The 60,948-nt window shown below is 38.2% G+C and overlaps 1 protein-coding gene across 1 annotated transcript; it reads right to left on the reverse strand.

Annotated features, from left to right (window-relative positions):
- Positions 1 to 25,132: 25,132 nt before the first annotated feature.
- ADAM7 (ADAM metallopeptidase domain 7) lies at positions 25,133 to 58,386 on the reverse strand. The gene is made up of 23 exons (XM_040965750.1): positions 58,341 to 58,386; positions 57,255 to 57,358; positions 55,372 to 55,448; positions 53,193 to 53,271; positions 51,260 to 51,336; positions 50,123 to 50,315; positions 48,561 to 48,614; positions 45,319 to 45,390; positions 42,629 to 42,798; positions 40,092 to 40,176; positions 39,601 to 39,731; positions 37,238 to 37,412; positions 35,833 to 35,922; positions 34,694 to 34,889; positions 34,166 to 34,268; positions 33,007 to 33,193; positions 29,965 to 30,045; positions 28,565 to 28,643; positions 27,950 to 28,055; positions 27,497 to 27,592; positions 26,019 to 26,026; positions 25,911 to 25,969; positions 25,133 to 25,252 (listed from the first exon to the last, which is right to left on the reverse strand). The coding sequence occupies exons 1-23, from the start codon at positions 58,384 to 58,386 to the stop codon at positions 25,133 to 25,135; spliced, it is 2,388 nt and encodes a 795-aa protein (XP_040821684.1).
- Positions 58,387 to 60,948: the final 2,562 nt, after the last annotated feature.

Here is a 60,948-nt window from a genome sequence, read left to right on the forward strand (position 1 = left end):
TATTTTCTTATGTGTAAAGTGAATATGATCAATTTTGACGTAAGAATTGGAAGGAGATCATGCGTAGAAAGACTTGTAACAACTTTACACCAAGAAATGTGTTTGTAGTGCTGCCTAAAGGATGTCCTATAGCCTGAGGAATCATTGCCAGCATCAACATGGAAATCTTCATACCTAAAGTAAGACTTGTCCTTTGGGTGACAGTTTCTTCTATTAAATAAGGAAACTGGGCTGGAAGGCTTTATAATACTAACACTGATTCCATGGTGCTATTTTATCTAATTGCTGCTTCAATACTTAAAGAAGATAAATTAATAGATAAATCCATCATAAGCATTCACTGTATTATGCATAAAAATTGTAAGTAAGCAAATTGAGTGCTCGAGACATGTAATGTTTTAACATTTACTCATGATGTTAACTAAAGAACTTATCAATTTGGAAAAGAAAAACACATGATTTATACAGAAAAGTACAATTATCAGTTATTGATACTATTGGAAAATGAGGAAAAAATTTCTGAGAATCAATGTTTGGGTTTTTTTTTTTTACATTTTATTATTATTATTATTATCATTTTATGATACAGTTCCATAGGCTCCTGGCATTTCCCTTATCCCCTCTCCAATTCTACCCCCCCCCACCTAGTTCTTCTATATCATTGTTAAAATATAGTTCTTCATACACAGTCATATATCCATCATTGCGGGCATGGACAATAGCAAAGAATCCAGCATCCTATTGTCAAGATATAGTGAACAGTTTCATTGCAAGTCCATCTTTGTCTGGAAGCAAAAATGCATACTACATTGTATCCTCACATCTCCATTTAGTCTCCATTTCACAGCTACATTCCCTTAAATGAAAAGTCATAATACAAAATCAACTATAGAAAGAAAAATAGAAATTTGCAACACCATGAAGTTAAATGACATGTTTGTACACAATCCTAATAATGAGTGTACAAAATATTGGTATTCCCCTTTGTAAGTGAAAGACATGAGGCTGAGATAACTAAGGAATTGAGTCAAGGAAAATGTCTAGCAACTAGAAAACCCAAATCAAATAAATTATACAGAAATCTTTAGGTTTTTCCAAACAGTAGCATTGTTAGTTCAGAACATTCAAGTTTTCTTGTTATGTAATGAATCCCTCCTGAAAATCATTTAAAAGTGAAAAGAACTCTGAAAAAAACAGACATAAAACAAAAATGATGTAGGCAAGTGGGGATGTATGATTGTGTTAGATACCATATTTTACTTAAACTAACTAAGGAAAAAAGAAAAATGTAGGAGTGACTTATGCAATAGTTAGACAGGTCTCCCAAACATTTTGGTGAAGGGACAGTTTTGTTGCTTACCACTTGTCTCCTCTCCTGAGCTGTGTTCTCAGATTTCCTGGTGCCTGCATCTAGCAAGATTATGTGCCTGCATAATCTTGCAGATTGCAGAACACTTACCTTCATAGATTGGTTATTCACTAGGAGCTTGAGGAAGTCAGTACTGTGATAAGGTGTCCACAGATGTACCTGTGACAGCTTGCCTGGCCAGCACTGCAGTGCATATATAGCTGCATTATATTTGTTTGATCAGTTGGTCAGTGTTTTTTAATCACCAGTTGGCTGAAGTTTGGATTTTTCCACCATCTTTAAAAAGTATGATATTTGGCAAGTCACTTAACTTTGCCTAAGTTTTTTTTTTTTTAAAACTGGTAAAAAATAAAAATGATAGCTCCTATGTAATAGAACTTTATCTCCAAATCTATTAGTTTTATTGTTATTGTTTTTCTACTGTGCTGGGAATAGGATAGGTGAACAATTACGGCTCCCTGATGCATAACAAAATGCTTAATTAATAATCAGATGGTGTCTTCGGAGTTAAACGTCTTGGGTCATGGCCCCACAGAATGCACTCAGGTGTGTTACATGATGTCCCTGAGTCCCCGCTCCTTACCTGAATAGAGCAGAGAAACTCTCAGAGTCACTGTGAGCATAAGCAAGAAATGTTTTGTATCCTTAAAAGTGGTATATAAAACCAATTCATCCTAAGTTGTGTTTCTAACAAGCTGGATGGCCATTGCCAAGTTTTAGTATTTTCGAGAAGTGACTCACTTCGTCACCTGTAATATAACCGGTTAATTATTATTGTAGGGTTACATTAGAACCTAAAAATAAAATCACAGATGTTCATTTTTTGGTATAGTAAACTCTTCCAAATTGCTGATTGAGAAAACCAGTAATCAGAGAATAGTTAAAAAAAGCACTGTCATAGCCAAGCTTTTAACAAAGCACAAACTGAATTCTGACAAATAAGTGATCTAAGTTTCTGCTGAAATATATTATAAATTATGAAAACATTGCCAGGATTAGGGCTAGCTCTGCTTGGAAAAGACATTTGTGGTGCATTGCAGAGAATAGCAATGTTGAATCTAGTTATAGAAGTCAGTTTCAATTCCCATTTCCTCTCCCTGTGAAGGAGCCAAAGAAACCAAGAATAGCAGAGTTCAGCAGTGGGCCACAAGGGTCCCCAGGGCAGTTTTTCAGGGAAGGATGATAAATCAAGTGAGACAAAAAGCTCTTCTTGTGGCTTTAAGTTGCTATAAAAATTAGATTTTGTGGGGAAGCTTCCAGTGAAAATAGTATGAAAGAAAATAATCATAAACGTAGTTTTGAGAAATCCTGTATTTTACAAGGTCATGGTGAGATTAATATTCAGTGCCCTTGGAATAACAGTGAGCATTTCCATGACTTGTGGAAATTACGGGTGCTTGATGCTGTGATGCCATTAGCTACCTACTCATTATTCCCATCATGTAGGGCTACCCTACTTTCCAGTTGGAGAAACTGATTGGTCCAACTGTCCTGAGCTTGTGAACTGGCCATTTCCAGACTTGTTCTTTCTGACCAGTTAGCCTCACCATCATTCTACCGTGTCAAGCAAAAGAAATTTCATAAAATGCACTTAAAACTTAAGTGGTTGAAAGAGCTCAAGGTTGCCTAGCAACAGAGCTTTAGAGGTAAGTGATGTGTCACACTGAAGAGATCTCTAGAGATAAGAGGAAGGCTGGCATCCCACTGCAGCATTCTTGCTATATTATGTGAGAAAATAATTTCCACGCTTGGGAGAACTCACCGATGAAATGACATGCTTGCATAAGATGTTCCTAGGTTCCATTTCACCATTCTATGTATAATAGGATGAAACATCAAATTATTCAGGAGCCACTGCACCTGGATTCAGACCCTGATGTTTACTCTTTGGCCATCCCCAAACAAAACCCTTACCCAAGTCTGTGTGTTAGACACCAGCTTGCATAGGTGGTTCTTTCTAAGGAATTCCTAAAGGAACAAACATTTCTAGAGAAACACAGCACGTACAGAAGAGTGCTTGTGCCAAGGATGTAAACACAAGTAAGTAAGTCGCAAACTGTTTTCTAGAAGCTTCAGCCACTGAAGATGATGGGAAAACATATACAGGAATCTGGAAACCATGGAGAGGTTTCTGCAACTAGGAGTAGCTGTGGAGGTCACTTAAAACAGTCTTTAATTTTATTCTGAAGGCTTATATTTTAATCAGGGAATTCATATAACAGTGAATCTTAGAAATTTAGGTCCACTCTGCTCTCTCTGCAAAAGAAAGAAATGAAACTTCTGTGAAGTGACGACTCATATCACACAATTAGTCAATGGCAAATGTAAGATTCAAACTCATACTTTCTGATTGCATGCTTAGTGTTGAGGAAAAAAAGGGTAGATATGAATAACAGAAATAAAAATCAGATGATAGTTCTAGTATGTATTCTTTTGTCACTATTCCATTTCTCGTCTTCATTCTTCATAAGATCTAAATAGTTTTCTGCAGCCTATCTGTGGAATAAGAAGACTAATTCCCACATTTTAGATCAACCTCTCAGCACCGTGGCTTTCTAAAGTATACTGTTTCCAAAGGTTCAGTTGTGGAAGCCACAGTGCTGAAGTCTCAGGAAAGTTGGTGTGACTACCTGCAGATCGTTATGGCATCAGACCAGCATCTACTGTGTGCACCTGCAGTGCAGCAGCATCTGAAAGCAGTCGCCGAGCTGGACACCGTGGAGATGTGTTGCAACACTGTGCCACTCTCTCTTGCTCCCTCATTTTATATAATATTAGGAAGCCTAAGGCTAGAAGATTATTATATTGTGTGGAGATACTGGGATTTCAATGATAATTATGAGACTTCCAGAGATAAAAATTGCTTGCTGTGACTCCTGGGTTTAACTTCATGAGGGTTTCATTTTACTCTTTACTAGGGTTATTTTTGGAGATGAATCTCTCAATGGCCTTGACAATCGTATTCCAATTCTAGACATGATACAGATGAAAACAAAGTATTGGCATTTAGAAAAATTGCTATTAAACAAGGAAATGGAAAAAAATATATAGGATTTGTCCAGTTTTAAATATTCCATGGTAGTTTTATCCTTCAGAGGTTTTGAATTTCTTACTTCTCCCTAAGAGATAAAAAGAAACATCAGTCTTCAGAGTCTACAAGATTATAAGGCATAGACTCTATTACGATTTATAACCTTGTTGATGCCCATAACAGATGGGTTCTGTATGTAGCAATCTCTGACCTTTTTTTTTTTCTTTGTCCTCATTCTGTGCTGACAACTTTATATCTGATAAGTATGGAGAAAAGCGGAGAATGGCAGAAATCCCACCGTGTGTCTCACTACCCAAGAGCTCACAATAGCCAGGGGCCGAAGCAAAGAACTAGGAACAAAATCAGGTTCTTTCTCTTAGGCAGCGAGTTACTTGAGCTCTCGTTGCTGCCTCCCACAGTTTGCCTTGCAAGAAACAGAAGTCGGGAGCCAGAGCAGGGAGCAGACCCAGGCTCTCTAATGTAGTATGTTGGTGTGCTGTGTCTTCACTGCTAGGCCAAATGACGACCCTTGTGTGATTTTCAGACTGAAAACCAAACACCGCACCATTGCACATGCCACATGAGCCTAAAGAACTACGATTTGCTTACTTAAAAAAAAAAAAAAGGAAGTCAGAGACACTAATTTGGTGGCAAAACTCTTGAATGAACTTCTGGACACTTTGAAAGCTTTGCAAGTTTCTGAGTGCAATTGAGTCCAAGGCCAATTTATCTGTCATCTCTCCTCTTTGGAGATTTATGTGGGCCATAATTCTTTGTTAGACTCTGTTAGCTAAAGATTTAAAGATTTCTTCTATTATGGAAGAAATTGGTTTTTATAATTGTTTACATTACTCTGAAAATCTAAAGAGGTTATCCTAGGGATTACACCACCGGAATTTCAAGATCCCATTTAATTAGCCAAAATAGTTTAAATATAATTTCTTCTAGGGACTTTCACTAATTTCTTCAGATTGATTTTATAGCTAAAATGTCCTCCTATTGCTGATTACATAAAATTTAAACATTTCAATGGGGGTTTTAAGCTCTTCCATCTACTGGCTTTCTCCTTCCATTCAAATGCCATTGAAATGACTGCTCTTCACAGTCTAGTTATAATGTGTTACTTTATCATTGCATTAATGTTGCCTTTACTTGAAAGAAACAAGAAGCTCTCCAAACTCCTTGGTCATTTTTGATGTACCAAGGCCAAGTTAAACCCTTAAAACCTTTTCTGATTTGTCTAAGCATTGCAATTACTAGTTACTGGTACCTTCTGCTTGCCTAAGTTAATACCAAACAAGTCAAGCCTTCCATGTCCTTCCCTCTATCAGAGCAGAACACTCTATTCAAACACATGCAATGATATTCCATTTATGTGATTAGGAATAGGGCCTATGAGAAGGATAAGTTTGTAGAAAATAATTTGTTTATTTGCTTTTTTCCCCTGCTTATTAAGATGGTAAAGAACTGAATCTTTTTTTTTTAAGATTTATTATTATTATTTTTTTTATTGGAAAGGCGGATATACAGAGAGGAGAGACAGAGAGGAAGATCTTCCGTCTGATGATTCACTCCCCAAGTGAGTGCAATGGCCGATGCTATGCCGATCCGAAGCCAGGAGCCAGGAACTTCTTCCGGGCATCCCACGTGGGTGCAGGGTCCCAAAGCTTTGGGCCGTCCTCGACTGCTTTCCCGGGCCACAGGCAGGGAGCTGGAAGGGAAGCGGGCTGCTGGGATAGAACCGGCACCCATATGGGATCCCGGGTGTGCAAGGTGAGGACCTTAACCACTTGCGCCACTGCGCCGGGCCCAAGAACTGAATCTTAATGAGAGTTGCTATAACTGTCTCAGATTAACTGGATGTAGGAGCCTCAGCAGAGATTTGATATTATGGTATTGAGTGTCCAGAGTGGTGACACACATCATGCTCATATATGGATAATTGGTAATTACAAATGGAGAGAATAACAGGAAATGGAGGATATACTCTTTTGCAAAAGGTATAGAGATGTTTCTCAATTTATTCTGAGTTTAAATCCTTATAAATCCATCATTAGTTGAAAAACCCTAAGTCAAAAATTCATTTACTACTCCTAACCCACCAAACATTATGACTCAGCAGAGCAACATGCTGTGGTGAACCAGTTGCCACCCTCATGGTCTCAGGGTTGTCTAAGAGCTGTGGTTCCCTGATATTGCCTAGTCCCATAGAGACTATTTTAATCCATATTGTTAGCCCAGAAAGCATCAACATTCCGATATTGAAGTATGCTTCTTATTGAATGCCATACCGTGAAACATCAAAAATAGTGAGAAGAACTGTTTCCATGTTGTCTGTATTAAGAATTTTAGAACATTCAGAAAAAGTGATGAGAGGAGGTGGAGCAAGATAAAAGTTGGTTGACACTCTAGCATTTGGGCCTAGTGGCTAAGTCCCCACCTTGCATCTATCAGGATCCCTTTTGGGCACAGGTTCATGTCCTGGCTGTTCCGCTTTTCATGCAGCTTCTTGCTTGTGGCCTGGGAAGGCAGTATAGGATTGCCCAAGTCTGCGGCACCCTGAACCCATATGGGATACCAGCAAGAAGTCCCTGGCTCCTGACTCTGGCCATTGTGGCCCCTTGGGAAGCAAATCAGTGGATAGATCTTTCTCTCAGTCTTTCCTTCTCTCTGTAAATCTGGCTTTTAAATAAAAAAGAAATAAATCTTGTTCTAAAAAAAAAAAAAAAGACACTCCAGCAATCATCTGTTGCAGAGAATTTAATCTGAACAATTTACACACCAGGTCACATTCACTCTGGCTAAAGAAACCAGCTGAGAGAGCACAGTGTGTGGTTGTAGGATAGTGATGAAAAGAGACCCATTAAAGAAGGCGTCTAGAAGCTGTTGTACTTTACACTGCACATTTAGTTTCAGGCAGGACTGCTTGAAGAGACTTTATTCTTCCTGCTTAGAGGAAGAGTAAGGAATTAAGTCCATATCTTAGATTTAAAACGCAGTACTATTTCCATCACTGTAAAACCCAGTGCCAGATAAGGCCTCACAGCTTCTGTTCCAGGTCAGTACCTGCAGAGTAAACCCTTTGAACATCTTTGGTCAAGTGGCTAGGAGACTGTACGCCTTCTCTCAATGTCTGGCAGCTGATAGAGCAAGATTTCATCTTCTGGTGAGCAGAGCTGGGAAGAGGTTCTACCTTAGTGCTCAGTGCCATGCGGGGGCCTACTGTAATGAGAACCAGCACATGGCAGAGTCAGCGCTCACAGGTAAAATCCCTAGGTGGTCTTCATCATAATTAGGTTTCCACGTCCTAGTAGGACAGATTTGTTTCAGCCTGTATTACCACCAGCCTATATTACCGGCGTGTATTACAGCCCTGTATTACCGGCGTGGACAAGGCACCTGAATTACCCTGACCCTGGGAAGACGCTTGCAGGCTTGAACTCTCCATTTTTATACACTTGATCACTCTTAATCACATAACAAAAACGGTACAAAACCGAGATGGGGCAATCTGTAGTGCTGAAACAGCAACAATATATCAATAACAGAATTATGGAGGACTTTGACTTATGTTGCCATCTAGTGTGAAATAGCAGAAGTGCCTGGAGGCAGGCTGGCTAGAATTTGTGGAAGATAGGCACATTCAAGTCATCTCATGAAGACTAGAAAGAATTCAGTCTAAGGATGACATACAATAATGAACACAAAGAACTTTTAAGGGAATAGTGATCTCATTTGATGAACAAAATGAAGTGTCAAAAATCAGACAGTTAACAAACATTCACAAATATTCAGATGGGGACTCCATGAAGCTGTTATAAAGATGTTTAATGGGATTCAGGAAAGCATAGAGAAATTAACACTCCAGTTGAAAGAACAATAGAGAGATGAAAGTGATTTTTAAAATCCAATGAGATACTTAAACATATAAGCTTATTAAGTGAGATTGAAAATACAATAGATGGCATAAATTACAGAAAAATTCAAACAGAAGAAAAATTGGGATACATGAATACAGCCAATTTGAAATTGCACAAAGGAAATACAAGAAAAGGATTGGAGAAAGTTTGTGGGAAATTTGGAATAACAATAAAAGAGTGAATATCCAAGCTAGAGATATTCAGGAGGGACTTCTAAAAGTCAGGAGAGGAGACAGCATATTCAATGAGATAACAGAAAATTTCCTAAACTAAGAAAATGATGCAACTATACAGATAGAGGGTTAGAGGTCACTCAACCAAAGTCATGAAGTTAAATTAAGCTCTCCAAAGAAAAGATTCTCAAAGCTGCAAGACAAAAGAGATAAACAGCACATTAGGGTGTCCCAGATGGCCCAACAGCAAAGACAGTAGCAGAAACCTTTCAGGCAGAAGAACGTGGAGTAAGGCTTCCACAGAACTGAACAACAACAAAACTCTACCAAGAATACCAGCACAACTGTGCTTTAGATATGGAAAAGAAATAATTTTCATGCAAAAGAGAAAGGGAGGGAGAGTAGGCTTGCAATACAAGACATGATAATGGGAGCTCTTCAAACCAAAAGTGTTGTTTAAAAGAGGTAAGAAAGTATCAGAGGGTAGAAAATTCATTGACTAAGAAAGCTCTAAGTAAACCCATGCATCCACAGTTGACTGATATTAGACACAGGTGCTGGGAACATGCTCTGGGGAGTGGACAGCCTTTTCAGGAAGTGGTGGTGGAAAAATTGCATATCCACATGGAGAAGGCTGGAACCTTTTTTTTTTTTTTTTTTACCATATACATCATCATGTCAAAGTGGAGTGGAGACTGAGCATCTAAATTAAGTCCTAAAATGATGGGATTGTTTGAAGAAGACAGGAAAGTGCTTCAATACAATGAATGGTCAGGGAATTTTGGATAAGACCAAAAAACATAGGTCACAAGTGCTAAAATATACCTAAGCATGTTCACCAAATTACAAAATGTTGTACAGTCAAGGAAATAACAGAGTAAAAAGATACGACATAGAAAGGGAGAAAATATTTAAAGTTATACATCTGATAATAGGTTAATAAGCAGAATATATATGGACCCCAGACAACTCAAATGATCCCATTAGAAAAATGGGTAGTAGATCTATATGTACATTTTCCAAAGGAAGACATAAAAATGGCCAGCAGGTGCATGGTGCTAACTCACATCATTATTATCAGAGAAAGGTAAATCAAAATCAGAATGAGATACCACCCCAACTAAAAGGCCATTACCACAAAGGCAATAGAGAACAAATCGTGGTGGGCATGAGGAGAAAAGTGGACACTTGCTGGCGGTAAATGTACATGAGCATAATCTTTGTGGAAAACATAATGGAGGTTCCTTAAAAACTAAAAAAATAAAATCTACTATAGGCTCAGGAATCTCATTACAAGGTGTGTATCTGAAGGAAATGAAGTTAGTTTGTAGAAAAGGCCTCTGTACTTCATGTTTAGTGCAACACTATTCATAATAGTCAGGAAATGCAGATAATGTGGGAACTTATCCATATTTAACATAATGTATCCTGTGATGTCACAGATGTCAGAACTGCAACACTTACCTGGCTGAATGGTATTTAATGGAAGATATAGATATAGATATAGATATGTGTGTGGGGGGGTGTATTCATTGTTATATATTTTTTTCATTATGTAAAGTAGCAAAAAAAAGCAGAGAAAAACATACTGCATGATCTCATTCATATGTGGAGTAAAAGTTGAGAATGGTGGTAACCAGCGGCTGGTAAGAATACAGAGGATCTGAAGTGGGGAATATTAATCAGTGGGTACTCAGTTTTGGCTATGTAGGAGAAAGAAGTTCTGATGTTCACTTGAATAATAGGATGATTATAGTTAACAATAACATACTGTACATAGCCTTTCAAGGTCAATAATTGATAGGATTTGGGGTGTTTATACCAAGGAGAGATAACACATGTTAGAAGAAATATTAATGTTTAGCTTGAATTGAGTACTGTGCAAAGTATAATAGTATTGAGACAGCATAGAATGGCCCATAAGTATGTGTACAATTTTTATGTATTAATGTTTTAATTAAAATATGAGATACCCTAATGGTATTTTGCACCCTTAAGGCACAAAATAGAGGAGAAATTGCTGTAGAAGACAGGAAAGAGAAGAAGGCTGCTTTACAAGTGCTGCCTGCTTCAGTAGAGATGCACAGAAACTCTAGCCCAGGGAGCTTGTGGCCAAAGTTGGAGGAATGAAACAGCCCATCCTGCCCTTTCCATATCCCTGCCTAGCAGGCCAATCCAAAAGGAAGCAAGTGGAGGAAAATGTTGAATGCTGCAGTCCATGTCCTTGCAGGGGCAGGAGGGGGGTAGTAAACCTGAGTGTCATTAAGAGTGGCCTGCAGAGGTGGCTAGACGGTGAGCACATCAGAATGACTTACAGAAGGCACGAATGGGGCAACAGAAGAGGTGAGGCAGTGGGCATGAGCGCACAGGAGCTAGCAGACAAACGGCTTTAAGTTTTTGTCATCTTGAGATGTAGACACGTGTAGGAAGCTGTGTAGGGCTCCCAGAAATAGAAGGACATTTAGAGACATCAAAAAATGACTACAAACACACCACTGGCTTGTGCCCAAATCGACAGGAGTAACTTGGCTGGTTTGACTATGGAGTCTATGACTGGGGTCACCTTCCTATTCTATTTGCAATTTGAAGTCATCAATGGGGGATTATTGGGATTGTTGAACTACCTCATGCATTATACCCTGTGCCTTAACACCCAGCTTTGGATGACATACCTTCTGTGCTGTTTATCAGTGGATCTTATTTTTTATAATATAACTAAAAGGCCAAGCCTTAGGAACTTTTTTTTTTGTGGTTATTGTGAATATTTAATGGCATTTTAAAAGGCTGAGCACATAGTAGGTGCTAATTAAATATTTGCTGATGACTAACTGACCTTCAAGGACTAGAATTTAACAATCAGTTATATGTAGAGAAGAACAGCTATTTGTCTGTGACAGTTTTATCTATGTAAAATTGCTCATGAATGGAATGAAAAAATGGCAATGAGTGCTGTTGCTTTAAGCTAAATGCTCATACATTCAGTGTGAATAACAACTACTTCATTTCCTATATAGGGCATATATTCTCATTGGCAAGGATGTTAGGGTGCCATGAACAGGAATTAGAATTATTTTGGTACTTCTTTATGTAAAATGATTTCAAGAGGAACATCACCCAAAGAAAGAACTAGTGTGTGTCATGGGGTTAAATCAGACCCTCTATTCTGTCACACCAAGGAGTGTTTACTGTGTTGTTCACTGGGGGACCAAGGTACTTGACTACTTTTATTCAGGACTAAATGCTAATGAGAAACAGGAGAAATAAAACATGGCAAAATTGAATCTTTGTTGTATGTAGAAAAATCCCCACCTATCATGTTTATTGTCCTAATCCTGTCTTTAAACTAGTTTTTGTTTCTGATAGAAAGTGTCATTACAGAAGGCAAATGTAAGTAAACCAGGCCTCGTTCCCCTCCTAGAGCCCCCCTGCAGGAGCACACAAACTGGGTGGCAAGCTCTGGGCTCCGGTCAGGGATGCTCTTCCCGGCTTCCATTCTGTGTCAGCAGAGGAAGAATGAGAGTTGTTCTTGCTGGGCAAGAGGACTGTTAATTCTGCTCCAGCCTGTGTTCTAGCACCACAGACAAGCCACTTGCCATTCTAAGAATGGACATGGCCAGATACTACTAATTTTTTAAAAAATTATTATTATTATTATTTATTTGAAGGGCATATTTACAGAAACAAAGATCTTCCATCCACTGGTTTACTCCCCCAAAGGCCACAATGACTAGAATGAGCCGTTCTGAAGCCAGAAACCTGGAGTTCTTCCAGGTCTCCCATGCAGGTGTGCAGTCCTAAGGTTTTGGGCCATTCTCCATTGCTTTCCCAGTTCGTAAGCAGGGAACTGGATGGGAAGTGGAGCAGCCAGAACACAAATCAGAGCCCGTATGGGATATCAGACACTTACAGGGGAAAGTTTAGCCAATTTAGCTGTGAGGCTGGCCCTAACACTGCTATTCTTTATCTGAAAAAACATGCTAGTTTTAAATTACTCAAAAAAAATCCCATCAACGTGAAATAGTAAGTTGTTTAAGCATTTAAGGAAGAATTTAATCCCTGCCTCTTCTATTTTTCTTTCCTATAACGCCCACTGTTCAGAGCCAGGAAAATTGTCTTTCATAAGAGTCTTGAGATTCAAACACACACAAACGAAGTATTTGGTCTGTGCTAAAAGTCTGTATAATGTTAGTGCATGTAATTTAACTTTGTCTTTTCTTTTACACATTGGTCTTTATACCTCAACTAATATAAACACCATGAGAACTTTTCTCCTTGCCACCTCCCAATTCAACCCATCTACTGAGCACTTCCTGTATGTTGTAATGGGTCATAAAAGATAATATACTTAAGATGTGCATGTTTGAGAAATTGGCGTGTGGAAAGGAAAAGATCCTAACCAAGTCAACACTAGTGTTAAGTCCACTGGATTATTAATATTTTTTAATATTTTCATTATGCAAAATCTTTTAGAAACCATCTCAGATTTTATATGTGCATATTTCCTCTGACTCTGCTAATAAAAATTATCTTAGCAATTAAATGAAAATTGCACTGTTACCTTCTAAGCAATGTAATGTATTTCAAAATATTCTAATCACTGCTTCTAATTAAAATAGTAAATCAGTTTACAGATTCTGAGATTACTACTCAGGTTTTGATTCTCTGTGGAAACAGTGTTCCTTAAAACAAGGAAGAAATGCTTTACCCCAAGAAAACAAGCCCTTGGTGCTAGACTCCTTAGTCAGGTGAATAAAGTATCCAGTGCTGGCATGCAATGTTGCTGTCTCCTTGTTACAGCAAAGTGGTTTGTTTTGTTTTTTTTTCCAATCCCCTGAAGAATACTGATCTCATTTATTTCATTTGTTTGTGTGGCTTTCAGAGGCTTTGGATTGAATTCCAAAGTGAGAGAACAGTTTTATCCTCTGTGTGTGTTTATGTGTCTTTGTTCAATTTTAAGTGTCCTCAATATAGGATAGCATGAATTGCCACTGTGTTCTCTTCTGCCTAAGTAGATGAACTCACACAAATGTGTGGAAGAAGTCATGCAAGCCTGCTGGCACACACTGGCTCTATTTGGATTTTCCCTAGACGATGTCTTATTCCCTCATTCTAGCCAAGCCAGGTCTCCAATGCCAACTGATTTCACCAGTGTGGTCTTTTTGCTACTCCTTGTGTTACGGACTTGGAGGAGTGCTTTGCGCACACCCTGTAACTCAGCCTCAACTTTGTCAGTCACAATTGTACATGGGCTGTGGGACAATTCTAATCTTCCCTGTTTCAAGCACTTTGACGTTCCTTCCCACTCTGCTCTACCTAAATTATCTACTAGCAGATAACTTGAAATAATGGGGAAAATTATACTGAAAGCCAGGAAGCTAACATCTTTTGATGTTTCAGCCAGAAAATCAAGACAGTTAAGCTCTATCTGAATTGTCTAAATTTCTCATTTTCTGAGTCAAGACCCTAGGTTTTTAAATTACTTATTGAGTTTCTTGATGGATTGCTATCTTACCTTCAAGAGTAAATTTTTCTTCATGTAAAATGCATACATAGTTCAAAAGATCAGATGACATTCAAAGATATTTGACAACAGAGAAATTTTTGTCACGTTTTCCTATCCCTATTTCCCATTTTTCATATTCCAGACTTTTAGCACATTTAGTCTCTTCTACTACCAGCTATCTTAATGTTTTAAAGGATTTATTTATTTTAAAAGGAGAATGACAGAGATGCACACATTCACCACACACACACACACACACACACACACACACACACACACCCCTCGATCTTCCATCCACTGGTTCATTCTCTGGAACACTGTAATAGCCTGAGTTCCAACTGGGTCTCCCACATGCCTGACCAGGGCCCAGGCCCTGAGTCGATCTGCTGCTGCTTTCCCAGGTGCATCAGCAGGGAGCTGGGTGGGTAGCAACCAGGGGGAACTTGCACCAGCACTGATAGTATAGCATTCTCAGCCATGACTTAAGCTTCTGTGCCACAATGCCAGTCCCTTACATTTTTTATTTTTAAATTAGTTATTTGCACTTTTTTAAAATGTTTATCATTTTTAGAAATTATCTACTGTCTTGCAACTGATGTATAAATGTCTATAATTTTTACCTCCTTTCTTTTTTGGATCTCTTTAAAACAAGCAGAGTAGATTTTTTTTTAAATATCACTCATATTTGAATTGAAATATATGTGAATCCACTTAATTTGTTCTTGAAGTTAAAATAATAATCACACTTAATTTTTTTTGTTGTGTTTTATATTCTAGTACAGTGTTTTGAAAAACACTTCTGGCGCTTGTTGACATTTTGTCGGATGGCTGTTTAATGGGACAGGTGTGGGGCTGGTTCCTTCCCTGTGCAATGCTGAGTGCTTAGCACCATCCCTAACTTCATCTCACTAGATGTCAGAAGCATTTCCTACTAGCTCAGGCACAACAGCCAAAATTGCCTCCAGTCATTGTCAGACTGTCCACTAAGTAGCAGATTCAGCCTCCGACCCACAGTGTCTCAGCAAAGCCAGAAGCCCCATGCCAGAATGATAATGTTACCAACTTGGTCTGTGGCTCACTTGCAAACGAAAGTTTACAAGAAGCAAGGTGCAGCCCAGACAAAGTTTATTATAGGCTCATATGGTAGTAGAAGGAAGACAGTATGGAGAGAAGTTCTATCAAGTGGCTCAATTATAAGAGCTCTGCAAGGGTTTTCGTTGGGAGAGAGAGGTATGGCAGCTCCCTTTTACATAGCACTCAGTTTGCAGTGAGCTCAGTTTTCTACACAGCCGCTACTGATGTTTCACACAAAACATATTTAAAAGGGCAGTGTTACTCACCGCCACCACCAGCACATCAATAACCTTGGGTTATTCTGTATGCTCGCAGTTTGGGATGGCCTGTCAGGCCAACAAGGAATGTTGTGGTTGGTATCTGGATGCTCCTTGATCCTGGTTTGGAGTGGAGATGAATCCATTAGTCAGGAGATAAATATGTGTCAGCATAGGCAGGAATTGGTTTGGTTATTCTGCTTCTGTTTTGCCTCAGGAAGAGCACTTTTGACTCAAGCAAATGATCATTTGTGATTCTCTTCTTGCAGAAATTTCTTCTGGTGCTTTTCATCCTCCCACCATCCTCTGAGCAGAGTCCCTCCGGACTCCCTCACCCAGCATTCCTGTCAATCATCTTTCGTCTTCTTAACTCTGTTATCTTCTTAAAATTTGCAGTACATACCAGAGTGTTTTCTTAAAGGTGAATAGCAGGTGCAATTTTGAAACTTTGTATGATGAACATTTCCATTCTTTCATTATACTCAATTGCTAACTGGAAAGCATTTTCTCCTTAACACTTAAAGGAGTTGGTCCATTTTCTTCTAACTGATCAAAGGTCATTAAGAAATAAAATGCTACCTTAACTTTTAATGATATGCTTAAAACCTGCATTTTTCCTTGAAATTTTGAGCTCTTCTTTCTAATTCTAGTGATTTTCATTATCATCATGGGCATTTGTTATCTGGAAGAGCTTATGCGCCAATTAATTTTTTTATTTTGATAATTTTACGTAATTGATTAGGGTACAAAGGGTCAAGGGTTACAGGAAAGTGGGTAAGCCCATTGTTTCCACACTGATATCATTTCTGTGTCTGGGGTCAGAAACAAAGGGAGAAGCCCCACCTATTCACCTATTCCAGGTCCCAGATGCGGTGCATGCTCTAAGGGTCTTGTTCAGTCAGTTTTGATGGTTCTACAGGTCTGAATTGCTGCCAATCTCGCTGTTCCAAGCATGGTGAAATCTATTCAGAATCCACTGGCTGACATAGTCTCTTCATGGTTGGGGTTCTGAGATCAGCAGTTCAGTTGGAGGGATCTCCAAAGGAACTTTGTCTGAGGTGATCCCAGACCTGATTCTTGTGTGAGTTTGCCAGTTTAGGGTCTGGCACCGTCCGTTGCCCCAATCAGCTTATACACATGGTGGTCATTGCAATTGCTGGGTCAGTTCTGTTTCCAGCCCTGACTTCCACTGAAATCAATGGTTGTTACAGTCCAGCCCGATCCTGCCCACTTTATACTCTGTCCTCACACAAACCAGTGGGAGCTATAGCCTAGTCTGGGTGATTTCCCATAACCACCACCAAGCCTACCCCTTACCCTGATTCCCATGCTTGCCAGTAGGTACAGCAGACTTGTTTAGTCTGTCCCACATCCCGTTTAGCTCTCGTACATGTTAATGGGCATTGAAGCCTAGTTCAACCCAATCAGCCCTACTATCCAGCCCACACACATACTGGTGGGTGCCTTTCTGTCTAGCCATCTCTGCCCTTGTCCTGGTTTTCTTGTTCTCCAGTGGGAGTGGTAACCCAAGAGGGAGGTGCCCACTATTTCCTTACTAGGCCACTCCCATTCTCTGATTATGCACTCTCCAGGTGCTTTTGGAGTTTAACTTGACAGATTTAGCCCCCGGTGCTAGCCTCTACTAGCTGATGCTGCAGCAAAGCCCAACCTACCCTCACCCATTCCAATTTATCCTTGCACCAGTTGGAACAGTAGCCTAGCCTGGCTGTTTCCTGATCTAGGTCACATGAGAGCCACAGGTGTTGTAGCCCTGCCTGGTCTGGTCTGCCCCATCCCAACTTGTGCTCTGCAGTGTGAGTGGTTGTCCAGCAGGGAAGCCTATATTCCTCCTGCCGCTTTGCCCCCATCTCCCTGGTTTTCACGTATGCTGTTTGGGCTCTGCGGCCAAACTTGGCATTCCGTATGGACTTGCCTAGGACTCGGTCACTGCCTGGCTGCAGTGAATGATGCATTCTCTCTCCCCCGAAAAAGCTCATCTTTCTTCCTCTATTGGATAATGGGGCTCACCATTTCCATTAGTGCCATTCACCCACTGACTTACAACTGTCTTAGAAACCACTGCAATTTCCCATGCACCTTACGTTCCTTAGAACAGAGCTTTATATGCTTGTATGTCTTCATGTCCCTAAGACTTCTTCATACCTCAAATATGGCTAAGATGCAGCAGGTATGGGTGGAATGAAGGAATCAGTGAATAAGCAGAGTCTAAACGAAGCCAACCCAAGTTGACTGTTTATTAGAAATATCTTTTTTATCCTGACATCTGTAAATGTTCTTAGTTTCTGTCTTAACTTTTAATTGTTTCAGGATACCAGGGGCTTCCCAGTGAAGCTGGTAGCTTTGGCTGTTCTGTGATGCAAGAAATGATGTTTGTGGCTCTGCTATTTTATCACTTTGCCTTCTGAGCCTAAGTATTCTCTCACTCAAAACCAATGTGGAAGTTTACAGTTAGATGGGGCTTGTGCGTGATAACTCATTCCTGAAGGTGGGGTATTGAGTGTCACAATGTCCAGCTGGACAAAATTTTCAGTATAGATGCCTATTAAATGTGAATGGATTGACTAATGTTTCTCCTGACTTGCTTGGCAGTGCCTCAACAGGGAAGTATCAGATTTGCTCAGTGTGCTGTTTAGTTTATCTTCCTTCCTTTAGCCAGCCCAGAGACGACAGTGAGCAGTGTCTTAAGCTTTGGAGATGTCCTCTGTCAAAGAGAGCATCAGAGACACTTCATAGATCAAATTACTCTCTAGTCACTTTCCCTGGTGACCTGAACAGTCACAGACCTGGGTGCAGACTCTAAGGGAGAAGTGAGAAGGACGTGGATCTAGGCTACGTGTCTTTATCATATTGCCATAGGCTTTACTATAAAACAATGGATGCTCTTAATGTGAGATGAATGTTTTAAGGATGAGGTATAGGTTATTTTAAGTGCTGGGGAAGTTGTATAAAATCATCCAACTTTCCAACTTGTTTCCTTTCAATGAATTATCTATGGATTCCTGTTAGAATGACAGTAAATCTACATTTGTTCTTCCTCTAGTCTCGACTATGATGAACATGGGGAAGATGTGAGGATAAAATTGATATAGTGCTGACTTACAGCAAAAAGCATAGACTAGCGTGGAGGTAGGCCCACCTGCTGCTTTTGCTGGCCTCTACTTTTGACCCCAGAGCTTCCTACTTGAGGTGAATTCTTAGGTCATTCAGTTACCACCTGTGAGGCTGTTATCACTTTACTCAGCTCAGAAATGCAGTGGTAATGAATTAGATCATGCCTTTATTCTGAGGCCTGAGTCCAGATTTGTCTCACCTCTTAGCTGCTATGTGTTTAAAGATCTCTTTTGCTGTTTCCTTGTCTGTAAAGTCATCCTTCCCACTAAGCCTTGCATGTATCCCAGAAACACGGCAGAGTGCAGCAGGAGTCTGGACTTTGGAAGAACTGTGTGAACACCTCACTTTCCCCATGTGTTGAAAGTGACCACTCATCTGGTGGAACCTTTCTTATTAAACCAGGGAGGAATGCTACCCATGGGAGCCTCCTGAGTGACCTCCCGTAGGCCCTAACCATGTGGCTCCCGCTGAATGTCCGTTGTTCCATTGCCTTCCCTTCCCTGCCCAGCAGTGGCCAAATAGCAACACATAGGTTGACCAGGCACACTGGACTGCAGCAAAACATCTCCCAACTGCAAGACCTCATGTGTTGGGAAAGCATCTTAAAGACTCTGAGGTTGCCCCAAAACAGAGAAAAAGATTCCAAGACCTCAAAAACCCTGCCAGGGCTGTTCTCCCTTGCACAGTACATATACTCTGCAAAAAATCTAACTGGGGGGAGTCTTTGAGAGCTGCAGAAGGAAAGTCTCAGCCCATGCCCAAACAAAGCTCTCCTTTGGACAATAGCACCTCAAGTCATTGCTGCCTGACATTACCTTTCATTTCTGCTGTGTAAACACATACATTATGTTACTGTGGATTGAAAGGTTGAGAAGTCTGGAAGGAAAGTGAGAATGGGAGTGAAATGTATTAATTTCAGTCACACAGGTCTGCACTGGGGGACCAAAACCGTATTGATTGCAGCAGCAGAGAAGTGATGCAAAGCCTGCCCATTGGAGTTGGAGTTCTTGGATTGATACTCTGACTACCCTATGTATTACCAATTTTCTCTCTCCTGATGAATGACTTGAATCCTATCGACCCCAGTTTTCTCAAACTGTAGAGTAAGAACCACAAGAAGAGAGGTTGTCAACCCCCAGAGTTGTTGCAAGGTGACGTGTTGCAGCCAAGGGCTTCCACTGTCACCCGACAAGCAGTGCGCATCCAGCAAGTGCTTCTGGAGTTCTCTCTCTCATAGCCCTGAGCAGGCAGCATGCGCTGACACTGCAGTTCACCCACAGAAAGGTCTCTGCTCGTTCAGATGCGTTTCTTCCAGCTAGCATTGCTGTGATCCCCAAGGTCTTCTTTTCTGTGCCTGTGTTTTGGTTTGTTTCCAGAGAGCCCTAAGGTCTAGCAGTAAATGTGTCTTCCTGCGATCGATACCCATTACATGTAGTTCACGATTACAGATTTCCTGAAGCAAGATGTTAATGAATCCTGTCAAGGCCAGGAGACAGGCACTTCCTTGTGTAATGGATCCAGAATTTCCTGAAGGCTTGACCTTCAGTTGGAAAGCCATCAGGAAGCCTGGGATTCTAATCAATATTCTCACTCCTTGGTGATGATTAGTAGGGGGACATCAATTGTCATCAATGATCTAGCCCAATGTCACATAAGTCACACAGGATGTTGGCTGCTCCTGACAGCAACTATCCATTATACTTCTCTGGGGGAAGGTTGGCTGGCGGTGGGGGAGCGAGAAGAGGAGGGACACTTTAGGTTTTCATGACAGTAATGAGCCCAGTTAATTTGCCAGGCCTCAAAAAAAATTTAAATAGTATGTAATTAAAAACAAAAATTAAACACCAGTTTTCAGGAGACTGGATTTTGATTTTCAGTTTGCTGATGCTCCAGAATCCTGAACATTAGATTGCAGAACCTAGAGGAAGAGATATCTGCCTTTCTGACTTAACATCTCATTCGGAAATTTCAAGCTGTCAGCACAGTTTTTTTTTTTTTTTTTTAAATAGCTGCTCTGTATCTACTTCAACCCACCACCCTGTAGAGGGGAAATAATACGTGATAAAATTCATCCAGATTTCCATATGTGATAACCAGGATCAAAGTTTAGCAAATTTCTAAATAGGCTTACTTAAAATACATTTAAGTGTATTTATTAAATGTATTTTTTAAAAGCCTATCTTACATTCCGCAAGAGCTGAAAGCATTGACGTTTTCCAGTTAACGTGAAATTTGGTTAGCTCTGTGGCCACCTAGTGGTGCTTCTGTGAACTTTGGAGCTGGTTTGTCAGCTACATAAATATTTGCTAATCTGGAAATTACTACCTTTCTTTAGGATGTGATTTCCTTATTTTTGGCACATGCATGTGATTTTTGCACATAGCAGTCTGCGGGACAGAGGCCCAGAGCGGCTATGTAGAAGTGGTGGATCGTGGGAATATCATACTTGAAACTTCATATTACAAATTATTTAAATAATATATCCAATGCAGAAGTGGATTCTAATGTATATTTTTCAAGTATTGTAAAAAGTTGCCTGAGATAAATTAGAAAATCTACCGCTCCAGGCAACCCTGAAGCACCAAACCCCCTTCTTGAGGTGTGAAGTCACTGGTGTCTGTGCACAGACTTTAATTTTCATGTTTATGTTTGATCTGGTATTACCTTGGCTTGTACCAGGGCCTTCCTCATTCATGGTCAGCCATCTGGGCGAGGAGTCCATGCAGCTCCTGGTCACCACTTGGATTCAGATGCACACTGAGACATGTGGTGGGCTCTCGGCCAGTTGTAGTCCTTGTCTGAATTTTCCCCTCTGTGGAATCAGCTCAGCTCCTCCCAGCTCCTATGGCTTTACCCCCAGGGGTCTGTGCAGAACTTTTCTAAACTCCCATGCTTTTTAGGTTCTCATAACACCTCATTTGACCCTCATCTGTGCCTAGTCTCACGCTAGCATCTTTTTTTCCTAAGGGTTTCTTGAAGACTTGTATTTTTTGCTAACAGATCATTTGGAAGCAATTAGACCCCAATCCCTATAATGAGTTTGTTCTGTTTTGCAGAATGACTTAATTCAATTCTCACATACAGCCATGCCATAGGGTGCAACTAGATTCTTGATGCATATTTTCAGGAAATGATAAGTGCTCCATAAACACAGGCAGAGCTGGGTCCCCAAGGGGCAATGAGTAGGGTGAGCTGTGCAAGTTGCTTCCTAACCTTTGGACAGAGCCAAAAGGAGATAGGCCCAAGGGATGGAGCAGATAGTACCCATGTTTGAAAGACCTCCTGGGATAAGTAGTATGGGTGATCTGAAATCAGAAACGAGTTCAGCTGTCAGAAGGCCTTTGGGGCTCTAAGAGTGAAGAAAAGAGAAGCAGATTAGAAATGTAGAGAGATTATCTGGGCAAGAAACAAGGAGGCAGGAGGATTTAGGAGGTGCCGATTGTACATGGAATGAGGGAAGAGGAAATTTTAAAGATTGAAAATAAACAAACGAAAATTCACAGATATCAATAGCTTAACTTAAATCTTAAAACAGAAGAAATGGGTAATGGAGATTAATCTCCTGAAAGAGATATGGAAGCAATGATAAAAATAGTGATTCATGAAGGCGCTAGGTTTACAGAGGGAAGAAAAAGCTCAGAATGCGTGTAAGTCATCCCATGTAGACGGGGCTCAGGGCAGCGTGGAGATGTGGCTGTCTCTCTGGTTCTGAATAACAAAGGGTTGTTATTTGGCAGGTTTCTCTTTTTGTTCTACCACAAATTTACGCTGAATGTTTGTTTTAGCATCTTTCAGTTTAAGCACACACTTATTGCGATTCTTCCTTAAAGTGACAGTTTTGATTAGAACAACAGAGGCAGCAGACAGCGGACAGGTCCAAAGTGCCAAATCACCTGTATCCTCTGCCTTGTCTCTCCTCTGGCACACATAAGTCAGCATAGCAACAAAAACATCGCTGAGGACAACAGGCCTTTGCTCTTCGTTTATAGCCTTTATTTATTTGAATCACCTGATTTCCCTTTAGCACTTGAGAACTTTATTTCAATAAAGTGAAAGAAAACTGCCAAGAAATTAGCCATTCGCAAAAAGAAAACAGAGACGATGTCGCAGACACAGAAAATCATCTGGGTAGAAATAGTTGAAATCATTCTCAGGTCAACCCTGCATACCTCAGCAACCACATAGGAATCAGGCCAAGATGCCAGAAAATTGTATGCAAGGTGCCTATATTACAAAAAGCTCAGAGTCCTCCATGGGAATTATGCGTCCAACTTCTCAGCTGGAGTGAATATGCTGACATCCTTGTAACTTCTGCAGTCGCAGATTCAGGAGTGTGGAACTGTGAGAGGCATTTGCGACCCCCTGGCTCCCAACATGGCTGCAGTGGCAATGCTGCAGGCATGTGACTGTGCTGCAGGTGAGGTGACCTATCCGCCTCCCTCACTTTTACTTAATCAATGGGACTGACACCATCCTGCACCGCCTTAGTTGGCATTTCTACAGAAGACAATTTTATGTAAGTCAGATTTAGTGGTAATGATGTCTTATTCCCATTAAACTGAGTACTTTTACGCCCACAAAGAGGGTAGGCTATAAAAAGCCATGTTTTGCTTCTTAGATTCAAGGATGTAGGTCACTATCCTCAACATGTTGACTCATTAAAAATAACTACATTGATGTTGTGTAGGAAAGTACTAGAGTGAGGAGATGCTGTATTGATCTAAAGACACTTCCTTTTTCTGTAGCATATTTTATATTTCAGGTTGTGAAATCCATATGTAAATGGAACAGAAGGAAGTTGTTTTTCTTAAACATTTTCTGTTGAGATAAAGAACATTTGGAAAACCACCAGAATTTTATATGGGAGATAATCTGGGGTAAGTGTGAAGATCTTGCCATGAGAATCCTCAAACAAGGCTCGTGCAGCCATTTTGGATATCCAGTTTCATTCTCTAGATTAAAAAACAAACAAACAAACAGGTAGTTAAAGTCAGTTGTTTGCCATAACATAGTTAGCCATTACTTCTACTACTCAAAGATTACTGGGATAATCTATGCATTCTGTTGTAATACACTTGCACTTTTCTACATGTCTGTAGCTATAGATAAATTAAACAGTTACAAACTGAACAGACATATTTTGAAGGAAAGAAAATAATATTGTCTTCTATTACAGGATGCCCAACAGTTGTAATTTGCTTATACAGAGTGTCTCCCCTCTTCACCCTGCAGGAGGTAGACAGATCATGAGAAAGTGTCCTGTGAGATGTACTCTGTGCCAGGCATGGTTCCTTAAACTTTCATACTAACCCTATCTGCGGTGCATGGGAGGAACTCAGCATCCATAGTAGGAGAAGGCAGTGAAATCAAAACCTCAGAAATGCAGCCAGCCAATATGCAGTGTCAAGTTTGCATCATGATGAAGTTTCCAATATAGAAATAGTAATTCAAATTACTATTTGAAAGTACCTTGCATGCACACTCTGTTATTAATCTGGTAAGTCATAACTTCGGTAAAGCAATTATAAATAAAACTGTTCTTTGTGATGGTAAAAAACATTTAATTGTACTCTTGTGTTAGATAGTACAGAGGACATCTCAGTCAGTTAAAGTGTAGGTCAGAGACACAAAAGGAGGCCAGCGTTATAAAGACAGAAAGCATTTTAAAGATTCTGTCATGGGAACATACCACTTTGTCCCTTTGGTTGAGATCTGTGATTCTTCGTGGATCTTTATTCGCAAGTTTCTGTAACACATAAATTCTGTTGTATGATGAACTGTGCACATACTTATGGCACATATCCACAGGCAGACCACTCTTCTCCCTTATGAGAAATCTGACAGTTCTTAAACTGGTATGGGATGGCAGGAGTGGCAGGAGATTGATCTGGTTAAGTAGTTTTATCATAAATGACTGTGCTTTCCAGAATGTGAATTTCTTATAGAATGTATTAGGAAAGGAATTTAAAACCATTATTAAAATTTAGGGCTTCCAGGCCTGGTATGATAGCTTAGTGGCTAAATTCTCCACATGCACCAGGATCCCATGTGGGCGCCAGATCCTGTTCTGGCTGCTCCACTTCCAGTCCAGCTCCCTGCTTGTGACCTACGAAAGCAATAGAGGATGTCCCTAGGCCTTGGGATGTTGAACCCACACGGGAGGCCCAGAAGAAGCTCTTGTCTTCGGATCAGCTCAGCTCTGGCCATTGGTGTCACTGGGGAGTGAACCAGTAGATGGAAGATCTTCCTCTCTGTATCTGCTTCTCTCTGTAAATCTGGCTTTCAAACCCCTTAGGGCTTTCCATTCACATTGTATTTATTGGAATCTCAGTGAAACCGATTGATAAAAGTTAACTTCGGTGGTTCAGTGGGGGGCAGTAGATATTCTCACTTAGTCCTGCAGCTATCCTCTGGCATGTAGGAAGGTTTTTTTTGTATGCCTTGAGAACTCTGTGAAACCATACGCTGAAAATCACTCTAATTGTAGCTTTTAGTCATTCATAAATAAAGCTTATTTAGAATTGTTGATTTTATAAAGGGAGAGTTGAGACTTGCTACATTTTGTGCAGACGGTGGAGTAAAAAGTGTTCTATGAGAAGACATGCTATTGAGGAAGCCCATATAGAAACTCCATTCCATTTGGATTCCTAGTGATTGTGTAAGATTTACTTATTTATTCATTTTCCTCAGTCTCATTTGCTTCGGCTAATTTCTTCCTCTCTCGTAAGGAATGATGCAGGTACATGCCACTTTGAGTAAATGAGGGTTCTGAAGGTCTCAGGCTGGTCATGTCCTTGAAAACACAACATTACATTTTACACCCCCACAGGAATGGTTTGTGACCAAGGCAAAATCAGTGTGGCTTTTGTTTATCAACAGACTGCAAACAGAATTCCTGCTGGATGCAGTGCCACCATGTTAAAGAAAGACAGTCAGCCCCAAGACTTGTTTGTCTCCTCCACACTTTAATCTGTTAAAAAAAAAAAAACACATCTCTACAGCTGTGAGCTGTTAGGACAGCCGTTGTGATGCCACATGGGATCTATGTATCGCATATTGAGTCCTGGTTCTCTTCCTGATTCCAGCTTCCTGCTAATGCACATATGACGCTGCAGGTGATGGCTAAAATATGTAGGTTTTTCTGCCTACCTGAGAGGTCCAGCCTGGGTTCTCAATGGCTGCCTTTGCACTGGTAGTTTGTGCCACTGGAGAGTTAACCAGTACCCAGTAATCCTCTCTGTCTGTCTCTCTGACTTTCAAATGAAATGAAAATAATGAAATAAATCAGTAAAAAAATATAAATATGCCAGTGTCCTATTTCTACTTCAAATCAGGCAGCTATGTTCTATTCTTGGGTCTTTCAAAAATCCCAACAATGTTGAAGAGGCCTCAAAATTATCATTGCACTGGAATTGGACCAGCCCAATGAACAGAGAAAGGCAGGGACATACCAAGGTGATGTAGTGGGGACTTGAAAAGCTGACTGGAAGGTTCTCCACCGACTCTTCAGCTCTTTCCTGGTTAAGAAGAGAGACTGTTAATCTACAATGGACTCAAACAGGTATGTCTATTTCTTGAAGCCATATAATATCTTTCGCAGGTATCCTTGGAATATATAGTTATAGAGACACTATTCTTCCATAGATGGTTGTTTTGCACTAGATGAAGCTAAGATTTTAGAGATAAAATAAAAGCATCTGTGAGAAGAGTGAGTGTTTTTATATTATGACTTTTATATTATATAACAGACAGATCTGTTATCTTGAATCTGAAAATTTCTGTCTATGGGTCTGAAATTCTACAGCCAGCTAAACTGCTGGAGACTTAGATGCATCTTGGAGAACTCCACAGCTTCCTGTTAAAATGCACATGTGCCTTAGAAAGTTATCCTTGGCTACCCATCCCACCCCACCCTGTACAGTCCCACCATGGTCACTAATACAACTGGCATGGTCCAGTGCAAACAGGGCTTGGAAGAGACCCTAGACTCCAGGGTTGGGGTGGGTTACAGACATTAATGTAGCTGGGAAAGACAATCAAAGAAGTATCTTCCCCAAACCAAAGCTTTGCTGAGGGCTAGTATCTAATGAAAACTAATGTGTTAAGCATGCATCAGTTAAACCATTATTATTAATATGTTGTGCCAAATACAGAAGCTTGAAACACGGTACTTGAGGGCTGAAGCTTCCTTAAACAATTTATGTTTCTATTATACCTTGGTGTTTATGCCACCAGTAAGAAATTGGATGTGTTAATATATTCAACACATACCCATTAAGCTTCCCTTCTGACTGCCCTCATTTAACAAAAAAGCCAAACATCCTCAAGGGAGTTAACTATATAGAAATGTAACCAGTTTTTCCCAGGCTGTAATTGTACTGCTGGTTGGCTTCTGCAACTGTTGTGATCACATGCTCAGGCCACCTCTATGTGACTCCTCTCTCTAGCAGTGTCAGTGATGTATGTATTCATGTAAGAGAAACATGATTAGGAAAATAATTACAGCAGCACATGAGACATAGAAGATAATGAACTCATATTAAATGTTAAATATATGCATAATACTGTACTGAGTACTTTTACATACATCTTCTCATTTAAACTTCTCAGCAAATACTTCTTCTTGAGATTCTTATATAAAGCCTATAGTGCTGTTTTCTCCAATATTGTATCACTGATTTTTTTTTTACATGATTTTATTTTGAAAACCTATCTTGTGTGACTGAACTGTTAAAGCTGAAGATTCTGCTCTGTGGCCCAGGTGTGGTTTACACCTGTAAGATCTCCCACAGGTGCACAGATCAGTAGGCTGTGCAGCTAACACATGCTGCTCTGCAGTAATGTTGGTGATGTCTTGGATGTTTTTGAGTTCTGCTCTTCTCCCTGTCCCCATATGTTGGTGGAAACCTTCACTCGTGTGCAGCCATGTAGAATGGCTTTCTGGCATTGCCCACCTCCTCGAGTCTAAGGTTAGTGCCACTTTAATCACATACCTCTACAATGAATCACATTTTACAAATGGGAGCTTCTTACTTGCAGGGGATGGATATCAGATAAGATGGGATCAATCTTCACCTGCTGCTCTTCGCCAAAGTACCCTTTGTTCTCCACTCCCAGTGTGTCTCGAGATGGGCTGGCAGGAAGGAAATGAGTAGTGACTCAAGTGACCACATACGCCAATGGTAAAAATGAAATTATCTATAGGAATTTAAAATAACCATACTTATGTTTTGCCCTTTAACCATTAAACCTGTATCTTGGAGAGCATTTAATAACAGTATTTTGGGGGGAAAAATACTTAGGTGATTCTAGTGTGCAGTGATGTTCAGAAATCACTGGATAAGCATTTGGATATTAGCAAATATGTAAGAGCCTAATTTACTGGATTTCTTACCTAGTGTTTACTAAAAGAATCACACTTTTTCCTTATCCTCTATCTTCTACTTTCTGTGTATCGATCCCACTCCGTACTTAGAAAATGCAGACATACCTCTGATTTTGCTTCATTTTAATACATTTTTTGTATTTAACTAATAATATCACAACACCAACACCAATAATAACCATGATAAGCACAACAGCCATTACGGAGACACCTGCAATGGGAAAACACATCCGACTTCAGCCAGGATATTGACCGTAGGATAGTGAGAATTAATTAGCACTCAGTGTAGCTGCCTCATTTTACTTTCCTAAGGATCTTCAATTCTCACCCCGTTGACTTTCTTGAAATACACTAAAAGCAAATAAGCAAATATATGTAACTTATCAGTGGTATCAGCAGTTGACATTCAATCTATGGTTCCATTATATTTAAAAGAAGTGCGATCAAAAGTTTTACTTGTCAGCTCTTAACTGTAGAAAAGGCATTGTGTTGTGGATTCTTAAGCAATCTAACCCAGATGTAGCTAAAAAGTATTCATTGCAGTAAATTCAATTTACATATAAAAAGCAATAACAATAATAATGAAAGCAAATACTACTAATAATAATACCATACATCTATGTAGAAGCATAAAAATTGTATAGCAGACAAGGAAACAAAGAAAATTCTCACTGGGTAGACTTTTGTTCTATTTAAGATACTATATTCTGGAATGCTCACTGGTAAGGTTTAAGTTTTCGTCCACATCTGGGAGAGCTTGTCCTTTGACACAGGGACACTGCAGTTCACTGTCATTCACCTGGAAGAACAACCAACCACGGAACTTGACCCAATGACTGACCAAAGCTTTGTTTTGCTCCTAACCTTGCCTGTTGCTAGTTCTGTATGAATCACAGTACACACACTTCTGTCATGATTCCTAATCTTCATACTAAAAGCAATGTTGCAGGAGAACAAGCAGAATTAAGGAGGGAATCACCCTTGGAGAAAACCTTTGACCTCAATTTGACAATGATCTGAAATTGAGACAACTGAACAAGACAACAGGATTCATTTTTCCAGACTGAATTTTGCCAGAATTGGACATATTTTGGCCAAAGATCTGGCTCTACTTAAGCCTAACAGTAATGGTGGTGGTACAGTGTTACAATATTTAGCCCATCAGAGAGCAGTATCAGGATTAGCAGCACAGACTCTGCAGAAGGCTTTCTTCATTTGGGGCTTCTCTGCTTTCCTACCACACAGCAATGCTCTCTCTGAAGATAGTTAAGAATGTTTAAAAAGTATCTGAGGGTATTTCGGATGGTTATGGAAAATAGAATTAAAACATGGATCTACTTTAATGTAAAAAGTTTTGAAATCCATGAATCCATAGAATGCATTTTCATGAACTTTTTAAAGATACTCAACATGCATAGTTGCAGTTTTTTTTCACCAAAACAAACTTATCTTATATAAAGATTCAATTTTTCACAAAAGTTTTAAAGTACTTTTGTTTATGTATGTATTTTTTGATATAGATACATATATGGGTACACAAAATTCTGATATATAATGTGTATATATATATATGTTTTATGGGAATGTTTTATGTATATTTTTTATATATATTCCCATTCCCATACATTGCTTGAAAGAATGTCTGACATACATGTCACTCTATATAGATTGTTATTGATTATGCAGATTTAGGAAATGTAATCTCTACAAACACTAACAGTTATTACTAGCACTGAACAGTGTCAACTGAGTCAAAAGTTATTATTTTTTTTTCAAAAGTTTAAGGTAATGTTGGCATTGTTATAATTTAAAATTGTGAACTTTTGTGAACAATTGAATTGAATTTTACCATGCTTACACTTTATCATTTACCTGATTAGATCTAGATAACCAATCCAGCAATAAATCATAAACTTGCAATTCTGGCAATATCTATATCAGATAATATCAAGTTTGGCTGTTTTGGATTACTTTTTACTAGTAACACAAGAAAAAATGCATATCAAAAGTATATTTGGTTTAAAACTTCAGCATGCACACACACACAAACAGCCATAGGAATAAAACTACGAAAATTAGTTGCTGGTGAGACATTAATTCAGAAAGCAGCCAAATCTTACAGAATTGTCATTGCAATGAGATGGGCACTTGGTTGCATTGTAGGCTTCTTCAGTATTTACACATTCACCATTGTTGCACACCTACAAATGAAAAAAAAACTGAGATGAATTAGATTGACTTTTAATTACGTGAAAAACTTCATGTATCTATATATGTGAAATACATGAAATTATACTATATTACTCATAAGATTTCACTACAATTTATGTGATTTTATTGTGAAATTTCACATGTAGAATCCCCTGTGGATGGAGAAATTTTCTGTAAGTTTTTGGTGAGTGATTGCACATGGAAACATTAATTATTAAATCTTTATAATAAATTAAGATTTTAGATTTATGAAAATTGCCATACTGCCATTCAGTATTTCAAAAATCTTAATGACATTGTCAATGTGCATTAATAATGAATAACTAAAATAATAAAATCAATAGTTTTATAATATTGCTCAAAATAATTTTTCTTTGTGTTATAAATTGAATAATTTACATTTCTTCTATCTTTAAGTTCATTTTTCTTGGTCCTTTTCAACAGTGAAATATTGACTTTTCATTATACTTTTCAGTTTTAAAATTTCTACACAATTATTAATATTTTCATATCTGCTACACCTGTTTATTTTTTCTGAACCTTTAATGTTTGTTTTGAGATACATACACATTTTTCTCTCTGGCATATATTTGATAGATGGTTTAAATTCCTTATCAGAGAATTATAATTATGTGTCATTTTATTATAGCAATTGGCAGATGATTTCATTCATTCAAGTTGAGGTTTCCCTCATTCATTGTTTAAGAAGTGACATCCATTTGTATGCTGGATATCTGGGGTATTTTGAGACACTGGATATTATGAAGTCTTTTGTTTTTGCAGTCCTTCTCAAAAGTCATGCCTGCTAGGGAAAAGAGTTACTGCCTCATGTGTGGAAGCTAGGCTGCTCGTGGGGCTTTCATGGGACAGTGGGGTTGGAGAGATTCATTACCACTGAATTTTGGTACAAGTTCTAACTCCTGTTTAAGCTTCCTTTGAACCTTCGACTTGGGGGCAGGAGGGCATCTGTTACACCTGGAAGAGTATCTGTTATACCTGGAGGTTCTCCACACAATCTTTGCTGATATTGGTGAGACAGGACTTGAATTTCCAGTGGTGTTTTGCTGGGATTGGGGATATTGCCAAAATACTTACCCTTTTCTGATTGTTTGGCTAGAAAGAATAAATTTTCCTGGTGCTTTATTTTCAAGTCATGAGCCTATCTAGCATGTAACCTATCGTATGTATAGAAGGCAAAAAAAAAAAAAAAAACCCGGGGAAGGGACTGTCTTGGGGTTCCTGAGTCTAGAGGTCTCCAGCTCATCTTGTGTTTTTCTCCTCACTTTTCAAGACCTTTGCTTATATTTATTGCATTATTACATAATGGGTGGTTTTAGATGAGTTTAGCTAAAGAAGAAATATTTAGTCCATCTCAGTTAGATCCTAAAGTGTCTGTATCTATTAATAACCTGTGGTTATAATCTTCCGAGAAACGCTGTATATATTATCTCTTGCCTAAGACATGTACTACTCTGAAGAGGTATTTTGGTAATGAGGAAAATATACAAGCAAGGGAAATATGGAGACTTTCAACTAATTTTTTGCTGTCAACTTATAACTTCATTAACAAAGTTTTCTAGAACTTCTAGCTTTTTTTTCTAAGCAGTTTTACTCTTTGTAAGCGTACATTTGCTCCACAGGGTTATGCCCTGTATTTCTCAGGTTGGTTTCCTTCATTTGCGTTTGTTGACTTTGACAATTGTTGCCACATTTTTTTCTTTACCTACCATTCTTAATGGAGTTTTGTACACTCTGTTGAGCTGAGGCAGATGGTTAAAGCTTGTGTGTATGCATATCACATTTTATATATCCATTCATAAATTAGTAGTTATCGTCTGTGTCTTGGCTAGTATGGATCATGATACAGTGATCCATTGAATGGCATTTACTATTCATAAATTCACTTATTAGAAATTAGCTGAAAAACTGACACCATGATGAATGGTGTGCTTCTGCTCCAGCCCTTCACTGAAGAAACAGCTCTTCCGGGGGCACATGAATAGAATGTTACTCATTCTTTAAAAAAAAAAAATGAAATCCTGTCATTTGCAACAACACAGATAAGCCTGGAGGTCATGATGTCAGGTTATGTAAGACAGGTATACAAATAAAAATGGTGCAATTTCTCTCCTATGTGGAGTTGTTAGATCCCAGCAAAGACTAGAACTGGCATAACCAGAGGCCAAGGTGGGCCATGGAAGGGAGAGGACAGGGAGGAGTTGGATAACAGATATGGAGTCACTGAGAGATGGGAAGAATTAGGTTCTTGTGTTGCATAGATCAGTTGGGTGAGTATAGTGCACATTAATTTAATGCATATATCAGTATAGTTAAAGATTTTGAAAGACTCAAAACAAAAATTAATGCTGTAAGTGGTTAGAAAATTACTCTGATTTGAGCCTCACATTATATATAAGTATCATGTCATTGTAATCCATTTACGTGTGTCATTATATATCAGTAGAAATAAATTCAAAATTATGAAATAAGTTAATTTAAAGTATTTTCTCAGTGTGAAAAACATTGTTCATCCTGTCAAAGCTAAAATGTCACTCACTTAAAATTCTATCCATATTCCAGGAGCAAAAATCAACCACTTATTCATTTGAACCTCAAATATACAGTGGTCACAGGATTATGAAAGCACTTTTGTAATAACACTGTGTAATATTTAATGTGTGAATGTTTTCAGATAACTTTATATTTAAATCATATGTTCCTGGCATCATGATAGGTCCCAATATTTAATGCCAGTGTTGTTGAATGAACAAAGTGAAAAAGTTAAGACTAATACTTTATAGACACATTAATTGCTGCTTAAGTTGAACTTGCTACGTTTTCTCCTGCTTTCTTATTTATAGGGCCCTCTAGATCCAATTATCAGAACCAGTGTTTTTTTTTTTTTTTCAAGTGGCTGAACCAATAATTTTTTTAAAAGACTTTCATCTTACCATTCCGTCTCCACATTTGGTTCCAGAAAACACCAGTCCGACATCTTTAGAGCTGTAGTATAAAAACCTGCTTTTGCATTCAGCAGTGTCATTATGCTCTGCGTCTGTGAGGTGGTAGATCCTGTATTCCCCGATGATATTGGAATGATGTCCCCCTGTACAGTATATCTTCCCACACTTGATATCTCTGAGGGAAAGGAAGGCGTTCTCAGACTTGAGACCAGAAATGCAACTTTGTAGATTAGGCTCTTGTGAGGTAGCCTGGTGACTTGTTCTAAACCAGGTTTGTCATCAGGATCAAGGGGCCAGAACAGGCAGAAGAAAACATTGCACACTTAGAAGGTGGCCCTGGGAACATAGTTAAGTAGATAAGGACTGTAAAAGATAATACTGCCTTTTACTTTCTTTGTGATTTTCACAGATAGCATTTGCTCAAGTTTACGGAAGCATGTTTTTATCTTTGTGTAATCTGAGTTACCACTACTTTCACCAGGACACCATGAGTTATTTCATAAGCTTCCATGCATGGAACACATCAGTTCATTCTAACAACTAGCAAGGTTGCTGTTGTTCCAATTCCCATTTTACAGACCAAGATGTCACTGAAAGTAGGGGAGATGATTTTCACTCTCTCTAGCCTTAAAGCTGATCTTGTCCGTAGATGACGATGGTGGTGGTTTTCAGTCTGTGATATCTTTGAAAAGGCATAGGGAGTGTCAATACCAACCTTGGGAGCATGGCTCTGCTATGTATTTCTAGGCCAAATCTAGTATTCAGTTCCTCCCCTCTTCTAATGCCAATTTCTACCTTTCTCTGTATGACTCACTTCTTCACTTCCTGCTTTCTTTTTTCAATGTATTTCCCACCTTTTCTTGTTTGCCCATTCTTCTATTAGCATTAGTTTCCTCCTTTTCTAAGCATCTTATGTCCCCCCTGACCCCCGCCTTTGTTCCTTAGGTTCCATGATCTTCAACAGATGAATGCAGCATTTAGACACCAGCCAGCACTCTCAGGGATGTGTGCTCTCTCCCTTCCTGCTGCCCTCTTTTCCTAATGTCCTCTCCATAAAAGTTGGCAGGTGTCAGAACTGGACCTGGAACCCTTCTGATTTTATCAAACACTGTTAAAGGACGCTTACTTTGTTTCACAGAGCACTTACTTGTCTTCACAAGGGACTAATTTGTTTTCTTCACTTCTGCAGTATCCAAATTTATTTCCTTTTTTATTCATCTTATAGCATATATCAGCACTCTCTTTTGCCCCTAGGATGCAAAGTGATATCATGCAAATAAAACAATGAAGGCATAAGCACCACAAATCTTCAAAGACCTTATTTTTCGGTTACATGTGACTTTTTAGTATCCACTGATAGAGTGGTGACACACAGTGGAATAAATATAGAACATTAAATTATCTTATTGTATCATCAGAATATTTTAGGGAAGAGTGGATATATTAGAAAACAGCAAATATACATTAGTTCATGTACTCATACTGAGCTAGCAAATTAGGAGCACAGACAAATTCAGCAGATATTAGAGATAACATCCAGAAAAATTTTAGATAGTATCTTGGGAGACTTCCACGGAATATATCGACTCCAGTCTTGCTCTATGTGTTTTCAGCACAATAATATAGAAATACAAGTTGGTTTCTTTATCAGTCATTCACTCTTATTGTTTCTTACCATCATCAAACAATTCAGAACACTGTTCATCCCGAGTAGGACATTTCCCCATGAAGCAGTACCCTTCTTGGTTCTTGCAAGGAGATCCATTGACTTGGAATTGATCCTTAGGACACTCAGGGGAGTGGCCACTACACACTTCAGGTAAATCACAGTCATCTTTTGCTGGTCGGCACAGAGACCCTGCTTTCTTCAACTGTTATAAACAAACAAAACAAAACAAAAAACCAGATTGAATCTGAATACATTAAGATATTAATGTATCTTTAAAAAAATGACCCATTTAATTTTTCTTGAAGCAGAAAACCTTATAAAGGTTGATTCTTATTTTCTTCTCTGTTTCACTGAGAATTATTATTTGCACCTTGGATTTTAATGCAATTTTAACAACAACGAAGTGGTAATTTTGAGACTTGGGAGTTAGAACAGCCTAACGTAAAGTTAGAATGGACAAAACAGAGGACCCGACAGGAGCTCTCATCCATTTTCTCTTCTCTTCATCTCTTGCTCAAGTCTGCGTATTCCTCACCACCAAGTTAGGAACCACTGTTTCTAGTGAGGACTCTCCATTTCCTGGGCATCAGATACCTTCACATGAACTGGGTATGTACTCTTATTGCTGGGGAGAATTGATTGGTATATTTTATCAATCAGTCCTTGAACATGCTCAGAGATGTAGAAGACATATTTCTTTCTTTGGTCAGTTCACAATACAGAGGGAGCTGAAAAAGGTATCCAGAAGCCCTTAAAAACTGATTCCTTTAGATTTCTTTCCTAGGAGTGTTTCTCCATCTGCAAGCCACTACAGTTTCCTAATCCCTTTTCCTTTTAATCTCACTGGCTTTGGGATTTCAGTTGTCCTCCTAATTAAGGGTAAATAGATTGGTAATGATTGACAGAAGAGAAAACCTAGTGTTGCTCTTGTGATTTTACTGCAGATATATTGAGTACTACTTATCATGGCACTATCCCATGCTCAGAAGTTGAAGCATATCGCAGAGATACTCTTGGATATTTGGAAGCCTCATCCTTTTCTGTAATTAGTACTACAGGGTTATCCAAATGCCAGACAACTCTTTGGTACTACATATACTTAAACAAAGAACAAACAAATCCCCTCTTCCAGTACAGGATCTTACCTGACAAGATTCACAGCACTCTCCTTCTGCACAAGTATATCCTTGCTTTAATAAGCATGTGTGGGGTTCACAGCAAGGATCACTGCACTCCTGGCAAGAGTCAGAAAATAAAGATCATAATTTGTTTTGTACTCTGGCTTCTGATGAGGCACTAATTAGTTTTGCTTCTGTATAATCTAAATGGAATATAGATCAGAGACTCTAGAATACGATTACTATTTGGAACTAGTGTTTGGGATTTTCAGGGTATCCTTCCTCTGTGTCGGTTGAATATTCCACAGTTGATGAATCTAATTGGCAAAATCAGAGTCTGATGTTCATGAGCTTCCCTTCTCGTGATGACTTCCATTCCCTGGAGGGCCCAGTCATTTCCCTGTGGTGAAGCTGATGTGGTTTAATACAACTTCTGAAGATATGATTTTATGTTCCTCAGGAGGCCAAGTAGTTCAGGATGACCTTGCTTTTCTTAAAAATTTCATGAAAAAGTAATATCAAGATTATCACTTAGGCCTCATGTAATTGAACAAAACTACTACAGCAAAGAAAATTGTGTGAACTTGTCAGGCAAATATTTTCTGAGTTAAACAGTAAAAGCATTACAAAGAATCCACATGGGCAAGAGAATATGTTACGGAAAGTAATAATGTCTTCACGTTTAACCAGACATTTGAAGATTAGTCTTACCATCACTGGATGGGTCATTATCTCTACTCCAATTATAGAGTTCCATATTTATAGCCTATCATGTCTCTTTGGAATTGAGCCATGACAGTATCAGCAGAATGTTGCAGCTATGTGGACCTGCAAGCCTTCAGCCCCATTCCATGTTCAGGAAACCAGGCCCTACTTTTTAACAATGTCTCTAGTGATTTATACACATTGTTAAATTTGGTAGTTCTTGTCTAGGACACATGCATATCTGATGCATTCCTGAAAGAAGTAATTTCTATATTTGGGAAAAATAGTAAGAATTACTTAAACATTTTTTTTTTCTCAAAACATTGCATGAGGGGGTTTGAAAGCTTGTTTTCTATCCAGACAGAGTTCCTACTAAGGGGACCTGTTCAGCTGTGATACAGCTGGCTGCTAAGGCCTCAATAAAACTCTGTCAACTGGCTGTGAAGATGTTGTAGAGCAGGTTCCTATTTTGCTCACAAGGTAATGATACCATTGGCAAGTCTCATACAATGAGCCAGTTATTTAAATCAGGCCAGTATGATGTTGCTAACTCTTAGCAAGCTAATTAAACACAGCTTAGGGTTTGGCTGCACCCAGGGACTGAAAAGCACAGGATTTGAAAGCCTTCAAAGGACCATCTTGCTTTCTGTGAGTAAAGGTTGTGTGCCTGCCTCAGACCCAGCTGAGCAGAGCTTTGTAATTGAAACACAGAGTCACGTGCAAGTACCTTAACAGGGCCACAGTCGCACTCTTCTCCCTCATCCACCTTCTTGTTCCCACAATACGGGGCACCATATGGATTGTCAGGAAACGGGACATCGAGCATGCACATTGGCTTATAATCCTTCAGGTATTGCTTGTACTGGCGTTGGCTGCATTTACTAAATTTAAATGCAGGAATGCTAGAAATGAGATGAAGTAAGCATAAAGATGAACGCTGTTGATACAGATTGATACAGCAATTATGAAAGTTTCATTAAGAGTTTACAAAGAGCAAATTTAAGCATTCAGCATTAGAGTAGATCAATAACTGGCATGCATAGTATTTGAAGTATTTTCACAAAACACAGTCAATACATTCAGCTTCCATGAAAATGTTCTGGTTATAAGCGCTTCCTGAAACTCACAATTTAGATGGGTTTTCTGCACTATTGTTCTATGGTACCTTTTAATTTGCTGCTCCTGAAACAACCTATATAATTGTTTATCATCGGGCCCGGCGCGGTGGCGCAAGTGGTTAAAGGTCCTTGCCTTGCACGCCCGGGATCCCATATGGGCGCCGGTTCTAATCCCGGCAGCCCCGCTTCCCTTCCAGTTCCCTGCTTGTGGCCTGGGAAAGCAGTCGAGGACGGCCCAAAGCTTTGGGAACCTGCACCCGCGTGGGAGACCCGGAAGAGGCTCCTGGCTTCGGATCGGCGTAGTATCGACCCGTTGCGCTCACTTGGGGAGTGAATCATCGGATGGAAGATCTTCCTCTCTGTCTCTCCTCTCTGTATATCCGCCTTTCCAATAACAAAATAATAAAAATAAATCTTTAAAAAAAAATAATTGTTTATCATCCTTTCAAAATCACAAACTTCTCAAACCAAGGGACTATAATGTGCTCACTTAAAAATCAAACACTAATTAACAGAACACTAGAAATACAGCAGTCTTTTATAAATAGGTTTTGAGATAAGATTATTGATTTCATACATAAAGAATGTAACGTACATCCTTCGCCAGTAAGATGCACCTTCTTTCCCTCCGCTCTCTGTTTTGACTCCCTTTACATTGTTATTGATGCACTGATTGGATAGTGAAGGATTTTTATAGTCTGGGTTATATTAGCAAGGGATGGTAGAACTCTGAGATGTTATGAATTATATAGATGATTCAATGATATTAGAACCTAGTACCAGGTTCCAACTGTAATCCAGTCAGTTGGTTCACATGTATCGGCTCCTTGATTTCATTTGCTCGGTGTGTGGAAGCACTGCTCATTACTAACATACACTATTCTTAATGCATCCAATACATTAAGTGCATCTGCTGTAAAGGGGTTCAGATTGGCTCACGTGGACCTGACCACTTGAAAATTCACAGGCTTGACAGACAGTGGATGTTATTCATTCTGTGACTATTGATGAATTACCTATCCTGAGGAGTGCTTGGAAAAGTTGCCAAGTCCTCTGAAGGCACGCACCTTCTGTGCTACTGGACAAGTGAAACATTAAACAAGCTAAATGAGTGAAGCAAAAACTCAAAGATAGTGATAAGTACTAAGGAAAACAGAAAACACAAAAGGGGGAGGGTGGAAAATGCCAGAACAAATGTGTGACAGACACAATTAAAGAGTTTGATTAGGGATTCAGAAAGGCTTTGCTTAAATTGATATTTAAGTAAACATGTGGGGGAGGGAATGACAGTATTTAGAAAAAGCCGACAAAACGAGGCACAGAGTGTTTATTCCTATTGAAGCACCTTGGTGGAGATCAATGCTAGTGCATCATAGCGTACCTTTACCATAAACCCCCATGGAGTTTTAGAATTTCACTGGAGCCAGCATTGTGGCATAGCAGGTAAAGCCATAGCCTGTGACACCTGCACCCTGTTTGAGGGATGGTTTGTGTCTTGGCTGCTCCACTTTCCATCCAGCTTCCTGCTAATGGTCTGGGAAGTGCAGCAGAAATGGCTCAAGTGTTTGGACCCTTGATACCCATGTGTGAGTTCTAGATGAAGGTTCTGGATCCTGCCTTCGTTCTGGCCCAGCCATAGCCATTGCAGTCTTCTGGGGAGTAAACCACAAGGTGGAAGATGTCTAGCCATCTGTCTGTCAGTCTCTCTCTCCATCTGGGTTTGTGTGTGTATGAATGTGTGTGCTAACTGACTTTGAAATATACATTTTTTCATTATAGCACTGAAAAGAGACACACACACAACAGAGTTTAGATTTAGCCTCAATATGGGAAACTCCTTACTGTGCCAGGTTTTATTATAGATTTTCCAGAGAATTTCACTGAAGAATGATTTATGCCCACAATAATGAAGTTTAACCCAAAATCCTCCTGCAAAATATTGAAGGTATTCTCTATAATGTTGGATCCTTACCTTCCACTCATATCCATCACACATTTTCCCAATGGACAGGTGCATGGGAATGCATCGTGGCTCATCCCAAGGTTATGTCCTAACTGATGTGCCATCCTGTTTGCAACTATATTCATGTCAGGTAAGAGATCCTGGTTTAAGAAAATATATGTTAGAAATGTTTAACAGAGAGCTCATTCTAGTAGGTAGTTTTTGGTCTGTTGCTCAAACTAGTTCATTAGTACCTATTTGACACATCATCATCTTAATGCCTCCCTCCTCTGCATCTCAGATTGTTTTTCTTTAAAAGCTTTACTTATTTTTATTTGAAGGGTAAATTTTTACAGAGAGGAGAGACAGAAAAAGAAGTCTGCCATCTGCTGGTTGACTCCCCAAATGGCAGCAATGGTCAGAGCTGAGGCAAAATTTACAGGTTTCTTTCAAAGGAGCATGTAACATGGAAATGTTTAAAATTCTATTACGTAACAGAACATAAATAAAATATAACCTACCTTGACTATGCTGACAGAGAAGTTAGGCAGGCACATACCCTTTGGGTAAGAATTTCCTTGGGCGTTCGTGTAGAGCCACTGCCCACTACACAAGATACAGAGACACTCTTCAATCGGAGTTACCACTTTCATTAGCACAAAGATAGCAGTACAGTGAACCATCACTACATTAATTCCTTGGCATGTGGAAGTGTCTTTTTATTTCTGGTACTCTGGTATTTAGGATGTACTTCGCTTTTAAAGAGCTTACTTTAAACGTGTAATATATTAGAGAACCTGAATAAGCCAATTTAATCTTAAATTGAAATTTTTGCAAGCAGAAAAGTTAGAACCAATTTGACTGAATTCTAGCTTGCTTTGCTCTCAGATCTGGATAGGACCAATTACAAGACAAAAATTTATAAGTGTTCAGAGGGTTAAAAAAAATGCAGCACGGTTAGTAGACTTAATAATATCGATTAGTCATATTTTTAAGAATTTTAATCAACTATGGGAACTCAGGAAAAATTTAATAATGACAATACAATTTTTTTTTCTAAATTTCTTCCAGCCTCCAGACAAAGTAATATCAGCAAAGATAAATATTTTTATTGGTATATTTGTACCCATAAGTTGAAATATCACATTGTAGGCCATAATTTTGTACAATTGTTATTAATAAAAATTTTAAGTCAATTATTTAAAAAATAATTTTTATAAGTGATACTGGGAAAAAAAGAATCATTCCTAAATTATTATCTGAAAAGACAAATGTCGATGTGTATATTATAGGGATTATAACCGGGTTTGAAAAAGGACAGCATTTAGAGTTGGATCATTTCAAATGGAAATATACAAAGTTGGAGCACATCACTAGGATGTGATGAGATTGAAGTATAAGAGGGGTAGAAGGATAAATGGTGCTTTTTGTCAGAATTTGAGTACACTTCTTGCAGGGACTTAAAATTCTAGTCTTTGTAGACACTGAGAATCTTGAGAGAAGAGCAGTTTAGTGTCCAGCTTCTTTCGTGGCGACAAGGAAGTACCAGCATGATAATTCCATGGAGATCATCAGCATTTCTAATTCATTACTAATAAAGAAGATAAGCTGCACAAGAAACTCAATATTTAAAAATTCCCAAATATGATGTCTACTTGGACCTGTTGTAGCATCTTCGTCCATCTTATCATTTATATACACATCCTATGTTGAAATGCTATAAGAAATACTTTGTATAAGTAGAAAGTTTATTACTTATGCCCATTTTTAATTAGTTTTGGAGTTATTTACACAAATATTTTCAGATTCATGTACAAGGAAGGGGCACAGGGTTAATCTATGCACTATGAGGTTTATGGTGAGATTTCACTATCTTCCATCTCTCCACAATTATGGAGACCTATTACCTTGTATGTATTATTTTCTCTCATTAATATGCTAAAACAGTAAACCTAATGTTGTATCACAGGTGTTGGAAGCTCCATGTTTCTGAATTCTGAGTGAAAGTTACTATATAGATAATACTAGAAGGAAGGTTAGCAGGCTGTATTTAGAGATGTTAGCCAAAATATGGATAATTATGGGTCAAATAGAGTATCACCATAATACAGTGACTCCAGGGTCATTGGAAGAAATGCTGAGTGAAGTCATTGCTCTTAAATAATTCTCCCACAATTTAACGTTCCTTAGGATATCAGGACTATGCTGAACGTAAGGTTAGTTATATGATGAAGTCCCACAATTATTTATCATATTTCTCTCTAGCCTCAGGACTCTTTTTGATATTTTGAATACAAAATAAATTTGAAATGGCTCTCCTTGAAATACAATTATTGACTTAGTAATCTAAACAAACCCAGACTTTCAGGTGGGAATATGAATACTATGGCAAGCTTGAATTATCACATTGGTTGTATCTATATTTATGTAGCAGAAAAAATGGCCTTGAATGGTTGGTAACTGACTAGGCACAGTAGTATCAGAGTGAGGATCTTCCTAGAAAGGCAGGCTGTGGAGCAGCACTGGAATGCTAATGATGCTGCTAGGTAGTTTTCTTATTAATGGCATTTTCAACTATTCCCAGGGATGTCAACATACCGAATTTTTCTTTCTAGTTTTCCTTAATGCAAAAAAAAAAAATTAAGTAGCACACTTAGAGATTTTCTGTGGAGCTAGAAACAACATTGTGTCTTTATTGTAACCAAAAGTCACACTAAGTGATTCATTTTGCGGGGTAGAATTATGGTATAAAAAGTAAAGCCCCAATCTGCTATTCCAGGATCCCATGGGAGGGTTTGGGAATTATCCTGCTTGCACAGAAAAAGCAGCGAGAGATGGACAAAGTGTTTGAGCCCCAGCCACAAAAGTGGGTGCACCTGGATGAAGCTCCTGGCTTCAGCCTGGCCCAGTACTGGAACCAGCCAATAGAAGATCGCCACCCCCCTCTTAATCTCTGAAATTCTGATTTCAAATAAGTAAGAAATCTTTTAAAAGATTTTGTTGTTGTTATCACTTGTCCTTTAAAATATCCACTTAAGGACTTAGAGTGGTCACATACCTGAGTAAAATAGCATGATCAAAATGTTTTCTTTTTTTGAGGGTTGTTTCTTGCCAGGATGAAAAACGTGATAAGGTAGTTTTTATATTTGAATCTAGTTTTATTTTGTCTCCTTTTGTCCATATTTCAATGCCAACCAACGTCACGTGGATCCTTAAGGTTTTATAAATCTGCTCAAAGAAGAAACTTTTTCACAAAGTCGAGTTTATAAAAGGATCTGTCACTACCCTATCTATTCCTTTATACACATCCTCCACCATCCAGATGTCACAGAAATATGCACTTGGGAGGCATGTAAATATACAATGCAGATCTCATTTTACAAAGAGATACATTAAAATGGAATACTCAATACATTTCTCAGAATATTAAGTCAGTATCCATGGCCAACAAAGAAATTTGATCCAAATGTCTGATTCTCCTTGAACTATCATTAGACTTCTAAGCTCTAGCTCTTGTCTCAACATGTGTCTACAAGAAATAATGTGTTAAAGCTCCAAGACAGTAATTCAGCTGAGGTGTGGATTCAGTAATAGTGGGGCTAGGGAAATGCACATTCTTTGTTCATCTCTGTTTAGGCCAGGAGTGAGCTCTATTCAAGATGAGGCAGTTGGCATTTGTTTTCAAAACCATAGCAAGGTTCCCTGTTTGTCCTTAATAATCCCCTGGCGTGTCTGAGCAGCATTACTGGGCAGTAATAGTTGTAGCCCACAGGCCTTCTTATTTCCTTTCTAGGTGATTGTAAACATCAGTTGATAAAGTTAATGCCAGCACATAGGAAAAGTTTAACCTAGTGGAATGAAAGCTAATGATAAACTACAAACACTGAGTAGAAAGCAGGAATGGAAGAATCATTTATACAATACTATAAGAGAATGTAACTAATTTCATTCTGATTCTAATAAATTATGTTTACATCCCATTTTTCTTAACCTGAATGTGGCATATAGAGTGTACTTCATAGCAGATTTTCAGGGTTTTTTTTTTGCTAAATAGAAGATGTTCCTAAATAATAGTATCTATTTAAAAATATATGGGAATATTATCAGCAATTGGAGGTGGGGTAAATAAAATCATAGCTACTAAGTGGTATAGTAGAATAAGAAGTTTACTTTTTTGAAACTTACTTTGCAAACCTATAGTTAAATTAAAAATGTTTTTAATAAATGAATCATACACATAAAAAGGAATAAGAAATTCTCAAGTCAAAATCAGCCAGTACAAATGATAAAGAAAAAAAGAAAAAATGTAAACAAAGTAAAAATATCTAACAAAATGAAAAGCACTAATCCAATAATATCAAAATTACATTCAATAAATGTTATATAAGCACAGCAATGTTAAAACAGATCATCAAGGATTAAAGGGGAATAGAATTTAAGTGAAAAGGAAAGCAGGAGCTATACACAGAAATCTAATGAAAGGTAGTTGAATTTGTTTCAGAAGTAGGCCTAGGAACAAAGTGTACAGATACATGTTACGGTATAAATTGGTTAGTTACCAAGAGGACAGTTAAAGGGGAGCTTCAAAATGCATCAAGCAGAAGCTAGAACAAAAGGAGAGACAGACCTACCTCTATAGACAAAGAATTCTACACCCTCAGTTCAATGATTAGTATAATAAATGCAACATCAGCAAGGATACCAAAGATCCAAAAACTACTATTAATCGACTTGGCATAATTGATATGTATAATAAACAGTAGCCAGCAAAATTAGAATACTAATTTGCTTTGCAAGTATGCATAAATATTCTCTATGATAAATCAGATCTAGGGCCATAAAACAAACCTCAACAAGTTTAAAAAGAATTAAAACCAAATACTCAATAATGTATAGTGCTAAAGCAAGGAAAATTAAAAATAGATAACCTATGATGTATTTTTTAAATCCCCAAGTATTTGCAGGTTTAATAGTACCTAGTATATAATCACTTAATGAAAGAGGCACCAGAGATGTTAAAAATGTGTGTGAAGTACGTAAGAAATCAGGCACCCATTTTCTGCACAACAGCATTCCAATTTCTGTTTATATATCATATATGCAATTTTATTTTCATACAACTTTGTACACATATATAAAACAGTGTTTTCAGAGCAGCTCAAAACTATAGACCAAGCAAATTCCCAATAACTGTTGAATGGGTGACCATTGATCTACAGGAAACATTCCATACAGTGTCTTCCTCTGGGGCCACTTTATACTAGCAGGATATGTAGAAGTCGTAGGTGTCAGCAAAAGAAAAAAATGTGTAGTTCTCAGTGTAACAAGTGTTGTAGTCCATTATAATATAAATATACTGATGATTTCAATATAGTTTTTGAAAGTTATCCTGATTTCTGTGCCAAACTATAAGCAGTGAGTTGTAACATGAAAGAATTTTATAATGCAGTTTTGTGGAGTACTGAGAATTACAGCAGAGAGATTTTTTTTTTTTTTGTATACAGCTTCATACATTTTGTGATTAGGTACTAGTATTTTAAACTTACTTAAATACCAACTGACATTTTTTTTTTTGAAACAAAAAGAGCTGGGGTTTGTTGCTATTGTTTTAAATGAATTTTTACCTAATTTATTGGATGATCTTTGGTTTGGGTATATCAATATCCGGGTGAATATTACAATAGATGATAACTATTCTAAACTTTTCTTTGTATTTTCAATTTGATTAAAAACGATTTCAAACCTTACCAAGTTGATAAAATTGACCATTCCCCAAATTCGGTGTCTTAGTTTATCATGTGGATGACTGTTCCTACGGTACTGGAAATAAAAACATATCAGTATTCATTAATAATAGCAATTGAATAGTAATTCAATAAAATGTTTCATCCATTGTGAGATGTAACAAACTAATTGGAACAAGGAAGAAGAAGTCTCTTTGGATTTACTGAAAAGTGAGAGTGTACAGAAATATATTCTAGATGAAATAACCAGGTACAGCAGTCTATAAAAGACATGCTTTCGTATTGCTACTTTAGGTTTTTCTTTCTAACTCTGTCCCTTATCATATTACATTGTATGGGTTGATAAGCTGATTGGTTAGTGGTTTAAAATTTATCATGTGAAGAGACATTGCAGTATCTTTTACTCACCAGTAGAAGATTTAATGCCAATGAAACTGTTAAACATATCTTGATAATACAATGCTGGAGTTTCTAATGTTATCTATAGCTACAATGTCAGGATACACTTAAATAGAAGAAGGATGCACTTGTGACTGTTGCTGACGGACTTTAGTATTGTAATCTTCTAGGGGAAAACAGTACAGGTGAGGGGGAGTGAGGTGGGTGGAAGAAGAAATCCCAGAACCTATGGAACTGTCTCATTTAATAGTAAAAATAAAACTAATAATAATATGAAATGGCATCTGTTAAAGTTCCTAGTAATCACTGAATTACAAGCAACCTCATCAACCATTCCATGTTCATGTTATCACAAAGTATAAGTATGCAATAAACCAGATTTTGAGGGAATCCAAGCAATCTACAGGAAGAGGTGCTTTATCAAACAGTGACTTGCAGCCATGGGGATGCATGTAGGTGTGACCTTTGCAGTCCTGTTGTCAAACATTGACTAAAAGGTTGGTGTTCCCTGGGATCAGACATTCGTGTTCTATTCTTCCCTTTCAAGTTGGTGGCTCCAATGCTGGTACATTCTAACCATGTCTTCCCCCTCATTATCCTGTTTAGACACATGAATTCTTCACCATGTTTCCAAACGATTGCTTTCATTTTTCTACTCTTTCTGCCTGGAATGCTCTTTCTAATAGTCGGTTTTTAAGAACCTGTTGTTAGCCTTTACTAATAAACGCGTTGTTAAAACAGGGTTTTCCAAGCTGGCACTACAAGTAAAGGTTAACCTGTAGCCATTAACCACTACCTGGGATGACAGCATTCCATAGGAGCACTTACTCAAATCCCAGCTACTTCTCTTCCCTTCCTGCACCGTGCTAATGCACCCGAGAGGGCAGAGAGCCCTGGATGGAGGGTCTCCCATATGGAGACCTGGATGATATTCCTGGTTACTGGTTGTGGCCTGACCCAGCCCTGGATGTTGTGGTTGTCTGGGAGGGAACAGTGATTGGAAGTCATCTCTATTTCTCCCTATTTCTCTGTAACTCTACCTTTTAAATAGGAATATGAATACATAAAGTTTTCTCATTCTCAGCAAGCATTAGTGTTCTCATGAATATGTGAATGAAAGTTAATGATTTACTGTCTAGAACTAACGCATTAAGATTTTGATAGATTAATTTGTAGTTTCCTCTGTTTTTTAATGTGTTAAAATGTACCTTTCTTTTGAAAGGGCATAAGGCTTTCTTTTTTGCTTATTAATACTCTAGAAGTATCAATTGTAATGTTGAAAAAATTTATCTTCTCAATTTTGAGGAAAATTTCTAATATTTTTGTTACTAACTTTAATGTTTATATAGAACAGGAAGTGATTAAGTGTCCTGTATTTTCTTCCACTGTTTATCTGCAAAGCATTTTATCACTAATGCACACACATATATAGATACACACACTCATTCTCTCTATGTATACACACATGTACATAAATACTCCCATAAATTTACATATGTATACATATATACACATAAATAGAAGCATTTGCACATATATATTTGAGATGCTTGAGAGATTACCATATGTTTTCTTTAAAAATATTGATTAATGTCAAAGTAAGGTAAAATTTATGGAAGTAAAATTTTATTACTATGCAAACTTTTATTGGATGTGGATGGATTCTTCACAGCTATTTTTAGGACCAAGTGGCCACAACAGCTGGAGCTGAGCTAGGAGCCAGGAGATTCTTAAGAATCTCTCATGTGGGTGCAGGGTCCCAAGGCTTGGCGCCGTCCTTGACTGCTTCCCCAAGGCACAAGCAGGGAGCTGGATGGGACATGGAGCAGCCAGGACACAAACTGGTGCCAATATTGTATCCCAGCATGTGCAAGGTAACTATTTAGCCACTAGACCATTGTGTTGGTCCCATGCTTATTCTGTTTTAAATGTTTTTGTGCTCAGCTATGATGGTAGAATCTGAAGGCTAGCCTAGAGACTCATGACAAACAGAAACTGCATACTAAAGACCGCACATGCAGTTGAGGAGCCCTTAGAACAGCCCATCAGCTGAACCACTAAACAAAACAGCTGCATTATTATGAGAGTGATAATAACTATGAAATGTATGAAGAATTGTCTCTTTGCATCTGCTTTTCTGACCAATTTTTCTGATAGAGTAAATCTAAAGCAAACAAACAAACAAACAAACAAAACCTTGTGTTTCTGTTTTAGTCTTGTTGTTTTACTGATTTTTAAAATATTATGTAGTTGGGTGCGTGAAGATTATTTCATGTTTTTCTGGGAATCACTTATTCACTAATAATGGATAATACATCTCTTTGTTCCAAATGAAGCCTTTTCTTTGTTCTGATATTTTGTAACTGCCACAATTATATCTTGACTTATCCTTGCTTTATTTCTGGAAAACTATCATGAATTATCTCTGGGATTCTTTTGTTTTTGTTTTAATTATTTATTTGTTCAGTGAGAGGCAAAGAGTCAGAGAAGATGACAGACGTGGCACTGCCATCTGCAGGTTTACTCTCCAACTTCGTGCAAATGTCAGGGCTGGCGCAGGGTGAGCTAAGGGCCAGGAATTCAATCCAGGTCTCTCTTTTAGCTGTTAGGAATCCAGTTACTTGAGCATAACCACTGACTTATCAGATTTGCATTAATTGGAAGCTAGGATCATTAACTAGAAATGGGGCTCAAATATAGGCATCTCAAATATGAAATACTGGCATCTCAACCAGGTACTTAACCACAGCATTGCACTGTGATAAGAAAACATTTCTCACTGTGTAAGAAACACAACTAAAGTTCAACAAAAATACTGCAAAAGAGAAATATCATCTGAAAACTTACCATTATTTGATCAGCAACAATGAACAGTTCAACATACTTTTCTTTGTGGCTGCTCTGGAAATTTATGGAAAATTCAATGTGACATAATCAGCATTTTTTATTCTTTACATTTTAAGTTGGAAAAAGACACAACATTTCAAAAGAAATAATATAAAAATTATTGATCAGAAAATCAGGCAAATAGTTATATCTAACTCTATTATAAAATGTGGCCCTAAGTATCAGGTTTCATAATCCTAAAGCAATATGACTTAGTGATAATTTTCCCCATCTTTATTTAATATTTTAGCTCAAATCAGAGGTATAAATGATGATGAGTCAAGTTTTTAGCATTTTTAAAAAAATTTACAAATTAAATGCTTCCAAAGGTGTGGAAAAGTAACAATCCATGCCTAAAGACCAAAAGAGGACAGTGATTTTTCTTCTTACTCCCTGTTCCACATCTCCTGATGTGGGGTCATCTCATTTCCAAGGAGCAAGTAAACAGTGATAATCAGAAGTTTTTAAAATTTTTTTGAATTCATGAATCATTGTAAGTTTTCAACTTTTAGTACATATACATTGAAGTATACAAGTATTCACTAAGGATAAACCAGAAGATATTTTCAAGATTTGACTAAGCAAGTCATTCTCTTGTGGACAAAAGTATTTACTCAGTACATTGCTCAACCAAGAAAAGAATAACATAAGATATTAGACATGGAAAAAAGTCAACAATCATGTAGTGTACAGTCTAAGATGTAATAGAGATGTCTGAGGATATGAGCTATCTGCAGAGAGCCTAAACACAGAGGATTCTATGCAACCTTTCCCCAGAAATGCAGTTTCTTATTGCCCTTAATATTATATAACTGTTACAACATTTGGCCTCATGAAGGCTGGAGTCCTGTTTTGTCATCAGCAGTCCCTACCCCAACCCCAAATCCAAAATGGCAAGGAACAAAAGGAAAGATAATTATCTAGACTATTTTTCATTGTACTGTGAATATCATTCTTTTCAATCTATCAGTCCTAAAGTGCTAACTCTGTCCTTCTATACATAGGATTGAAGACTGTCCCTTTTCATGAAATTGATGGAACTAAGAGTTAACTGTAGGTGTGTATCTCTATTCCTGAAAAAAAAAAAAAGGCTGGACCCCTACTAAGACTCATTAATACACTTTTACATTATAATACTAGGTTTTCTACCTTTTCCTATTCTTACCATGTCATGATCTATTTGAATATCAGAAAGTTAAACATATAATCATGAACTGACGTGCTGTAGTATTATGATGGTTGGAGGGGAAGTTGGGGAGAGAGGAAGGGGAAAGGTAAGGATGAGCCCCTACGCCTATAAAAATGTATCATGCAAAATAATAGATTCAAGAAAATTTGCTGTAGGGTATGAAAGCTTTAAATATAGATAACTAGCACATAAGCTTAAATATAATATTTGAGATGATGAAGTGTCAGAGTAGCTTATACATTCCATGGGCTGAACAGATTGTCTCTCAAGATTATAAAGGAAACAAAAGGTGTTTTCACTGTGGTAAACAGGATTTTAAAAATAGAATACTCACTTCTTTTTCAGAGTCTTCCTCAGATAAGTCAGTGTTGTTTAGAACAATTTTTGTGGTAAAATTGAGTTCTGCACAAGAATAATTTGTGGAATATAACACTCTTGGATTGTACTTGAACACCAAATGTTCCCCCTCATCTGAGTATTTCACAGGCTCAATGAGGTATCTTTGGTCATGGATCCTGAAGAACCCCCTATAGCAATTGAGAAAATATTCAATATTCAATATTTGTAATTATTCCCATTCCATCTTGTTTCCTTTGTCTTTTCAAAAAACAATGGATACTACAAAACCAGTCCTTCTTGAACATGTAGCATAATTTTGGGGGTGAGAATGAAATGAGACAACACACCTGATTTTTGGCTGAAGCAATGATTTTTTCTAGGAGTCAGCTTACCTGCTTTCCAGAAGTTGGCCAGTCGAGGAACAGTAGCAGTTCCCCCTGTGGTTGTGGGCCTCTGGCATGCCTCAGTTTGGGCAATGTTTTATAAATGTCTATACTCATTATCTATTAATTTTAAAGTAATATACGGAGGTATCAATAATCTTATGTGGTAATTCCATCATTAGAGAGGTTCTCATTCTAGAAAATACCAGCTCTACTCAAGTAAGTCCATGTAAATGGAGATAAAAGTGGCTTGTTCTTTTATCCTTTTACTGTCCCAAGATTGCCTGGAGGGTAATGTCTCTAGAGAACCTGGGGTTTTACTCTGATTTTTTGCTTTGTAGAGAATGGAAACAGGTTCAATTACTGAAGAATAATGATATAATGGAAATTCATAGACATAGCACTTAAGAGAACTGAATTTGGAGTTAGTTCTGCCATTCAAAACTGATTGCTCAGAAATGTCTCTGATTTCAGTATCTTTATCACAACGTGAAATGACAGAGTAGACAATTTTCACATATCACCCAGTTCTGAATCTCTCGGTTATATACTGGAAAATTTGCCCTACATTAAGCAATACTTTGTCAAACGTAAAATCATAGGCTACTGCTGCTACGCACAAGAAGAACCTACTGTGGCTCTGTTCTCGTTAATCTGTTCATCAGAGTTAGTACAAGGGAATAAATGAGGCAGATACTTAAATATTCATAACAAAACTCACAAAGAAAACTGAAAATACCCTGTATTACCTCAGACCATTACATGTGCTGATACTGGCATCGGAATCAAGTTCATGTACAATGGAACCTTGGTAAAAACAATGCTCCTAAAATGGAAAACAGGAAGACAATGTAAGCATAACTATGAATTAAATTTCAAGATTTTATTTATTTTTATTGTGAAATCAGATATACAGAGAAGAGGAAAGACAAGAGAGTAAGATCTTCCATCGATGATTCACTCCGCAAGCAGCTTCAATGGCCAGAGCTGTGCCAATACAAAGGCAGGTGCCAGGAGCTTCTTCCAGGCCTCCCACATGGATACAGGGTCCCAAGGCTTCGGGCCATCCTTGACTGCTTTCCCAGGTCACAAACAGGAAGCTGGATGGTAAGCAGGGCTGCTGGAATTAGAGCTGGAGCCCATATGGGATTCCAGCATGGTCAAGGTGAGGGCTTTACCTACTAGGCTACCACCGGACCGTAGCTATTAATTTGTTCAAAATATGTTAGTATTTCCTCCTGACCAGTTATAGTTATTCTTGTCGTGCAATCATTCATACACTGTTTGGACATACTGGACCTTGCTTTAGAAACCTTTGTTTTGGGCTCAGCACGCCTAGCAACTGAAGTCCTTGCCTTGCATGCACCAGGATCCCATATGGGCATCAGTTCTAATCTTGGCCCAAAGCTTTGGGACCATGTACCCACGCAAAAGACCCAGAAGAGGCTCCTGGCTTCTGGCTTTGGATTGGCGAAGCTCTGGCCTTTGTAGCCACTTGGGGAGTGAGTCAGCAGACAAATCTTCCTCTCTGTATCTCCTTCTCTATATATCTGATTTTCCAGTAAAAAATAATAGTAATAATAAATCTTAAATAAAAAAACTTTGTCTTAATTGCATGATTATTTGTGTAGAATCCTATATGAATTCATCCTTCACAAAATTAGTGATTAGGTGATGACACCAGTTTCCAAAATGTGAACATTTTTCTTCTTGACTTCTTAAATCCAAAAATTTTCATCAAACTGTTTTGTGCTAATAGAGTTAGAATTGTTCCTACCTGGCTATGACATAAAATCAACTTCTGATGATTCCCCAGATTAAATATCACTCTCCAACAAGTCCCCTCCACGTGCCCGCCTGACTTCTCTGATCCAATCAGGTTGTCTTTTGCTCCTGACCTGGCACTTTTCCTCACAGTAGCATCATGAAGTGATCACTCTCCTCTTCAGTTTCATTTGCTCAATTTCTGCCTCTGGGTGACACTTTCTAGGCCTTCCATAAACTTTACAACGACACAGGCTAAAAACTAACCCCTCACACAAAAGAATGGTACCAGTTTTCCTCTTGTCCTATTTTTCAATGGCAGTTGCTTTAAATAGAGGAAATTGGTGTTTCAGGGTATATGATCTTGTTATGCAAGAGTGATGTTGTTCTTAGGAGGTCCCATAGGGCATTGGATGGGATTGGGAAATGAAGGTATAGAAGCAGAACCCATACCCAGCAGCATGTTATCAACGATAACTGAAAAGAGCTCCACCTGGCAATGTCGAAGACACGTTGGTACTAGTGCGTCAGGGGGATTGGGACAAGGGATGTTCAAGTCAGCTGGATGTACATGTTAAAGCTGTTTCTTTCAAATTTGTTCATTTCTGTTACAGTCTCACCAGGGTGGCTTTATGGGCTTCACCTTTCTTCCAGACTTACCATTGTTCGAATTCTATTGAAATCATTTTAGTAAAGAAAGATACGCTGTTAGTTACGAACTGCTTGACAGGCAGTGATCACCTTGTTTTCAGGGGTCAGAGTGTCATATTTTATTTTTTAGGGTCATGCGAGGCTAGTCAGTTCAGAATCTACTTCTGATGTGACACCTTGGTGTAGTTTGTTTGGCTAAAACTGATTTTAAAATCATGGTAGGAAACCATACTTCCAGATAGGAGCCATAAGAAGATTCTAAGATACCTCGATCTGAATGTGCCTCGCAAACGCTTCTCCTTTTGAGGTGTAGTATGTTTCAGTGTAATTCGAGCCAAGGAACTCCCTACAAAAACAAAGCAGAAAAATAATAAATTAATAAAATTAATAAATTAAGTTTATTAATTTTAAAAATCTAACTGATGAAAACAATCATGTGATAAAGAAGGCTCCAGAATGTTTTCACATCTCAACAGGGTCCTCTCCCATGAGAAATACACAAAAATCAGCAATGAGCCCATTCATATGAAAAGCCTTTTACCTAAATTTCATGATGTTATAGGGTCTAAAGGAAAGCCAAATAAACATTTTGGCAAATTGAAGAAAATAAACAATTTTAAAAGGATTCTGAGAAAAAGTTATCTAAGCAGAAATTCAAGTACCAAAACTTATGTGTAAGCACATGGTATATATCATTTATCACTGTGAAATATAGACATAGTAAACTGAGAAGACAGTTTCCCAAAATCCCACCATTGAGATAGTCATTGCTGCTGCCATTTCCAGGTGACGTTTTCGAGTCCTTTCTCTGTACAAGGGATGACTTTTGGGGTTAACATTTGAATCACCCTATTGTACACATTCCCTCTCATCAAAAGAAGACAGCTAGCACTATGGTATCAGCCTTCGGATACAGATGCCACAAAAGGAAAATGCTTCCTCCCCACTGCCTTAGCAAAAGTAGACATTCTCATAACAAAGAGTAGTTTGACAGAAGTACCAGAACAGCCAGGCTGCAGCATTCCTAGTACGTGGCCGAGAACTGGGTTCTTCTGAGAATGTCAGCTTTGTAGGCGGTGACATGTTCCAAGTTGCCATTAAAAAGAAACGTAGTGAATAGTTGTTATTGCTGCAGTTAATGTGGATGAGAAGTACTGTTTCTGTCAGATGGAAGGAATGTCTGAAAGGTCTACTGTACATTGTAGTAATGCTGATCATAAACATGCGCTTGGTACTTGAAAACTTTTGAGAGTAAATTTAAATACCTTCTTAAAAAAATAGTGTGCTAAAAAGAAGGCTTTGCAAGAACAATCATAAAAGCGTTCCTAATAGCCAAACAGTGAAAATAGCTAGAGTCCTCGTTATCAGGAGAAGGACTGCCCAGAAGAATCAAAGAACCACATTTCCAACACATGCAATGGCATAAATGAATCTCAACAACAGTAGGTTACTTACACAAGTGTAGTTGCTGTGTGAGTTTTTATAAGAATTTTCAGAATGGACAAAAGTAATTTATGGCGAGAGACAACTCTTTGGAATCAGTGATGGTGAAAGGACACAACTCAGATTTAGCCAGGAAGCATAAGGTGTGATTTTTGTGAAATATATTGCATGAATATATTTAAAAATAGTTCATTGAACTTTCAAAATCATTGGTGAATATGCTAATAAGGCTTATTTAATTACTACACTCATAATTCATAACATTACTTTGTGTCCCATAAATGTATACAATGATAGCTCATTAATTTACCCTAGAAATAAAATTTAGTGTATGCATGATTGCACACCTCAGGCTAGTGCATTTTTGTTGTATGTAAATTTTACCTGAAGAGAAAACACTGTAAACAGATATTGAAATCTATTGTTTTTGTGGCACTGAGATAGAGCTGTTAGGGATACAGATGATGAAACAAAACAATATAAGCTAATCAACAGCAACACAATGGGTTGTTTTAAAACAGGCTTATGAAGATTAAGGATGTTAAGACTGTTTTGCTACACAAGATGTCTTGGTGAAAGAAATTCTTCCCAGTGTTTCATTTACTTCTCCAGTCTACTTGATGCATTATGTAAGAATCTTTTAAATAATTTAGAAGTCCCTTAAGAAAACATTTTTCAAATTTCTTTTGTACCACTGATTCACAAAGCGATGATCTATTGGCCATCTTCTCAGAAAGATGATGTGGAGCTCAGAAAACTCCACGTGCCCACTGGGACTCATTCAGGAAGCAGGGGACAGCATCTGTAATGACCAAGTCTGCCCAGGACAAAACCAGGAGCCAAGAACTCAGAGCTGCAATGGCTTGTCTCTGAAGAACATGAAATCCTGTAGCACTTCCGTGTGAACAGCAGTGATAAGGAATTCACTGCACTGGCAGGTTATATGAAAACAAATAATACAGGCTACTCAACTTACAAGGCTATAGATCCCAGCAGAACTGACCTTGATCTTAGAAGGTGAAGGAGGAAGGTTTTTCTATTTAGTTTTATTTCATATAACAATTCTTCTTCATACATTTCCTGAAAAATAAGATCCAGCATGTGCCATCAACAAGTGCCATCAGCATGTGCTCATTTAGTGTGTCCGGGGGGTGAGTTGTGCAGAGGCTGAAGGGATGCGGATCCATACAGGTCTGCAGCAGTCCTCTCAGGAGAATGCTAAGTGCTGAATGGGGGGGTTACTAGAGTTGTTTTAAAAATGATTTAAAAAAAATGTATTTGAAAGGTAGAGTTAAAGAGAAGGGGGTGAGTCAGAGATGAAAAGGGAGGAGGAGAGAGAAAGAGAAAAATAGAGCGGAAGAGAGAGAGAGAGAAAATGACATCCACTGGCTCACTCCCAACTGGCCACAATGCCAAGAGATGGGCCAGACTGAAGCCAGGAGCCCAGAACTTCATCCAGGTCTCCCTAGTGGGTGGTCCAAGAACAGGAGGCCATCTGCCACTGCCTTCCCAGGCATCTTCGCTGGGATCTGGTTCAGAAGTGGACCAGCCAGGGCTAGAACCAGCACTCACATAGGATGCTAGCGTTACAGGCAGCAGCTTAACCCATTGGACCATGATATTTGCCCCTCAAGTTAATTTTAAATTAAAGCTTTATTTTTCAAAGGGCTTTAAAAATATATAGAATAAAGTTTTTTAATAATGCACAACTTAAACTATGGCCAGATAACAATTTTTCACAATTTTTTTCAATAACTTTGTATATATTGGATTATAGTCTAGATTTTTACTAAATGAATGATACCATTCACTATCCAGATAAATTTAATGCCATTGCATCCATTTTAAGGTTGCTAAAAATGTGAATGAAATTTTATTTATTTTTAATTGATACTTATAATCAGAAACTTGGTTTCAGGGGTTAGCAGTTGTACTGCTAAAGAATGAGAGATTTTTGCTGTGTATTGCCAAATGTATCACAAAAAAGGGAAGTCCCTTTTTAGAATTTCCACTCAATTTTTTATCAGTTTCTGTGCCCTTGCCTTGTTACCTGTAATAGGTATTTTCTGTAATAAACAAAATGGGACTTGTGATGGATTATATTGCTATTTATTAAATGATCTGCAATAATTGTAAATTTTACTGCATATGAGAGAAATGGTCATTTTTAATTATAATATAAATTTAAAATGTTATCTCAAAAACTAAAAAAAAATGAGAAGGAAGGAGGGATGCAGGAATGAAAGGAGAAAGAGATTATGATCTTATATCTACAGATCACATTGAATCTGTTATAAACTAATAAAAAGTTAAAATATGCAGAGCTATACAAAACAGCACAATTATTTACATGGCTTTCTGTCTTGTTTTTTGTTTCTTTGTTTCTTTTCAGTATTTACTTGAGAGGCAGAGAGACACAAGCAGAGGGTTCCCATTGGCTGGTTCATTCCCCAAATGTCTGGAACAGCCAGGTCTGGGCCAGGCCAAAAGCAGGAGCCAGGAACTTCATCTCAACATCCCACATGTATGGCAAGAACAAAAAATGTTTGCACTATCTTCCACTGCTTCTCTTGGGTGCACACAAGTATAGGATGCTGGAATTGGGAAGGAAGCTGAGACTGGAACTGATACGCGACTCAGGCATCCCAAGTAATGTCTTAGTTACATGGGATCCTGACATGTGCTAGAAGAAGACTTTAACCACTAGGCTACCGCGCCGGTCCCTGTTTCCTGACACTTTAGGGGTCTGCTGACACCCTCACACATGCTGTAAGCTAAGGGACATTGATCCTCTTCTCTTCCCATTTGCTTCTTGATGAGCCAAAGAGCATCCCCCTCCAGGCTTCTGGCAGCACCAAATTTTATTTACAGAATCAAAACTCATACCGGTATGTTGTAGTCATGGGGGAGCCCAACGTCTCGCTTCCGTACAAGAGGGAGTTGTTTTGGATAAATAAATTCTTGACCCTCTACTCCAAGGATTGTATCATCTAAAAGAAAGTGTTAACAGGAAAACAATTTGTCTGATGTTAACATTCATGTATGGTGATTGAAAAATGGAACGGTTCTCAGGACGATCCACTTGTTCCCAGAGAACTGCCATGGACAGTAACACTGAAATACCATCCCCACTTCACTGAACAGTAAATTGAGAGTGAGGTTTACAAACCAGGAGAGTATAAGCAAAATTATAAAGAAGGCGAGGACATGAGGGTCATCCGGTTTCTTGCCTCTTTTCACTGTGTTCTGCGTTGTCGTCTTTGTCAGGTTGCCATCCAAGAGCCTGTCTCTGATTCCACCTGCTGTCACAGCCTGTACTGGAATCTTTTGTTTCCATATAACTTATCGGGTTTTGCTTTGCAAGGACATTTTCATTGGAAGCCTTAGCTGTCATGGTTATGTATTAAGCTTCTGTTTGTAAAGAGCTTTTGGTAGCTCTGAGTCCAGTTTTCTCTCCTGTTCTATCTCATTGGCAGTTCTCTGTGAAGTGATCTCTGCCCAGTTCAAGTTTACTCTTTAAGAGCGAGGAAGAGACGTCATTGGAATATACCGTAATCTGGTTTTACCTGATTATGAGCTGTGTGACTGCTAGTAGCATAATCAGTCTTTAGGATCTTAAAATATTAGTATCATTCTTGTTATTCTTAACATAGAGATGACAGTATTCACTTATGCTCTACACAGTGGCCAAAGGGTGTGCACAGCGCTGTTAATTTGGTAGGTTTCCCATTAAGGTCCACTTCTTTTTTACTTTGTGTGGTGGGTCTACTTATTTAAGATTGAGGTGGCATTCCGCAAAATCACAGAAACTTGTGATGTGCCACAACTTAGACCAAGTCCTGTGCTATGTACTTTGCAAAATCAACATTTTATAGTTAATTTCTAATCATTTAAAATCCAAATTTGTGGCAAAAGAGACATTATTTCTGAACATAATAAGAAATACCTGATAAAAACAATGTTAAGACATACCTTTAATCTGGAATAAAATCACCAAAAATATATACCCAGCAAACATGGTGAATGGTTCCCGTAGGAGAGGGGAACGTGCAGTTCAGAAAAGATGTGAACTGTGCTTTGTTCTCACATCTGCTGTGAGGATGAAGGGGCTTCCAGGGAGCCGGGCAGTTTTGATCAGGCCTACGGAAGTGTGCTGGGATGGAATTGCACAACCTGTTTGGCACTGGAGGTTCAAAACTGCAGACTGGACATCATGTACTAATTAACGACAAGCAGAGAGCTGGGCGGGGGAGGTGGGATGGTCATTGATTTTTTTTTTTTTTTTACTTCAGGTCTAATATAAGTCTAGATGTGTAAACTCTTCAAGAGTAAAACAAAATAAGGAAAAAAGTCATAAAATTTATTGAGGGATATTTTACATACTTTGACTGAAGAAAAAGTTCTTGCCATTCATATGACCACTGCAGAAAAACATTTGGTGAAATGAAAAAGGCGAGAATGTAGAAATTTAAATAAAAATCACATACATGACTTAAAATTTAAAGGAAAATTTAAAAATCCAGAAATGAATGCAGCATGTCTTGCAAAAGATAGACGTAAATATTCTTGGTAATGATAGCACTCTTTCTCATTGGTTCAAAAAACAAAGCATTAATAAACAGCTGTGCAAAGCTTTTGGGCAAGCCTGCAGGTGATGTGTTACCACTGCTAAGCTTTTTCTTCATCTGTACTTTGGAGTCAATCTCTCTCTCTCTCTATATATATATATGTAAATATAGATACACACATACATATACACATATGTATTTATACACATATACTGCTATATATTATATATATCATACATGTATATGTGTATGTACATATAGAATGTATATATAGTGTATATATATACACACAAGTGTATATTTATATATATTTACATATAAAATGCTGCCACAGACTGAATTGGTCTGTTAACTGGGAGCTTCTTTTTGATATTCCCTTGGATGTTATAAGCTCAAGCCTATGCCTTTCAAAAAGGAAAATCTATCCCTAATCCTGTATTCCATATGTCCCTATATCACCTGACTTCCCATCCGCTTTTTAGCTAAACTTCTGACTTTGGACTAATTCTAGCACATTCCAGTTGTGACATTTGCACTTACCATTCTACGTAATAGCTGACTAGTATCTCGAAAAATCTCAGTTTCTACACTCAGTAGATGTTTCAGCACCTCACTTTATTCACACTCAGTGCCATTTGAAACTGATCACACCCTTCCCTTGAAATCTATCTGTAAACTCCATTTACTTTTGTTTTCATAGCTCTTGTGCAATTTAAGGGCAATTTGCTTTATTTAGAGTTTAAATTTTGGAGTTCCTCAGGTATTATCCTTTGCTGTCTTATGGTTATGTTATCTCTGTTCTATAGCTCACATTGTATATTCTCAGCCGTCTGAGCAACAGACTTTGTCAACTTTCTGCCAACATCTTCCTTAGGAAGTTTCAAAGTCCTATAGGCTTAACTTGTAAAGGACAAGAATGTTTGCCCCTTTCTGCAAATCTTGTTTCTCTGTCTTAGTTAATGATACCATCATCCTGTCCTGCAATTCTGAAGGTCAGTATCATCCCTGCCATTGCTCCTATCCAACACGTCACTAAATGTAATTTTTTAGTACTGAGAAGTATCACAATTACTTCTTCCCAGATTTTTTCCTCAATTCTAGTGCAAGCTGCTCTAGAATCAATTTAGCTACACTGTAACAAATTTGATCTTTTCCAAATGTAAATGTGATCATGTTCCTGATTAAAAAAATGTCTTAAAATTTTTATTAGTGTTTTGGTAAAATTCATTTGACTTTAAAATCTCCAACAGTGAATTTCCTGTCACTCACCTTGTGGTTTTGGGCAATATATAAAATATTTGTATACCCCTACTTTCTATCTATTTATATGTATAAAATATAATATTCATGTCCTAGGGATGTTATAAGTATTCATTATGAATATTAATTAAAATCTGTATTGGCAAGACATCTAATATTACTTGGTTCCCTTGTTCCTTGATTCATTGACTATTTGCTATTTTATTCTCTCCTAAACATCTGTATATTTCTTGTTTTAATTTCATATCTTCTTTCTGTTTCACTGAGAAAAATGAAGTCATCAGAAGAACTAACTTTTATCCATTATCATATCTACCTATCAAGGTATGTACCCACACAGACTAGTTTCTTAATTAAAAAAAATTTTATTTGAAAGGCAGAGTTATAGAAAGGAGAAAGAAAGAGAGAAAAAAGACCTTCATCTGCTGATTCACTCCCCAAATGGCCACAACTGCCAGAACTGAGCTGATCCAAAGCTAGGAATTAGGATCCTCTTCTGGGTCTGCCAAGGAGCCCAAGGACTTGAATCATCTTCCGTTGCTTTCTCAGGTCATCATCAGCATGGAGCTGGATTATAAAGTGGACACGAATCAGCACCCACAGGGCATGCTAGAATGGCAGATAGAGGCTTGTACTATTACACAAAAAATAGTGGTCCTTGGTTTCTTCAGGTTTCTGTAGATGCCGTATCCGTGCTTCCATGGATACACTGAATTCTATTCCTTCTGAGTTCTGCAATATTTTCTACTCCT

Source organism: Ochotona curzoniae, unplaced genomic scaffold, assembly GCF_017591425.1.
Source record: "Ochotona curzoniae isolate NIBS_2020 unplaced genomic scaffold, NIBS_Ocur_1.0 scaffold_4505, whole genome shotgun sequence".
In the NCBI taxonomy this organism is placed as follows: domain Eukaryota; kingdom Metazoa; phylum Chordata; class Mammalia; order Lagomorpha; family Ochotonidae; genus Ochotona; species Ochotona curzoniae.

Excerpts from the sequence above, each read along its gene's own strand:
- ADAM7 (XM_040965750.1), bottom strand. The coding sequence starts at position 58,386 with ATGTTTGCTGGGTATATATTTTTGGTGATTTTATTCCAGATTAAAG. Across the intron at positions 27,593-27,949 it reads AAAATGAAGCAAAATCAGAG|CCCATCTCGAGACACACTGG; the intron begins GTATGTCTGCAT and ends CCTTCCTGCCAG. Across the intron at positions 25,253-25,910 it reads GTCCCCACTACATCACCTTG|GACATGACCAGCCTGAGACC; the intron begins GTATGTCCCTGC and ends TGTGTTTTCAAG.